This window comes from Cavia porcellus, unplaced genomic scaffold (genome assembly GCF_034190915.1).
Source record: "Cavia porcellus strain 051 isolate PalLab524CR breed Dunkin Hartley unplaced genomic scaffold, mCavPor4.1 scaffold_34, whole genome shotgun sequence".
In the NCBI taxonomy this organism is placed as follows: Eukaryota; Metazoa; Chordata; class Mammalia; order Rodentia; family Caviidae; genus Cavia; species Cavia porcellus.
In genome coordinates, this window is record NW_026947517.1 from 9,576,737 (window position 1) to 9,648,635 (window position 71,899).

A 71,899-nucleotide genomic window follows, 5' to 3' on the forward strand; every position below is an offset into this window, starting at 1 on the left:
GGGGTGTGAGGGTATGTGCGGAACCCTGAAGAGGGGGCACTCGGTGAGGATTCCCTAGATTATAGGGTGTGTCTCAGAGGCAGTTCTGGCACCCATTGGTTCATGTCATGGAGTAGCTGATAAATGCCTAGCCTAATAGCTGCTAATAGCTGCCATTATTCTTTGTGCTACCTGTTCGAGGTGAAATCCCTTGTTTGCTCTCAGAAGACCTTCTACCGTTGGTCAGCTCTACCAGGTGATGCGATCAGGAAGCCACATTTGCCATGGAAACGTGCTCTTTGGACTTTGAAACTCAAAATCGTGAAGTGAAAAAAAACCAATTCTTTTCTTTTTTTCTTTTTTTGTCTTTTCCTTTTTTATCTGTACCAGGGATCAAACTCACAGCCGCCTGCTTGCAAGGCAGGTGCTTATGCCTCTGAGCTAAATCCCCAGCCCCAAAAACTTTTTTCTTAATAAACAGCCTGTGTCAGGTATTTTACCATAACACAAATCTAATAAAATTTACATTAAAATGCATGTAAAATGGACTTTTAATTAACATTTTACTTTATATTTATATTATGTTATTAAATCTAGGATGTAAACATCTATATGAATCTCTACTGAAACCTTGTGAGTGTGGAGGCAATGAAACTAATGAAAGAAGCTGATTATTTCTCTAAGAGTCTGTTATAAAATTGTTTCTTTTTTTACATTTTCCAGATGTATGAATGTGTGTTCATGCATGAATGTACACAAGCATGTTTTAGTCTATTTTTTAAGATCATAAATATGGAATACATGGTCTTAAGTTTCTTCATTATGATTTTCATGGAACAAACGCTCCAATATTGACTGGTAGACAAAAATTTAATTAAATATTTGGAAAATAAGTGGAATTTTCATAGTCAATATAATTCCTAACATGCCTGTAAACATCATGAATTCAAGGCATGCCTAGGCTTCATAGGGAAACCCTATCTCAAAGAGAAAGATAGAGAGAGGGATGGATGGAGAGAGAAACAGAGAGAGAGACACACAGAGAGAGAATGAATGAATGAATTTCCCAAAAAGAAATTTTTTTTCTGAAATCTAGAAGAAATTCCTTTTGGGGACTGCAGGATAATTAGGGCATCTTAATGAAATGAAAAAAGAATAATTATGTTGCTCATTACCATTGCAGCTTAGAAATGGAGCAGTGTTTTTCTAGCACAATGGAAGAGGAACTGTAAGTATTACTTAGCTATTTCCACATTTGAAACTCTCCCTTCATGCTGGAAGGTTTATCTTAGATAGGACATGCAACTGTCTGTGTGGATGCACAATATAATCACAATGAATACATGCATTTGATCAATCAATAGAGAGTAAGTGGCATTTGCCAGTGATCTTTTATGTTTTTTATCCCTCAGCTGTGTTATTCACTAGCATTCAACTTGTACTGTCAGTATTTTGTATCAATGTCAGAAAGTGGTCATCTTGTCTTTAGTAAATAGAATAATGAGAGTTAAAAGCTGAACAAGACAACAGCTATTGAGACAATTTTAGTCTCCAGAAGACAGACATTTTGTCATAGATTGATAGCTGTTGTACTTTAAAATGAATTATAAAAATCCATTTTCAGAGTATAAGCGTTGTGAATAACAATTAAACAGCTTTACTCTGCCAAGTCCCCAAGTAGTCAGTCACATCTGTGTTCCTTTTGCCCAAAGTACGATGTTGTTGTAAATTAAATACTGGTTTTATCAACTGATGCTTCTACCCAGCATTTTGTTTCCTTAAATGAAAAGCAATTAGAATATATTGCAATATGATGGTTGAGAAAGGAAGCCAGAAGTAGGAAGATGAGGCTGGCATTTCCTCTGCAGCACAGAACCAAGCATGCTTATCATGGCAGCACCTGCGGGAGTGGAAGCATGAAGGTCTACATGACAATACTCTTGACCTCAGTCTTTGAACTTACACCTGAATCAATTCTGCGGCATTGAGTGTACCATGAAGTCTGGAGGAATACCAATGCGAGTGACTAAGTAACATTTCAGGGCTTCTTGCAAATATATTTTAATCATAAAAGCAGCTTAAATGTCCACTGAGGGATAAGTAAAGAAAATATGGCATAGTTACAAAATGATATTAATGAGGTATAAAGAAGAGTAAAATGTCATCTCTAAAAACAAACTGAACCTGGGATAATTATATAAAGTAAAATAAGCAAAACTCAGAAAGTCAAATTTTCAAGTTTTCTTTCATATGTAAAATCTAAAAAATAAAAAATTAGAAAGGAAACACAAGCTTATATGAAAGCATAAAGGAAGCTATTACAGGAAAAAATCAGGGAGGGGATGAAGAGAGGAACAGGGAATCCATAAGGGAGTGAGCTTGCTAAGTGTAGGTTACACACATGAATAAATATGTCAAAACTTCCCACCGTGTATAACTAATAGGACCCAATAAAACAAACATGCAAAGGAGGTAAGAAAAATGTTAAAGACACTATAATGTAAATACTATTTTTTGCCTAAAAATATCCCAGGATCTACATCCCAACACTTCTGATCTCATAAATAAATTCTATAAAGTTGCAGGATACAAAAATAAGTAGCATTTTTTCATATGCTAGCTATTCAAAAAAGAAATCAAGAAAATAATCCAATATAGAATAACTGAAAATATATACTCAAGAATATGTTTACCCAAGGAGCTTGAAGCTCTTTTTACTTGAAAATATAAAACACTGTTAAAAAAAAATTGGTGAATAAACAAAGAAATGGGAAGATGTCCTGCGTTTATGCATTGAAAACTCAATATTGGTAACATGGCCATGTTTACCCATCTGGGACTCTTCAGAGACCCTGCAATCACTATTGAAATTCTAATGATATTCAACGTAGGTCTATAACATATAATTTGAATTGTACATAATTCCATGAAAAATCTGGAATAGCCAAACTGATTATGAGCAAAAAGTATGTGTCTAGAAGCATCACAATGATGCTAGGTATACTTTAAAGCTATTATAATAAAAACTGACTAGCATAAAAACAAGAATACAGGCTAACTGAACAGAATATGGAGCTCAGAAATACATCTATGCTTTTGCAAACAGTTGCTCCTTGCACATTTCCAAGAGCGCATAAAAGAATGGCTACCTCTGATGCCCGGAATAGTAGATACCTACAAAGCAATGAAATTATGTGTTTTCCTTATGCAATAAATAAAAATAAATTTTAAATGAAGTTTTAAAGGTCTGAAAACGTAAAATTTTTAGAAATTTGAGGAAAAAGTTTGTGAATACTATGGAAAGCTGTAGTTATAGGTCACTGTATGATAGGGACCTGTTTAGCTGTATGTCTCCTAGAAAGCATATAATCCGTAGTTTAGACACTCATTGTTAGACTAAAAATTTTAAAGCACCAAAAATAAAACTAAGCAGTTTATTTAGAGTAAACAAAATATGAAGTGGGCGAAAATCATACATGTGATTAGAGTTTAACATCCAAAACTAGAAATACTTCAGCTCAATAACCAACCAAACAAAAATAATGTGAATAAAATGATTAAATGAAGTTATAATATTCTCAATTGACAACATAAAAAAAATCTATCAGTTTTGTGAAAAATGCTCAATGTCATTAATCATCAGAAAAGTACAAATTGAAGACACAAGGAGATACTGATTCACAAATGTCAGCATGACTGTTATCAAGAATACCAAGGATAAGAAGTGTTCGAAAGAGGTGAAGAAGAGTAACATCTTGCACACTGTTATAAGGAATGTAAACTGATATCGAACACATGGTGGAAGTTTCTCAAAAAAATAAAACTAGACCTGCTATATGATCCAATAATTTTATTATTTGGTATGTGACTAGAAATTTAAACTGTTATGTGAAAGTGTGATCTGTATTCTCCTATGGATTACAGAATTCTTCAAAATACTCAAGACATGAAATGCACTTAGATGTTCACTGATAGAAAAATGGATAATGAAAATATTATTTATAAGTGCTGTGTGTGTGGGTGTGCTTGTGTGTGACTGAACACTTTTCAGTCTTACACAAGAAAGTATTCTGTCATTTATAATATATAGAAGAACTTTCACTTGTTAAGTGAAATTAGGCAAAGAAAAATGCTACATGATCTCATAAGGGTAGAATGATATTTAACAAAGGCTGATGCACAGGAAGTGGGGGTTCGTGGTTAATCGAAAAAGGGCTGTTAATGAAAAATCACAAACTTCATTTAGGTAGAATGTTAAGTTCTGTATATTCATTTTAAAAAATGGTGACTATTGATGATTTAACACATACTTAGAAATTGCTGAGAATGGATTTTTAAATACAATAATACCTCAGTATATGAATTCTTCTGTTTGCAAACAATTTGGTTTGCAAACAAAACATTTAGCAAACTTTGTTTCCACACACAAGTTTTACTTCCGTGGTTATACCCATGCAACCACAGTTATTTTCCCCAAAATTGTGAAACAAATAGATTGTAAACCAAGGCACTACTGTATCTCACCACAAGAAATTTGTATTTTTGCCATATTAAATTCCTTTTCTTTTAATCTCGAAATGGGTCTACATCAAAAGCCACTATATTTTGGAAGTATAATTTTTTAACTTTCAATTTTCTGACCGTAAGTTCCCCTCTTCCAATTATAATTAATTTACTTTCCTATCTTGAAATAACTTAGATTTATTTGAAACTATTCATGTATTTTATGGAGTAATTATTAACTATGTACCGTATATCCTCTTTTGATGGTTTATGTATTTATATGGCTTATTCTACATACTATTAATAAATTGCATCAAATTAAATATATTAATGGTATTAAAGCATTGTTTTAGCCTAGGAAAACTGCTCACATTTTTAACACTTCTGTTGTTTTTAATGGCTATCTGATTTCATTTTGGACTAGTAGAATGGAATACTTGAGACGTGGTAGATTAAACTTAACAGACATGTTTCAGCATATGGGTTCACAGGCTGTGAAGGCTACGGTCAAGGTGTAGGCACTTGTCAGCAGCCTTCTGTGGCATCTCCCACAAAGTAGGAACAAAGTGGTTGAAAAGATATAAGAATGGCCCTCAAACACTTTTGTAATGACAGAAATCCCAACCATGAGCATAAATCTCTAGACACAAACACCTAAAGCTTACCATTTAATTTCAGCAAGTCTTAGCAAAAGCTATAAACCATACCACGTAGTTTGTTTCATGTACCACTTAACATTTACATCATATTAAATAAGCTAATATTTTAAAAACTCTAATTCAATGAAATTCACTCAAATTGCATAATTTTGTTGTTTTTGACTAAATATTCATCAATTTTAGCATGATTACATTTATTTTAATGTACTTTCCCTGTGTTAGCATTTAGTCACATATAATGCATTGTAAGTTTAATTTTATTATGTAAGAAGGTGTTCTAAGCCTTACATCTCATTTATAAATTTCATATGCTATTTTGCTTTACCTTTAAAAAACATTTAATATGTATTCCAGAACACTGCTGAAGTAAATCACCTTGAGAACTTTAAATTTTAATTTTAAATATCTAAAAATTTTTAATTTTTTGCTTTTTTAATTTTTATAATTTTGAAGATTTTGTATCTCATAAATTTATGAGATAAAATGATCTTTGATGCTGGCATCTCAACGATTCTTACTGTGATGTTTTATTTCCTTGTTTCTCCACAGAAATATAATGAAGAAATAATAGGCCTCAAGCAATGCACAATTTACCTTACAAATCTGGAAATATTCTGAAGTCAAGGTTTCCTGAATCTCCTCTCTCAGAACTCCAGCTGTCCCTCCTGGATGCAAGGGACCACTACCAGTCCCACCGCTGTTACTGCCACTGCTGCTGCCACTGCCCGGTGAGGAGGCAGTCAAGCCATCCAAATTTTTTCGGAAATTAAACTTCTTCATTTTAAGAACTGTTGAGAAAGTCAAAGGAAAAGAGAAAGGGTTGACTAACTACATAGAATCATACCAGGTAAAATCATTTATTTTTCCATATTCAAGGCAGTAATAGCCAGCCCCATTTTATGAGCATTGGCTGAAAAGTGGAAAAGAAGAAAGGCCTCGTTTTGTCAAATTTTAATTCTAAAATACATATCTTCATAAAATAAAGACCATTCCTAGAGCAACTGTATTCCTTCTTCATACATCAGATTTTCAAGGGCTTTATCCCCAGCTGTAACTACGCTTTGACAGCACTGGGGTCAAAATAAAAGGCAGTGTCGTCCTCGTCATTAGTATTATATCATCATTATTATACAATCAAACCAGAATCAAAAGAACAAGACCCTCCGCGTCTCTCTTCAAGGCCGGATTTCCTTCTAAAGGTTCAGCTAGAATAATTTTTATTTCCAGAAAAACGTTGTTGGGGGGGGGTGCTGCAATTTACTCTGCCACCATCTTCCAGGCGACCCCCCCCCCCAACCCTCTGTCATCTTTAACCCTGCCTTTTTTCTCGGCAAGAAATTTGGGAGGCAAAGACGCCTTTTATTCCACTCCCCATTCCCAACAGTCGGATCCCAAAACATCTGCGGCTGACAGCACCACAGCCGACGGGAGGGACGAGCGGGGACGCCGGCCGCCTCCGCGCTGCCCCGCACCCTCATCCCGGCCCCTCCCGCCCGCGCCTCTAGACCCCCACCCCACCTCCTCCCACCCCAGCCAACCAGCCGCTCGCAGCCCCCGCGGCGTCCGCCCGCCCGCCCCGGCGCTCTCCGCAGCACGACAGCGGCCCTCAGGGGACGCGAGGCGGTGGCGGCTGCGGCGCAAGTCCCGCCTGAGCCGGCCGGGCGCGCGGAGTCAGGCTCCCGCCGTCGCTCCCCGGGGCCGAGCACCCAACGCGCGAGCACACAAACACCCTCAGCAGACGGCCGCGCTCCGGGCCGAGCGCACACACACGCGCGCCCACGGGCCCCTACAGACCCTGCGCGGGCGCCCACACGCATGCCAGCAGGTGTGAGGGAAGCGCGGCTGGACGGCGAGCGCGGCGTCCCGGACGAACGTCTAAGGACCCGGATTTAGGCGCCCGCCTCACCGCCGCTAGCCGCCTGCCAATCCGGGAAGAGAAGGTCGCGGAGGGCGGCGGGCTTACAGGCGTGGGTGCGCCCGCCTAGGGCAGCTCCGCCGGTGTCTCTGGTCTCGGCGCCGGGCGCTCTCCAGTATTAGAAGAGTGACCATCATTTTGTTTATAAATTCTGTATTTTATAAGAATTCAAGCCTCTGGCAATGCCTTTGGAATATCTTTTAAGAAATTATCAATGGTTTATTTTGACCAAATTTCCTAAAGTGAGTTCATTGGAATTGTAATTCCTCCATGATAGATTGTGAATGTCAACTTTCAGTCTCCCAAAATTGCCTCTTAATTGCCTTCTACCTCTTGCAATACATTAGAAATTACATTCCACTTTCTGTTAATATGTATTAAGTGTATGGGACAGTAATAAAATATGCTTCAATATGCATTTTATAAATATAATTTTAATCCACAAATTCTAAAACCTATTTTCTGGGTATGCAAAATGAAAGAATTGTCTTTAAAAGATATTTGATTATTCCTATTTTAAGTACTCATTTGGCTGCTTTTCATTTAATCTTTATTTTCATGTTTCTAAAATTTTATATAGGTTATTTGGAGCCTGAAACATTTTGCATTGAAAGAGTGATGACTAAGGATATCATAGAATGGCAGTACTAAAGTGTCATTAAAAATATTTCTATGAGAAAATATAGGAGATAGCACAGGAATAGTTATTTCTGGTGGAGTACATACAGTATTTCTAAAAATGTAACCTTTTTTTCTACATATGATTAAATTTTATCGTGACATTTTGGAATTCTTAGAGTTAGGTTTGCTTTTAATGAAACATTGCTATTTGAAGAAAAAAGATTAAATAGAAAGATAATTATTATGGGAAATATATTTTGGCAATTCCATAAGAAAATCATCTGATATAAACCTCAGAAAAGTCTCTGTGAAGGGAATTATATCTATGCTGAGAGCCGAAGGATGAGTTTTCAGATACACAAGTGAAGAATCAGGACAAAGATGACAATTTTCCAGGAAAAAAAACCCAAAATGTTCAAAAGATAGATGGTGAGAATTTTATGTTCCATGACTAGAAATGTTTTGAGTTTTGGTTGGGTTGAATGGCTGGAAGAGAAGATGGCAAGAGATATATCTGGGGCTGTAATCAGGGGATATATATAAATGGTCTTATAAGCCACTTAGAGTAGTTTGAAAATTAAAGTCAATAGGCAGCTAGACTTTAAATGGTTTTAGACAGATGTAATTTGATTAAATTTAAATTTTAAAAATATCCTATTCAGGAATGGAGAAATGATTGGAGAGTGAGTAAAAAATTATACTCTGGGTAAAAATGATAATACTTTGTGGGGAAGAGTTAAGCTGTTTTATTTTAAAAATAGAGGAAGAAGTGGAACAAATATAAAGAGAAAATTCAAGGATGGTATCGAGGTATTTGTCTTGAAGAACTGTGTATAATAGTGCCTGTTACTGAAAGAGAGCCAAAGATTTAAGTTTTGAAGTAAAGCAGTGTTCAATTTTAGGTGTGTTGAACTGTAAAGGTTCATTACATTCAGATGGTAATTAAAGATGAGAAGAGGGATATAGCTGAGCAGCACAGCGCCTACCTGGCAAGCACACTGTTCTGAGTTCAGTGCCTGGTACCCTCACGCCAAAAAAATTAGATTCCCAGTTTTCAGTGAAAGAATTCATAATGAAATTATCCTACTGCAGTATTCTTGCAGGGATCTGTGAAACAATTTTGGTTCTGTAGGTGGGCAATGTGCCATCTAGTTTGTCACAGTTCTTATCCTTTTTAACTCAGTGATTACCATGGATTTTTAAATTCATGACCACATATTACATAGAAATAGATTAGGAGTTTAAGACAGGATACCACGTGGTATTAACATTTAGGATAGGACAATATGAAAAGACCAACAAATCAATTTAAGATTCAGATATTCTTTATTATTTTGGGCAGAATCTTTCATGATTTTCATACATGCTTAAGCCATGATGAATGGGAGAAAGAGAAATGAATTGTGATGTCCAGAAGAATTACTGAGCATTGTTTAGGTGCTGTTATATGAATTTATTGTCATTGATTTTTCTATCTAAAATAATTTTTTGAAATTTCATGATCCATAATTTTATATTTTAAAAAGTTCATTATAAATAACAGAAATTTATTCTGATAAACAAATATAATCCTACTATTCTGCTGAATTAGTTGGTTTTATAACCAACTAGAAGAATCTTGCATATAGTTTCATTCCCTAAAAAAATATTTTAGTGATTCCCTTATGGTAAATGAAAAAATATTTCAGTGTACCAACAAGCTTGGAAAATATTGAAGATTTGGGATAACTATTTGTGTAGTACTGGTTCTAAAAAGTTTTGTAGGAAAAAATATTTAACTTTATTTAATTTAGAGTTTCCCAAACTTTAAGGAAATGAGTCACTCTTTCTGTGGAATGTCTTATATCTCCACTAGTTGAAAATGGAATACACTTTGGTAAAAGCAGCTCAGTCAAACCCTAGAGACAAGAGGTTTTTCTTTTGTTTTGTGCTTTTGCTTATTCACTATTGTTAGCTACTAAGTGGTAACTTAAACATTATACTTTATTAGAAGTAGTTATATCTTTATGGAAACTATATCTATAAATGGTGTTTTACATATCACTGTAGAAAAAAACTGCAAAATACTAGTATGCAACCTGTTTGTTTTTCTTCTTTCCAGACTATATCGTAGAATGCAAAATAATAACAAATTCCCAATGATTGTCAGAAAAATCATAAAACATACTATTAATAAATGGGTTAATGTTTTGCCATTATATTAGATATTATGTAAGTATAATTTCTAATCTGCACAATTATTCAGAAAGATCAGGCTTACTGAATGGAGGCTAATACTTTGTTTTTAGATGAGAAAATTTAGAATAAATCCACTATTAATATCTAATCTGTATTTATTTTTTCTGGGTCACTGAGAATTTAGTATCGGGGAGCCTAAAATTACTTAAATTTTCACTTTTATCTAATTTTAAGTAGTTTTTAAATATTCAAATATTCTTCATTGCTTTGTGCTGACTCTTTCATGATTTTCATGTGTATTTAAAAATAAACTAAAACTAGATAATGTGTGCATCAAAATAAACTAGTCAGGTGTGGTAGCACACGCCTGTAAGCCCTGCACTTTGGAGGCTGAAGCACAGGATTACCATAAAATACAGGCCAGGTGGGGTTATATCAGTGAGTTTAAGGCTAGCAAGTTCATAGCAAGATCCTTTCTGAAAAACAAACAAGAAAACTAACCACAAAGAAAGTGAACACTAGGTGAGTTTAACCTGGCACGATTACTTTTATTTAAAAAGACTAGGAGAAACTGAGCACTAATAAATCTCTGATCATATCAGGTTATTTCATAATTAACCATAATATAGACACATGAAAAAGTTAAACTAGGTATTATGAAAAATATATGCCAGATATCAGAGTAGAATAAGATCAGATCCACAAGGTCCCTTTAAGAATACCTTGTTGGTCTTACAATTGTGTTGTTCATTACATGAGATAACCACAGAATATATGGACTATAGCTAATGAATTAGGGTTCCGCAGCTTATCAGTTTTCTGGAAGATGGCAATCACTAGAATGAACTTCGTTTTAAATTAAAGGTCCCACTGTACTTTTGTTTGGGAGTAAAATCAGAGATTTCATTGTCATAAGCAAATTAAATCAGGTATGTACTTTCAAATTCGGTTGAAACAAGTTCACTGCATCAATTTTGTGGTTGTAATTTAAGTCGATTTCAAATTTTCAGATGTTCATATACACAACAAATAATGACAAATCTGATTTTTATGCAGAAATTTGTTCTTAAACCTGATTTTTAAAAAAAATTGCATCTCATTTAGCGCTAATAGAGGGAAGCAAAGTAGTGCATAAATAAAACCAAAAATTGTACAAATTTGAGCTTAACTCCTGAATTTCTTTACTTCAGTCTCTAATAACAAGTTAATTTAATGTTTAGTTTTTAATTGCTGCTTTGAATTAATTTAACAGGTCCACCAAAACTCATCCAGGTCCAGTTGAACATTTAAATGATAGTCCAAGAGATGAAGGGAAAGTAAGCATTATAACATCATTATACATGCTTTTATTTTACTCATTCTTGATAAAAATGTGTTCTCCTCCCTATCTTCCTCTTTTTTCTCCTTCCTCTTCTCCTTTCAAAACATTCAGTGTTACAATTAAATTTGAATGTATGGAGTGAGAAAATGAATGAGTGCATGAATTACTCATGCTTGTAAAGGTCCCTAACTAAATCTTCAGTATCATTTGGAGCTAAATTTGATACTTAATTTGAAACTAGAGGAAGTTAATTGTGGGAAGCCGCCTATGATGGCGCCCATTTCCTGCTTCCGGGTTCTTCCCGGCCTGAACAAGCCTGCCAAATTGTCATGTCTGCCCAGTTACCCGTGACGCTAGCCTATCAGCTTGTTAGACGCGCTTCTCTGTGATTGGATACTGCTTCCCCTTATAAGAGGTTGTTCCTGCCCCCAACGGGCAGAAGAGGAACCAACGTTGAGGGTGGCGGACCTTGTTAGGTCCGGTTCGCTGTACGCAATAAACTTTGAGAGCTGATCCTGCTCGAGTTTGGTCTCCTGTCTCCCGCGGTTCCGGTCATCTGGTGGCCCATACGGGGAAAAAGACAAAAGACTCAGCGACGTGCCTCTTCGGCCGGGAGGTGCGATTGCTGTCGCCTGCGGTACGACGGAGGACCTGGCCCAATAACAACGGAAGGCCCCGAGCGCCTCTTCTCTTCACCCTGATCAGTTACGTGAGATACAGCGGTTCCTGGGACAGGTGAGTACTGGGTTGCCTGGGTTGGGTGGATGCACCTAACAGATTTTGAGCGCCACACGGGTGGACGCCAGTCTTTTTTTTTTCCCTTGCATTTGTTTCACTTTCGCTTCGCCATTGTGGGCAACGCTGCTCGCAAACCCCTCGCTGACTCCCTAAGAGTCCTGCTGCGGACCCGAGGCATCTACATAAACCGGGTCACCCTTTCGAGATTTCTGGATAGTGTTAATGAAATTGCCCCCTGGTTTTGGCCCACGGCTCTCTAACCCTCCCGTCATGGGAGAAGTTAGGAGGGGATCTTAGATGCGCCCGAGAAGAGGGATGCTTGGATCCCATGGTTTTACCCCTGTGGGAACTGATTAGGGCTTGTCTGACGGACGAACAAACCCCCGGGCTTTGCTCAGCCCGACAGGCTCTTGACAAAGCTCGGTCCGAGTGCTCGGAGGAGCCCGAAGTCACATCTGACTTTGGGCCTCCAGAGAAACACAAGGGCTCCGAAGCTCGCGACCCATGGTCGCCCCCTTCAGGGCGCCAGGCCCTACTGCACTGCCGTGGCCGGAAGAGGAGTTGCTCCCTGGGCTGCCACCTCCACCCGTGGCCGCCAGAGGGCGCCCACAACCTATGGCACCGCCCTGGTTAAAGGGAGAGCTACTTCCTGGGTTGCCTTCTGCGCCCCCATCTGGGGAGGGAGGAGGACGTTCCTTCCACCAGAGGGTATGGTCGCGGCTTCCCTTTGACTGTTCCGGTCTCCATGCATTCCCGGTACAGGTAGGAGGCAGGGGAGGAGGAGGATATTATGAGCCCTTAGAAATTAAACAACTTAAAGCTAACAAGGACGCAGTTTCAGCTTATGGGCCCAATGCGCCATTTACCATGGCGCTTTTAGAGGCATTGGCAGGTCTGCTTTTAACTCCTGGAGATTGGACCCAGCTGGCACGCGCCTGCCTCTCCCCCGGACAATATTTAGATTGGAAGTCCTGGAATGAGGAATTCTGTGTAGAGCAGGCGGCAGCCAACAGGGAGAATAACCAGAGAGAGTGGAACAGGGATATGCTATTAGGGCGAGGAGCCTTTGAGGAAGATCAAACTCAATACCCTCGCCAGGTTTATGAACAAATTAGCCGCTGTGGCCTCCAGGCCTGGAGACGGCTGGCTGGAAAGGGAGAACATACGGGTCACCTTACAAAAATTATACAAGGGCAGGGAGAGCCATTTTCAGACTTTGTGGCCCGCATGCTTGTGGCGCGCTTTAACATCACGAGAGCACAGGCACGAGACATAGTACGACATTGTCCGGCCTGTGTGATCTCTTCACCCCAACAATCTATTGGCATTAACCCAAGAGGACTTCGCCCAAATCATATTTGGCAAATGGATGTTACACACATCCCAGAATTCGGAAAACTTAAATATGTTCATGTTTCGGTAGATACCGCCTCCCAGGTTATGTTTGCCTCGGCAGAACCCGGAGAAAGGGCCACCCACGCTATTAATCATTGCCTGGCAGCCTGGGCTGCTTGGGGAAAGCCCAATATACTAAAAACAGACAATGGTCCTGCCTATACCAGCAAAATTTTATGACATTTTGTCAACAAATGGAGGTCACTCTTAAACATGGCATTCCTTACAACCCCCAAGGACAAGGCATCACTGAACGGGCACATCGGACACTCAAGGGTGTCTTACAAAAGCAAAGAGAGGGGATAGGCCACGGCCTAACGCCCAAAGGAAGAATATCATTGGCACTCTTTACCATAAATTTTTTAAACCTTAATCACAATAATCATTCCCCTGCCATGGAGCACAATAACCCATCCCCGGCCGACAAAGGGCTGGTGAGATGGAAAGATGTCCTTACAGGACAATGGATGGGCCCGGATCCAGTGGTTAGCTGGACCCGAGGTGCGGTTTGTGTCTTCCCACAGGAACCAGGTCGCGAGCCGCTGTGGGTCCCGGAAAGATTGACGCGAGCAGTAAACTCCCCACCAGTTCCTGATAAAGCACAGGAGGATAAGCCCGCGGACACAAGTCAACTCAACCCTTCTGGGACCGACGCTCAGCGCCCGAGACCATCTACAAACTAAAATGTCTGGTTTGGAGTTTTTTCTATTCTGTGGGTTCCTATTGATCACCCTTCGGAATTGTTCAGTGGGGGCCGCTTGGGGGGCCACAGGATATTGTAATGAACCTCAACCTGATCCCCTTAAACATACTTCCTCCCTCTTCGCGCAGCATCAACTTTGCAATGCGCTGGGTGCTTGCTTAGACCTCTGCCCCTTTATGATACTTAATCAGACACTGAAAAATACATCCTCCGCAGCCAATAATTCCACTCAGAATATGACCCACCCGCTTAACTCCGATGCAAACCCAGCAACAGGTCAAGGTCACAGCTATGGCAGCCATGCAAATGGCAGCAGGTGGCCCATCAGGCCAGCAGGCCGCCGCATATCTCCTTCACATTGCAGAACATCAGCTATAAGAGCTGAGTGGGCAAGCCAATGATGGGTAAGACGGGAAAAGCCCTCCCGGTCAACCTAAGACAGGCTCCACTCAGATATACATGGCCTGTAAGGCCAGGGGTCCCTCCCGGAGTCAAATTATTGGCATTGAGATGTGAGACCAAGGGTACTGCAGTGCCATCCGCCCCAAAGGTTGGGGGAAAGGCAGGAATGAATGTCTATATGCATCCAGGTTCGGTTCACAAAAGCCTGGCCCTGCGAAAAAATGAACCACTCACCTTGAGCATGGTCCTGGCGCAAGGATATGCACAAAACAGGGTGATGCACAGCAGGGTATAGACCTCTACATTCTCTCATGCCTCGGCCTACAAGGTAGGCCCACTCCTAGGTGTCTAACAGCAACAAGGTCATAGACACCTTGGAGGGACCCACAGACCATCCTATTTTAATAAATAAAAAAGGGGGAGATGTGGGAAGCCGCCTATGATGGCGCCCATTTCCTGCTTCCGGGTTCTTCCCGGCCTGAACAAGCCTGCCAAATTGTCATGTCTGCCCAGTTACCCGTGACGCTAGCCTATCAGCTTGTTAGATGCGCTTCTCTGTGATTGGATACTGCTTCCCCTTATAAGAGGTTGTTCCTGCCCCCAATGGGCAGAAGAGGAACCAACGTTGAGGGTGGCGGACCTTGTTAGGTCCGGTTCGCTGTACGCAATAAACTTTGAGAGCTGATCCTGCTCGAGTTTGGTCTCCTGTCTCCCGCGGCTCCGGTCAGTTAATATGTAGAACAATGTTTATTGTCTAATATTTAATGCTTGAGCTTTATGTCAATATCATAAACATTTGTCTTTGTTGTTTAGTTTTGATAGTGATAAATAACCAATGTTAAGTAACATAAATCAGCCAATCTTGAGATCATAAATGTTACTAAAATATAAAATGTTAACAGAATACAGAGAATCCTTATTACTTTTGATTATTTGATAATTGGCCTTTGATGATGAGGAAATAAAATTGGTAACATGAAGCGATCTAAATAATCACTACTATAATATGCTATGCACATGTAATGATTATATACTGAAAGTTTGTATTGATAGAAATAAAAATTTGCTGTCATATATAAGTTTCTTCAAGTATCTAATTTTTGATAAAGACTGTAGAAAATATCAGTAAGTTATTTATCAGGCATTTCATTCTTTATTGGTAAAGGATAGAAACTGAGCTATCTGGTCATTGTGCTGTACACCTGTAATCTTAGCAATTCAGAGATTGAGGCACAAGAATTGTTGCGAGTGTCAGGCCAGCCTGAACTGTTCGTTGTGAGACTCTGTCTTAGAAAAAGGGAAAGAAAAAGAAAGAAAGAAAGAAAGAAAGAAAGAAAGAAAGAAAGAAAGAAAAGAAAAAGAAAGAAAAAAGTAAGAAAGAAAAGAGAAGAGAAGAGAAAAAAGAAAAACTGAAATAACTTAATAAAAATTAAACCAGAATGGCAAGTGTACATGATGGAACTACATTGCATTCCCTCAAACTGATCTAAAATTTGGTGTAATTCCAATCAGGTGCCATCAGAATTGATTTATTATTAAATAATTCAGAAGCTGATTTTGAAATTGATCAGAGAAAGAAAAAGTTTAAGAATAGCCAAGACATTGTTTAAGACGAAATGCTATGTAGTATTATTTCATAAGTGTACAAGAATACCAGTTGTCTAAATACGTATTCCTGAAATGGTTCAGGAGAAATTTTACACATTTTAGAGAAGATATTTTAGGACGTAATTTACTTATTTTATAAATAGTATTGAAAAGTTCACTGTCCACTTAAAAAAATAGCAAGATCTCCACCTTAAACCTTTCTCAGTAGTAAATATCATATTAGAAAATACGTAAAACACATAAACATTGAAATCACATCTTAGAAATCATTTGAAGAAACTTACAGAATATAGTTTGTTCCTTTAGAGTAGGGACACAGGCAAGACATAAAACCTACAACCAGTAAGGAGTATAATAGCATAACAAGATGATCATAAAAGACAATATTTACTACAAATAACAGGTAAATAATGAATATTAAGAAAATACAACAAACCTTTGGTAATAATAAATCAATAGATGATACTTAATAAATTACAAAAAGGCAACAGAAATATATTTAGATATGTGAACATTAGTACTAGAAAAAGTATTTTAAGAGTTGAAAACATGGTTTTCTTATCCCTAAAGATCAGTGTCTGAGAGTGAGGAGGAAATAGCCTCCCAACTAATTACCAGTATACCAATTTCTCCCATCATACTTGCAAAATACTAAAAATTTATAAAAAGCTAGCAATACTCAGTAATGAAAGAGACCACTGTTGCATAGACATCTAGATATATGTTTATATACCAATATGAGAAATTTAAAATTATCTATATTTAAAGCATGTATTTTAAAAATCATTACAATGCAGGAAATCAATTTCAAATGTTTTTATGAGATACTAGCGTGAGATATTTCAAATGTTCTAAATGTCTATCAGTAGAAAATTGAACAAATGAATGCTGATATACAATGGAAACTTCCTTCAGATATATTTTTGAAGGAAAAGTTGTGAAGCAGGAAGACATAGAACCATTGGAACAATGTATTTATATTTGTGTTCATACATTCATTTGCCCAATATAAAAAGCCTGAAAAAATATACGCAAATCAAGGAAGGACACTGGAAATTAGAATTGGGAAAAATAGTAAAAATTACTGGTTTTCCTTGTGCTGTTCGTATTTTTAGGAATGAGTGTAATATGTGGTAGTCATATAATTTCAATTAAAGAAATGCAAAATAAAAGAATACTGGCCTCAGAAAACTATGTGAGTTGAGGTTGTACCACTTACTAACATATAACCTTAAATCACTCTGTCAGTGAATGAAGTAATGTGAAGTTTTTAAATTTACCTACATTATTGAATGTTTTGTTTTTAATAGCTGTCCTTAGATTTTCTGGCATAGTTGTGTATCAAAGCACAACAAATGTAGATAAATTTGATGACTTCCCAATATTTATACATATATATATATAGCATATTTTAGTGTTTTCTTGGCTGTTACTCTGTAATGTTGAATATAATGACCTTACCTTTGTTTTCAGTCTCAGAGGAAAGTTTTTTAAGATTTTAACAATAAGTAAGATATTGCTATAGGCCTTTGGCCGATTGCTTTTATGAAATTAAAAAATTTCCACCTATTTACAGAATTCTAAGAATTTTAAACTGCGAATCTTGATGATTTCCATTATCTATATTTTATGTTTATCATTTAGATAATTATTACCTGACTTGTTAAGTTTGTTGAAATATGTTAATAGATTAAATTTTAAATAACTATGTACTTCTGGGATTATTCAATTTGGAAGAGAAAGTTCCCTTGAGGTTTGCTGGTTAAGTGAAAGAAAAATTAAAGTATTGCAGCTAAAATTCCTATCCAACAAGCAAAATAGATTGTAAAATCAGAAGACAGAACATTTTATACCCGCAAGATATAATTACCAAAAAAATGCAATTAGTCTGTCAAACAAAAAAGTACTCACGAATGGTACCTATATTGAGCATAGTAATGATTTCATCTCTCAGATTCTGAGCTTTGTTTGTCTCCTAAACCTTGACTGTTCCTTCACCTGAGCTTTGTTAATCTCAAGCAGAGTTAAATTCATACAGTAGTGCTTCCCAAAGTTGGCTATGCCTAGAGTCTCTGGATCCTTTCATTAATTAAGAATTCAAAAGATGTGCCATAAATAGGACCTTCACTTTGGCTTCCCTAAGAAGATATAGGAAATTTTTCCTGCTTTCCTTCTCTTCTCCCTTTTGACTGTGTGATGGATGTCCTTATTCTGGGCTACTTGTTTGTTTGTTTGCTTCCTTGCTTGTTTGACACAAACTGTTAGAAACATGCTACAAGTTCAAATCAATGAAACAATTGCTAAGTGACTGGAATATCTCTCTGCTTCTCCACATAAATAGTGGTTAGTGGAATAATGAATCACCTTTCTTTTACTTCTTTGTTTTATTTCACTTTCCCTTTCCTGTTACCTTTCTGTATTATTATGCCCTGACATTACACTTTAATGAAACATTCACACTTAAATTTTTCCATGAGATTTTTTCATATAGAATCAGGTTGATAATAGTTATCATAGTTGTTCTAGGTTTAGACTATAGCCCATGAGCCAAATCCAGCCTGCTGCCTCTTATAAAATGTTTTATTTGGAGTACAACCATGTTTTGTTATTAACATATTATCTGGGGCTGCTTTCTTTATATCAAAGCAAAGCAAAGCATTTGTGATAGGGACCATATGGCCTGCAAAGCCTAAAATATTTACTATCTTCCCCTTTACATAAAACATTTGCTGACTCCTATTCCAGATGGTAGACCCTCAGCATGGGATTTTGCATTGGATTGTCTGCTTTCTAAAATCAAAGAATCTATTGAAGGTGCCACATAAGGTAGGCATTAAACTCTGCCACACAGTCACATAATAATTACTTGGACATTCTCTTGGTAGTTAACTGGGATACGGGCTGCTGGAAAGATAAGACAATGAGTGATCAGGTACTTGTGATTATTTAATTTATAAGGGGCAATGATAAGCATAATGATGATGACAAAAATAGATTCATTTGATGGTATTTGCATTTTTTATTACTGATATAAATGATTACAATGTCATTGCTGAAAACAGTAATTTTTTACATTACAATTTTGTAGGCCAGAAGTTCAACACAGGTCTCACTGGACTATAATCACAAGGTATTGGGAATTTAGTATTTCTTTAGGTACTCCAGAAAAGAATCTGATTTCCTGCCTTTTCAGAATCTGCACACATTTCCTTGGGTTATAGCTCACTTTCTCCAGCTTGAAAGCCAACAGTGTAGCTTCTTTCTGATTTTCTGTCCATTACTGCATCCTGTCTGACAACGTGTGGGAAACATTCTCCACTCTGAAGGACTCAGGTGATTAGTTTTTATCCACTTGGGTAAGCCAGGATAATCCTAATGTAAAGACATCAACCTCTAATCCTTAAATATATTTGAAATATCATTGTCATATAAAGAAATTTTTGTATGTATGGTGCTAAGGATCAAATCTAGAGCTGTTTTCATAATAAGCACACACTCTACACCTACAGCCCATTTGGATTATATTTGAATATTCTGAGGATTAGACTGTTGGCATTGTTAGAAGTTCTTTATTCTGTTGAAGTCATACTAGAAGTTAATTACTGATTTATCTCACCCTAAAGCCCTGTGAGATAGCTCTAAAGTACCTATTATTTCCTTTAGCTCTAGGTCCAGTATCTATTTATAGAGTCCAAATACATAGGCTTTTATAAGCATCATTGTTATAGTCAGAGCCCTAATGAAGAATATGACCATAATATCTGGTATATTTTTTAGGGTGCCATAACAAATTCCCAGAAACTGGGTGACTTAAAACAATAAAAATTTAACTTCATAATTCTGGAAACCAGAAGTTTGTAATCAAGTTGTTGTTTAGACCATGCTCCCTCTGAAGACTTGGACAATCTTCTCTTGCCTCTTTCAACTCAGATATTATATGTCTTGGTACACTTTAACTTCAATCTCCACTTTTATATCTTCTCTGTGTCCTTTCTTCTTCATATAAGAACAGTAGTCATTGGACTTAAATAAGCCTAATAAATCCAGGATGATTTAATCTCAAGTTTCATAATTTTATCTGCACAAATACTAATTTCAAATAAGGAAAAACACATTCTGAAGTTCTAGATAGGCATGTCTTTTTTGAGGACACTAGCCACACTGTACCCAGACTGGGTAAATGTCTATAGATAACCTGATAATTATAATCCCCCTCCTGATCCTTCTGCAAGGTGCCTGAACCCTCAAGACTAGCATTTGTGCCACATTCATATTTCAGGGTGAGATGAGTTTCTTATTTCTGGGAGACTGTATAATGACTTCCCTTGAGACAGATGAATTGTATGATGTATATTTTCACAAGACTACTTCAGTATCATTCCAGCCTATAATCAGAATCAGAAATATATTTCAGCACATCCTAAGCATAGAAATGAACCACATATAAAAGGACAGAACATTTACCAAAGGAGCTGAAGACCTTTTAATACTGTCATTTCTCGAGGGAATGCGCCTGGGAATGACAAAAAGGATTGTGTAGGGAAAAGTTTTTTTTTTAATTTTATTTAAGGAGAAAAAGAAAAAAAAAGCAGAAAAAGGGTACAAGTTTACAGAATTTCAGAAAAAAATAAACAGTAGGATATCACTAGTTAATGGATTACATATTGTCATCTTAGAAATATTTGTTCACATTGCAAAATTAAAGCATATAAAGTGGACATTCAAACATACAATCTCTCTCCTTTATAGTTAGTGCAACCACAGAATGTTTTCTCCTAGCGGCAGTGGTTTATGATCACTATGTAATTGCATACAATCCTTTGCTTTACCCATTCATTGTGACCAATAGATTATGCATCAATCTATTAGTTTTATCATTTGTAGGTGGCTTCTTAATGCCTTAATTCATAATAGTTTTTTTATTCAGATTAACATTCTGTAATTCCCACCTCATACATGACTTTTATTGTTAGGTTATACCATTGTTTAAGATTTATTGTACAGATCCTGCTCTTAATTATCTACTGGTTTTTATTTTCTTTGATTCATTTCAGGTACTCAGAATTTTGATTGTTCTTATTTCTTATACACTTATTCTATTCACTGTTTTAAACAAGAAGTCTCTCAAAGGCATAAGGAAACCCTTCGCCACCTGCAGAACTCATCTCTTGTCTGTGTCTTTATACTATGGCCCCCTTCTCTTCATGTATGTGCACAGCATCTTCACAAGTAGATGATCAGGATATGATCTTTGTCTGTTTTTCAACATCAGAAATTCTGCATTAAATCCATTTTATTACAGTTTGAGAAATAGACCACTCATAGATTCACTGAGAAAAATGTTCAAGAGAAATGCTTAGGTCTCATATTAATATCTACTCTCTTTTATCTAAAATAAAACATAAAAATGCACATTTTCAGTATTTTTCACAGATTTTTGTGGTTATAGTTCTATAATATTAATGACTTAAGTGTGTGTGTCTTAGTATGTTCTGAAAACATTTGCATCATTCACTCATAAACAGTTTTAATATATTATGTCATACAAGAAACTTTAAAGCTGAAAAGAAGTAAAACACTTTACAGTTTGTGTTCTTGCATTATTTATATATTGATCAATAAACTACATTGTTCCAAATGACATGAGTATGGCAAATTTATCCAAATAATAACACTGTGTTGTTTGGACTCATATCACATTTATGTTTCTGTGGCTGCAAATTTGTTTTTGAGTAAAAAAAAAAAAAGCACTGTATTACTGCTGGTCATAAACAGTTCTTTCATTCTACTTTTTTGGAGAGAGGAAATGGTGAGTTTCATATCTTGGAATTATTCAACTCGTATGTGTTAGAGAAATATCATCTAAGCTTTGAATACTCAAGAATAAGATGGTTACTAAAACATTGAGGTCAAGGCTTAGAGTAAAAGTTGTTTTTAAATTGGTGTTCAAGTAAAGAAAAGAGATGTGCTAGCTTTTTTTGTCCCTGATTTGTATTCACCTTCTTTAAAGCTGTCTTGATTTGTTCTGTGCAATGTAAAAAGCCTCGCTAATTCAGAAAACTAGTGATGAAGTTAAATAATGGATGAACATTGGAATCAGGAGCAGCGTAGGAAATTTTCATCTTCCCTAAGTGTAAACAAAACTAAAAAGATTAACATCCAAACATTATTGTTCACATGAGGGGCTTTAAATTGATTTTACCAAAGTACAAATTGTTAACTCTGATGTAATGAAGTACTATCCAGCTTGGGGCTGGGAAAAACAAAAAAACTTTGAATGTTGGGTTTCCTTGCTCTTCAGATTCTCTAAGTATAATGTGTGATCATGCTACAGGTTTCCTTTTGCCATTTTTCTCTCACGACTAATATTAGACATAAAGCCAAATATTGAGGCCATTTATACTACCATAGTGAAATTCCACATTTTTTCTTGTGATACCACTGATTCCCTCACCTTAAAAATTACTTTTTTGTACAGAATTCTAGCTAATATATCCTCCATTCTGCTTATACTTTGATTCCTCTGCCTTACTAAACTTTGCTCTAACATGTTTCTTCATATACAGACTTTAGATTCATTCATATCCCAATTTAATAACACATTAGATTGTCATTATTTCTAGATCTAGGTCACAGTGTTCTGTAGGGTCACAGTTCTGTAGATAAATAGAATAGGTACTTCATTATGTCTTCTAACTAATCTTTTTAAAAATGAAAAAAGAATAAAAATGATGATACAGTATTTCAAATGAAAATAATCAGAGATTAACAGTGGCTAATACATATATGTATTTATCATTAAAGTAGTTGCTCAGATTACAAGACTGGGGCATAAAAAAATGATAAACAATGAAAGCCCACACTCTTCATTTTTCAGCAGTTTCTTCCCATTTCACTTTCACAGTATCTATCAGGCATTTACTCTTTCAGTATTTCATACTAGTGAGACAATATGATGCTTACACAGAAAGTCTGACTTATTTTCCTTATGAATATGGTCTCAAGTTGCATTGATTTATCCATAAAATCTCAAATTCCCCTGGGTAATTTGTAGATAAAAGGTAGAGTAAGAGAGAAAAAAAGGATTAAAAAAAGACACCAAATGTCCTTAGGACTTGCACCAAGGAAGTGGAGAAAGAGCTGACAGGCAGGACACAGAGAGAAAGCCAAGTACACAAATGGTAAGCTGCCCCTCTCTCCAATAGAATATAGGTGAAGCAAATGGGGGAGGGGCAGTGAGTAAGTTTAAGACAAAATATATTCACACTTTCCATATACATATGCATTCACTCTAGGATCACTATATTCATATCCAGTCTAGGTCACTATATAAATTTCATCATTATAGACTACAATAGACATCCATACTCCCTCTTACTAATTGTATGTTAATGATGAATAAGGTATCTCTTTGTCAAATAGTGGTCCACTCCAAAAATAAAGTCCTAAAGGTCAGAGACAATCAAGTAGAAACAAAGAAGATGAAAAGTGCCATTATGCAGAGGTGTCCAGAAGCCTATCCAGGTATAGGAATTTCTGTGTATGGTGGTGTCTCCACCCAATACAAGCATCCAGGAACAAAGGAGTGATGATTCCCCCATTTTTTGGAGCCCCCGCTCTGAATGTTTCTTATCAAAGTACTTATCTGTCTTCTCCATCTACTCATTCCCTCTTCAAAAATAAAGTATCTTTCATTAAACTTTGTCTCTAATTTTTTATGTATTTTACCATCATGGGGGGTTGCTGGGACAGCACATTTTGGTTGCTCATTCTCTGGATTCAATACTTTTATGGTATAATTATGTAGATCAGCAAAAATTGATATGTACATCAGTATGTCCAAATTATCCAATTTATATGTCAATGTTCACACATATGTATAAATACACATATATTCATATATAGGTATATTAATTTTTGCTGCTATTTTTGCTCACAGTGGCATTATTTGTGGCTTGTAACAATATCTTTGTTAGTTGAATCTTTCTGTATTTTAGTTTGGCTTTGAAGTTACAGTGATCCTCTTGTCTCAGTCTTCCAAATGCTCAGATTATGGATATGCCCCTCCATACAATTTTAGCTGTTAAAATTTTAGTTGTATAACACTTATGGTGATTTGAAGTTTATGGTTTTATAAATCTGTGGTGACTGGGGACAGTGTGGAGTTCTCATTCATGCCTAAATTCACAGTGTCCAACTCTTTGATGCAGTGGTCATTTGTATCATTTTGTAATCTCCAATGTGATAATTTCTGCTCTGCTGTTTATAATTTCCTTCCCTATACAAGCTTCTGGCTTAGTCTGATCTTTTTCTAGAAGTTTGAGTTTCACCATTAAATTGTTTCTGTGTACTTGGTCTGTTTTCCTGGTATGAGTATTTACTGCTATAAATTTCGTTCTTAAGACTGCTTTCATCCTGTCCCATAAACTCTTATATGTTGTACTCTTGTTAACATTCAACTGTAAAAACTGTCTAATTCCTTTTTAAATTTTATCTGTTACCCCTTGGTTGTTCAGATTAGTACCAGTTAATTTCCATGTGTTTGTGAAGTTCTTATGGTTTCTTTTGTCATGGATTTCCAATTTCTTTACACTATTGTCTGATAATATGCAAGGAATGGGATAAGTTTGGTTCCTTTGCATTTACTTAAGGTTGATCTATGGGCAAGTATATGGTATATTTTGGAGAATGTCCCATGTGCAGTTGAGTAGAATATGTATTCTGATGCTAAGAGGTCGAACATTCTGCAGACATCTACTAAGTCCATTTGTTCAAACCTTTGGTTCAGATTTTTTTCTGGTCTACTTGATCTGTGAGAGTGGTTTGCTGAAATACCCCAACACAATTGTATTAAGCCTTATTTGATTTTTCAGATTATTTCTTTTATATTATTGTGTATACAGGTTATATATTTGTTGCATATATATTTATGATTTTTATCTCTGCCTCTTGGATTGTTGCCTTTATGATGATATATTGAACTTATCTCTCTTAATCAGTCTTGGCTTGAAATTCTGTCTGTCTGAAAACTCAATAGGTGCCTTTGCTTTTTTCTGGGTTCCTGTTACATGGCGTACTGTTTTCTATACTTTGAATTTCATCTATGAATCTACAGTTTTAGTTAAATGTGTTTCTTGTATGCATCATATTGTTGGATCTTGCATCTTGATCCATTCTGCTAGTTTGTGTCTTTTGATTGGTGAATTGAGATCATTAACATTGATGGATAGAACTGATATGTATTGACTTATCCCTTATAATAACATGTTATTTTCCTGTTGTTGGCTCCCCTTTTTCCCACTCTCTGTTTGTCTGCTGGGTTCATTCAGTTTGGGTTCATAGAGTTGTAGTACATTTTATTTCTTTTTAGAATGACTTTCAAAATATTTTTGAGAGCTGATTTGGTGATTATAAATTTCCTCAGATATTCTTTATCAAGGAAGTGTGTTACTTCCGCATCAGTGTTGAAAGACAGTTTTTCAGGGCATATCAGTCTGGGTTGAAGGTTGTTTTCCTTTAGAACTTTATGTACTTCACTCCAAGCTTCCCTTGACTTGAAGGTTTGTGTTGAGCAGTCAGCTGTTATTGTGATGCTTTCCTTTATAGGCTATTTTTCTAATCCCTAACAGGTTTTTAGATTCTATTTTGTGTTGAATTTTTGGATTCTTGACTATAATATGCCTTACTTTAGATTGTTTTCTATCATAATTAACTGGAGTTCCTACTATCTCAATTATCTGCATGTTCAATTTTTTTCTTTATCCACAAAGTTTTCTGCCAAGATGTCTGTGAGCAGTTTCTTAAAAATTATTTGTGTTACCTCCTGCTTTTTTCGTAGACTCCAATCAATATTAAATTATTTTTGTCTCATCTAGTAGCCGCTAGCTTCCTTTGTTGTTATTTGATATTTATGAAACAACAAGCCTGTCTTCTATCTTAGACCCTGCCCTCACATTGGCTTAATTTGCTGTGTGTACTTTCAATAGAATTTTTATTTTCCTGAATATATGCTTTAATCTACTTTATGAATTTCACTTCTTTCCTATGCTGTTCATTCATGAATTCCATAATTTTCTTAGGCTCATCTATTTTTAATCTGTATCTATTCTAGAATCACTAAGCACCATCTTTATTGTGGACACCATCTCTGCAGTTACCTGAGAAACCATTTCTGGTTTGATTTTTTTCCAGAGCCTAATTCAATTGCTCTTCTGTAACCACTTCAGAGAGATCACTGATGGGCTTTCAGACTTTCCCACATCATTGCCCCTGGCTTTGTCTTTGGGGAACTCAATGTATGTGGTTGCATCTTGTTTAAGTATCTTCTTATTTTCTTTCCTTAGTTTAATTTCTGGAATAATGCTTGTAAATTATCTACAGTATGGTGCTTTATTGCTAGTATTGAAGACATTTACTAAATGGCTACTTTTCTGGGGTATCTTCCAGTATAGCTGGTTTTGGAGTTTTGAGTCTATTGAGAGATTGTACCTCTTGAATTTGTTGGCAATGAGAAGTTGTTGCTTCTTTGGCACTCTGTCAAAGTATTTTCTATGATACTTATTCAGTCTAAGTCATAGAATACCAGGAGGACCAGTTGTTTATAACAATTATGTCACTTTGGGCTATAATGGTACCAATAGCATCACACACAGTGTAGAAAATGACAAACTGAGCAAACCATTATTTGCTACTTTTAACAATATAAAATAGATTTTTTGGTTACATAACAAAATTTGAACAACCCAGAAAATTACATGCCGTATACAAGTCCTTAATATGTCAATTTTGTCCTCATGGTTAATTTTTATTATGGATTAAGGAAAAATGGAGAAGTGGAAAAAAGGAAGAGATTACAAGTAAGGGTGGAGGATAAAGGGGATCACACTAACTTTGGCAAACTGGTGCAGAATACTGGAAAGAATGAGAAAAAAGAGTTAAAAACAACAGAACAGAACCATAACCATAAACACATCCCTACTCATAAAAACAAGATCAAACAATAAAAATAAAATTTAATTTAATTTCAATAAAATTAAAACAAAAATCAGAAAACAGAAACAATCTCACCACAACAAAACACAAACAAGAAAGAGGAAAGAAAAAAATCCACTTTCAAGTTTCCATGACAATCTTCCAGCAAGCCAGCAGCAGTTTATTGGTGAGGCAGTAGATAATCTCATTAAACCTGCACTTTCTGGTTAAAATGAGATTCATTCCACATGCTGCTGTCCAAGCATATTCTGAGGGTCTAGCCCAGCTGGAAGCCACTAGATAGAAACACCAGCAGTTTCGAAATTGATCTCAGCTGGTCCATGTCAAAGATGGCTCTGGGCCAATTGCTCTCTTCTGTGGGAGGACTGAGCCCTCCGCACGCATTGCCAGCCAGTGCAGTCCTTCAGGTCCACTGTCCCCTCCCCTGCTGCATCTCTCTCTGAAGGCCGCTGGGGTCACCAGCATATCAGCATGTGTCTGCATGCTTGAACCACTCCTCTTGTGCAGTGAGTTACGTCTCAGGGTGAAATGTCACCAGCTATCTTTTTCTTACTTATTGAAGTTCTCTTCAATATCTCCATTGGCTTAAATTCATGCTTCAGATTCTTCCTGTTTCCAGATGACTCACTTTCCTTCTTCTTGTCTTCCTCACTTTACTATATTCCAGTGTCTAGATGGTGACTCTCCAAGAGGCGCTTTGTCTCCTGATTACTTTTTGACCATCTTGGTCTCCCAGGTCTTCTCTGTTTTAAAACTTTTATTAGGTGCTGTACAAGAAATATGGGTTACATTTGAATACACACAATACATGTATAGCAACTGTGCTCCAGTCACTTGGAATATGTTCTTTCATTCTCTTTTCCACTATGTTAACGTATTTCCAACATACTTTCAATTATTTTGTGATCTTAAATGTATTAAATGATAAAATTGCTCTCAATAAAATGACTAAAATTTTCTGAATTCCTACAATCAGATAACTTAATTTGTCATCTTATTAGACTATTTATTTTGGTTCTTGGTAACATGTCTTACTGTGTTATGCTTGAGTATCCTCCCTCTCCTATGTGCCCCAAAAGTTTGAGGATTGTTTTTTTTTTTTTCCTATTTCTGTGAAGAACTTTTTGTATTTTGGTTGGGATTGTATTATATCTGAGTTGCATGACATTTTAATTCTTTCAACCAGTAAATCTAGGTTTCTAATCACCTTTCATATTATCTTGAAAATCTCTCATATGTTCTGTATTTTTCACTGCTGAGATTTTAGTTTTTAAGTTAAAATTAATCCCACATATTTGTTTTTTAGACCATTGTAAATAAAATTATTTTCTTGATTTGTTTCTCAACAAATTTGTTACTGGTGTGCAAAACAATTTTTATGTTTGTCTGTTAATTTATATTCTACATTATTACTCAGTTCATTATGTTATCCCTTTGGAGATGTCTTTGTATTTTTGGACATACTAAATTATATCATCTATAAATAAGGATAAATTGATTTCCTCCTTTCTTGTTTGGATGATTGTTACCTCTTTATCTTGCCTAATTGCCTTGGCTAGGTGTTCCAGGCCATTCATAAATACCTATGGGGAAGGTGATAGTCATTTTGCTGCACACACTGGTGTCATGGCTTCCAGTTTTTCCCCATTTAGTTCCATTAGGCTATTGAATTATTATACAGTTAATCTTTATTGTGTTGAGGTATGTTTTTTCTTACATAAAATTTTTAAGATTTTTCAAAAAAATGAATGGAGAACTTCAGTGAACATTTTTTTCTGCAACAATTGTTATCATTTGATTATCTTTCCTTCTTTGGTATAATGAAGTATATTTACCAATTTGTGTTTGTTGAACTTCCCTTATATAGTTTAAATAAATTCTCCTTGACAACAGTGTACAATTATTAACTGTTCAGCCAGCTTACTTGCATTATATTTAGAATTTTTACGTAAGTGTTCATCAGAGATATTATCTTGCAGTTTTACTTATTCATAACATTCTGATCTCCTTTTGGTACACATGTAAATTTGGCATCTTAGTGTGTTTTTGGAAGAGATTCCTGCCTTTCAATATTTTGTAGTAGTTCAATTACTTTGAATGATATAAAGTTGATCTGAAAGATCAACTTGTTCTTGACTTTTAAGATTTAGATCTAAAATGTCCTTCAGTTCTCACACTGAAAGGTGGGACCAAGTCAAAGGGGTGGGTCACTGAGGGCAGAGCATGTAAGGGATTATTTTTGTTGTCTGTGGCTCCTCTCTTCTCTCTCTCTCCTTCTTGACTGACCTAAGATGAATTGTGACCCTCTACCTTGGCCCTTCCACCATGTTTTCTGGCCTTGCAGTCACCCAAATTTGAACTGTTGAAGAAACTGTGAGCCCACTAAAATTCTGTACAGATTTAGACAGACTTGAACAGGTTAGCTTTCTGAGAAGCTTACTTTCTTCAAATTGTGATTGTTGTATCTTGTCCCAACAACAGAAAAGCAACTATTACATGGCCTTCATTTTTGAAAAACCTCATTGTAGATTAAGTACTATTATTACTCATTGGCCTGTTCAATTTTTGTTTATATTCAGGTTATAATTTTGGTTGGTTCGATGCATTTTAAAATTTATTAATTTCTGTATTTTTAAACTTATTGGCACTGAGTTTTTAAAAGTAGTTTTAATGATTCTTCCTGTTTCTCTGATATTAGTTGAGTATTAACTTTTTATATATGATTTAGTTGAATTTTTCTCTTATTCAAGTTAAAGTTTTATCTTTTCATACAGCCAGTTTTGTGATTACTTGATATTTGTATCATATCTATATATCCTTTTTCATCTACTGGTTCTCTGCTTATTATTTCTTTCTTTCTACAATTTTGGTTTAGTTTGTTCTTTCTTTACTAGTTTCTTTGGCTGTTTCTTTAAATTACTTTAAAGTTTTCTCTTATTTTGGATGTAGAAATTTCTTTCTATAAATTGTAATATTGCTCCTTTAGGAGTCACTAAATTTTGGCTCTTAAAATTTTCTATTGTAATTTCTGCTCTCTGCTGAAACCCCTGAATACTATGTTTATTATCTGTATTTTGACCCTTGGTTTTTGATAAGAATAATGAATGAGGCTCTACTTAGAGTATTTTAGAATGCATCTGAAAACATTTCTGGACGTCTTCCACAAGCCTGCTTCAAAGACTTGAACCACTAGGTTTGATACAGTCACAACAACAATCCTACTTTTGGTAGAATTTTTTTTAGCATTAATAAATTCTGTTGACACTGAAACATAATACCTGAAACACAAAGCATAAAGGAAAACTGATTTAATTTAGTTCCTGTTTGAAAGTATCCCACTATATGTGCACGAGGGACTGAGACAATAACATTATGACAGGAGGGCATGATGGCCAACATGCTTAGTTCACAGTTGTGAGAAGCAGAGCAGGGAAATAGTGCCAGTGAGAAACAGGTGACAGGTTTTTACCCTTTCAGCATTGTATATATAGAGAGTAAATTAAAATTTCATTAGGCTTTTTTTATCAGTCCCTTAAGATATCAGATTATGCCATCCCAGGTGGACCAAGTCCATCTGCTTTCTTCAGGAGTAAATAATAGGACAGAAAAAAAAAAAAAAAAAAAAACCAAGGTATCTGAGACACACTGAAAAAGAAGAAAATATTTATGAAAATTATGTTTTTCACTTCTAACCCAGTCAACTAGTATTTATGTCCTTTTACTAAATTATTATATGTTTATTATACCTTTGGTAATAAAAGTAGTCCTAGTTTGTTGTTTGGTGTAAGAACAAAAGGATCTGTGCCAGAGTTCTCCCTGGATTGAATTATGAAAGTTTTCCTCTGAATATAATAACAGATCATGATGACACAAAAAGATGGCCAAAGGAATCTCTTACATCCTAGAATTTTCTCTCATATCTCAATTGTGGATAAACACTCCGGTTTCTTTTAGTATGTAGATAAAAATTTATCAAAAGCAGAATATCCTAACATTTTGGGATTATTTGGAGAAAGAAAGAGCTCAAAATAATAAGTAGTGGTTTTAGATTGCAGTTCAGTGGATATTTGTGTTTATCCTGGTAGAAACATTCCTCCTGAACTATGTCATCCAAGCCAAAAGACCATGAATTTATGGAGACAGAAAAGAACAATTTTACTAAAGGGTCTCTCACTGTAGTGAATGGTCCAATTTTTGTTGTCTGACTTGGATCCTTGTGATGAATAAAACAGCACCATTTATTTGGTACTAACTCATAACCTATAAAATCTTTTGCAGAATTTTGTGCTGTACCACCAGTGAGTCACTACCTAGCTTTTCCTGTACTTGGAAGGTCACTCCTTCTAAGTGACCAAGCATTGACCTTCATAAGGTCACTCCTCTCTTGCATCAAACTGACTTCTTCAAAATTATGGAAAATAGTAATTCAACAGGTAGGAGCTAATTTTTGCATCTCATTTGCTGTGATTTTTTTAATATGAAAGCAATTAAATTTGAAAACAAAAACGGATAACTTATTGGTTAGAAATTTAACATTTTATAATTACTGTATGAAGGTATAGCAAGTCCGTATTTATGTGTCATAGTCAATTGTTTGTTACTCTATCAAACATATGAGACAGGGTAATTTTATCTTCTCCAGTCCGGAAACCTAAAGAGTCCAAAATCAGGTATTCCTATGTGTGTGTTATCAAGATTTGGTTGGACCCATGTTGCAGTGGATCTTCAAAAATGCAGAACCAAAGTGTTACAATATCATCAGGGCATCTACCAAGATTCCAGAGAAACCAACAGGAGGCCAGGTTGAAGTTTGAATGCCAGCTTGGAATGCCTGATGGGTGGTGTCTAGCAGAGTTACCGGCATCAGGTCTCCACATCGGCCCTGTTTTCCACTGGGCTCGCTGACCCCTGACTTCAGTGCCACAACTCCAGGTCAGGGCAGCGAATTCAGGTGGCTTCAGGGAGAGCACTGTGGCTGCTAATCTTAGCTGCTCAGATGGTGGCCCCGGACCATTTCCTTGACCAGCTCTTTCCCTTTAGTTTCTTCTTCAGTAGAGAGAACCCATCTCCCTCTGTCTGCTTGTCTCCAGGATGTTTTATTCCTCCATCTGAATTGTTTTTCTCAGGAAACTCTGTATTTTGCTGCTTAATGATCTGCCATCTTTAGCTCCACCCCTATTGTTTCAAATATATCAAATGCACTACAATTTTGTGACACTTATGTAATTAAATTTTAGGTGTCATGAAAAATTCCCATAATTTATAGTTATTCTGACTTATTGGTCTAAGAAGCTTTTTCATAAAGACCATACTGAACCAGGTGTGGTAACACAATTCTGTAATATCAGCACTGAGTGAGACTGAGGAAAAGGAATAACAATGGATCAGAATAAGAAGATGTGAGAGTGTGCCAATGATAGAGTGCCCTAATTTCAGCTCTGATACCTTAAAACAAAACAAAACGAAACAAAAAACCAAGATTCTATTGTTTATGATAAGATCCTACTGCGGATTCTTAGGTACCAAACTGACCATGATACTACTATTAGCATTATTTTCAACTTCAGAGTTCTCAAATTTAAAATATTTTTTTCATTTAATAGGGAAATTCTTGGTGGTAAAAATTGCATAATCACATTTAATCCATAACATATCTATCTAAATGGATAAGTCATGGAACTACACCTTTGAGTCTTACCCCTGAAAAATAGCTCAAATCAAGTGTCACATTTTTATTGTAAGTTCAGAGGTAATTCACTTGATTTTTGCCACATGCTATTTAAAGACATTGGTAACTTCATGTGAAAACAGTCACATGCTGCAGAACAGTGTCTGGTGTACAGATTAGCCTCTTCTAAAATGAGAAAGATTAATGTTACAACAGAGAACATTAACAGAATAAGATGAAATGCTAGTTCAATGATACTTCTCAAAATTTAGCACTCACACAAACATCGAATGAGGAGAAATAAAATTAACCATAAAAAATAATATCATGTTCAAATTCAAATGCTACTTTAGAAATAGTTCTTTAGGTTTTTATTGTCAAAGTAGGATCTACTGTGGAGTTGAAGCTTCAGAACCTGTTACCGAGATTGATGTGCAGGGGTATCACTGGCTATGGGGTCCCAAATTGCACCTCAGAGAAAGAAATCATAAGAGCTTAGGCAGGAATTAAGCCATGATTCAGGCACAGCACTGGTCCTAAGTGATTTCATGAAGAAAATTTGATAATAACTTTGACTGAAAACAAATTACTTAGCTTTCCATACCATGTGTCATAAGTTGAATGTAAGTCATAGCTCAAAATGTAATACTTTCTCTCTAGACTAGTAGAAGAGGTGTTCATCAGAGAACAAAGACTTTTAATTTGTTGAGCATAGAATGGAAAACTGGAAACTATAACTCCTTCAATGCCATCAGGGTGAGAATAAACTTATACGAACCACAGTAATCCCCCGTTTTCAGACGTTTGTTTTTTACTTGAGAGGGAGACACAGCACTATGCAATTGCCATTGAACATGGTAACTGCTGCTCTCAAGGAACTAACTCTAAGCTGAGTTCACAACAATATCTTTGAGGGTCTTCTACTGTCCTATATGAATGTCAACTTCTTGAGTTGTGGCATGCCATAGGAAAAGTAGAACCTATAAACACACATGCTGTAGCATTTCTCAATTTTATAAAAGAATAGCCTTGATCCATAGTGATGATATCTAGGATCTCACACCAGAGGACTAATTAAACTTCAGGTGCTCAAAGCTGGAAGGAACTGTGGTACTGCCAGAAAGAAGTGGGAACAAAATTGAACTTCACTTAATTATGGTCACTTCAGTCTGACATGCCGTCCATTTTAGTATGGAAAGGGCCCAATACAACTAACATCATCAAGTGACATTACTGGTTTTTGAAGGGACGACATGAGGCCTTTGTTGCTGGTAAGTCTGCCATTGGCAGAAATAGCAGTTTTATCAGTTAAAGTTAAGTTAAATTCAAACATATTCTCTGCTTTCTGTTGATGAACATATAGGCTGCTTCTAGGTTTAACCATTAGGGGTTTTGCTACTGTGAACACGGGTAGGCCTAGATCATTCCAATGCCATGTCTTTAATTCTTTGGGGAAAGACAAAGGCTCTAGAAGAACTGGATCAAACAGAATTTCTATTTTAAGTTTTATAGAACTCTCCATACTGATTTCCATAGTGGACATACTAGCTGTATATTGCCACCACCAACAAAGAAGTGTTCCTTTCCACACACAGCCTTAACAACATTTACTATTGGATTTCTTGTTGATAGATATTCTTTTGGTATAAGATGAAATTTTAGTATTTTGATTTCTACTTCTGGATTGTCATTTAGTTCACAGAAAATGCTATGGCCTAGATTCCTTCTTCAGGTTTACAGCCATTCTTTACAATACCATTTGATGAAGAGGCTATCTTTTCTCCAGCATATGTTCTTGACTCCTTTTGTCAAAGATCAGGCTTCTGAATGTTCCTTGGGTTGTTTTTGTAACTTCTATTTGGTTATATTGATCTACAGCTTTGTTGTTATTGTTGTTGTTTCTGGGTTTTTTATGCCAGTTCCATGTTGTTTTTGTGTGTCAATGTTTCTTTGTAATGTAACTTGAAATCAGAATTGTGGTACACTTTGCTTTTTTGTAACTCAGAATTGCTTTTCCTATCCTGGGTCTCTTCTAGTCATCCATGAATTTTAGGATTATTTATTTAGGTCTGTGAGGAAAGCTCTTGGCATTTGGAGTGGAATTATTTTAAGCCTACACATCTGCTTTGTAAATGTGGAGATTTTGACAATGTTGTCTCTGGAAGACTCCCCAAAATCTTTTAATGCCTTCTTAGGATTAGCTGCTAAGTATTCAGTTATTTCTAATTTAGCATGAATGGTCTTGTTTCCTAATTTCTTTCTCATTGGGTTTGTTATTGGTGTACAAGAGTGCTACTTACGTGTGTGAATATTTTTAACCTCTTGTTTATTTATTTGTTCCTTTTCTTTTCCTATATGTATCTCTTTTATTTTGTCCACTTGCCTCATTTTTCAGGTTGCAAGTTTGATTACTACATTGAACATGAGTAGTGTTAGTGGACATCATTGTCTTGTTCCTGATTTTAGAATAAAACCTTTCAAATTTTTCTTCCTCCTAATGTGATCTCAGCAGTATGTTTTTGATGGCTTTTATCAAATTTAGAAAATGTCTTTCTATAACATATTTGCTTCAAGGTTTTTATTAGAGCAGATGATGCATTTTTAAATTCATTTTCTGGGTCTATTGAGATGATCATGTGATTGTTTTCCTTGCTTCTATTTATGTGATGCATTGCATTTAGTGATTTGTGTGTGCTGAAGTATTTTAGCATCCCGGGGATGAAGTCTACTTAATCCTAATGTACGATCTTTTTAATTGTTGCATTCTGTTTGCTGGCATCTCATTAAGGATCTTTATATTCATTGGAGAGATTGACTTATAGCTTTCTTTTTTGTTGGGTCTTTTCTGGTTTAAAAAAATAAAAGATTATGTTGGCTTTCAGGAATAAGTCTGACAGTACTCCTTCTGGCATAAGTTATTAAATAGCAGAATATTGACTTTCAATCTTCCATGGAGTTATTGTAAAATTTAATGGTGAGTTTTTTGATTCCTTGTAAAATCTTACTTGGTAGGTTTTTTTTTTTTTTTTTTTTTTTTTTTTTTTTACTACTGCCTCAGTTTTATTGTTTGTTACTCTATTGTTTAACTTTTAAAATCTTTTTGACCTAGTTTTAATAATTAATATATATCTAGGGATCCATTCTGTTGTCTGGATTCTCCCGTTTGTTGGGGTTCAGAATTTTGAAGTAGTTGCTAATAATTTTTTATATTTTGTGTTGTCTATTGTGATTTTCCTTTTTTCATTTCTAATTGAATTGATGCACATTTTTCCTTTCCTTTTTCCTGGCTAAGTGCCTGTCTGTCGCGTTTATTCTTTTGAAGAATCAATTTTTTGATTCAGTGATCCATTTCTTATATTTTAATTTGAATTCCATGAATTTCTGCTTTGCTATTTATTATTTCATTCTTTGCACTACATTTCTAGTTGTATTGTTTTTCTTTTCCTAGGACTTTGAGGTACAGCATTAGACTAATTATTTGGGTTTATTCTGTTTTTTTAATATGAGCATTCACTTCCTTTTTAGGACTGTTTTCTTGTCTCCCGTAACTTTGTTACGTTTTATTGGTAATATTGTTTGATTCCAGAAGCTACCTAATTTCTTCAATTTCTCATGTGACCCATCAATTATTCAAAAATGTTTCATTTAGGGGGCTGGGGATTTAGCTCAGCGGCATAAGCACCTGCCTTGCAAGCAGGCGGTCGTAAGAGTACCCATAAAAATGAAAAAGACAAAAAAAAAAGTACCCTGGTACCCATAAAAATGAAAAAGACAAAAAAAAAGTTTCATTTCATTTCCATGCATTTACATAGTTTGTTTGGTTCTTTTTTTCCTTTGATTTTTAATTTCCTTGTACTAGGATTCAAAAATACACAAGGGATAATTTTGACTGTTTCTATATTTACTTAAGCATGTTTGTGGGTTAGTAGACACCCTGTTTCTAAGACAGTTTTGTGTGCTGCCTAGGAAAGCATGTATTCTGTTTCTGTTGGGTAGAACACTCTGTAGTTATACCTTAAAACAATTTGTTCAGAAACATGCATCAACTGATATTTGTATGTTGATTTGTCTAGCTGGTTGATATGTGTATTTATGATATTGTTGTATTGAATCTCTCTCAATATTTTTGTTGATAATTATTGAATCTCTTATGTCCAGTAGTATTTGTTTTATGAAGCGGTCTGTGTCACTATATGGTATGGATACATTTACAACTATTATCTCTTCTTATTGATTATTCCATTAATGAGTATCTAGTGACCGATGCCATAGATAATAACATTTGGAATCATTTCTCTTATTAAAAATATATTATACCAACCTACATCACAAAGTAAAAAGTTTTAGTAGAAAATACTATAATTTAAAAATATTTTTTCTAAAGTTTTTGAGTACAAATATCATTATAGTTTCACTGTTGGTTATATTTTTGGTGTCACAATTTGATATATTCAAAAATTTTCTCAAATAGAAGCACCAATGTGAAACTGATTTTCAAATATAGTGATATACTTTTAAAGCACAGTTGAAGGGCCAGCAATACAGCTCAGTGGCTCAGCAGTGCAGCCTGGCAAGTGCAAGGTGCTGAGTTCAATTTTTAGTACCAGCAAATAAATAAACAAAAATAAAAAAGACTTGTCACTGTTTATTCCACCATACTTTTTAGGAACTCATACCACAATCACTTTTAAACATCTTAGAAACTCATGTTCCAAATAGGAATTCTTGGAAGGATGCCCATTTGTTTTTGGAGGATGTTCATCTGTTTTTGTTAGAAAAGAATGAAACACCTCTGAGTTTTAGTTCCTTATGTGACCCTTAAGGAGATAAGTAAACTTTGCAGTGACTAAAAATTATTTTTCTCAATGTTTTGACTTCCTTTAGCACATTATTCACATTTGGTTTTATTCATGGGAAAAATGCTCATAGAATTTAATTTTTCTGGCCTACTACTTTCTATTCTTTTATATATTTTCCAAGTAACTAGTAAATACAGAGCCTGCCAAAAAATAAAAAGATACATACACAAAGACAAAAAACTTGTATAAATATTTTAATGTAAAATTATTGAGACACAATGAGATTAATACAAGTTACCCTTTACCTCTAAAATTAAAAGAGGTATTTAAAGTGGTGGTCCCTACCTTCCAGACATTTTTTAGCATGGCAAACTTAGGTTGAGTGACCTTCATCATTGAGATTGCTAAACATATGTTTTAAATTTCTTCTCTAAAGGCCAGAAGTGTAATGGGTTTTCTGCGACATGTTTTAGGGTTCCCCATACCAGGATAACGCTGATGAAAAAGCATCATACTGAGAGGGGAGCCGGGAGCTGAGCCGCGCGGAGCCAGCCGAGCCGGAGAGCAGCGCCCGCTGAGCTGCGCTGCACGAGCGCCTGTGCCCTTCCTTGAGCTTGTCCCGGTCCCCCGCCCAGTGGCCGCAGCGCAGCGCTGACGTCACCGCGCTCGCGGGGCTCCCGGCAGCGGGGAGCCGGCCTTTATTTCTCGTGGCAAAGTCAGTCCCCTCTCCCTCACCCTTCCGCCTGGCCCCGGCTCATGCGCCCCCCTCACCTGTCCACCTCCGTGTTTTGCTCCTGAGGGCGTTGCAGGGTGGGGGCGCGCAGGGAATGGCCCGGGGTGCAGCTGGGGGTGTCTGTGGGCTCGGGAAAGGGCGGCGGCGGCGCGCCTCGCAGCCGGGGGTGGGGGGCGGAGGGAGGCGAGGGGGAGGGGACCCCGGGTCCGAGGCTGAACGTGCGGGGTGTGGGAACATCCCGCGGAACCCAGGGCACGCGGAGGGCGCGGGCAGGGGCTCACCGTGTGGTCCCCCAGCCTCCGCCCGCGCCCGCCCACGACTCCCTCCAAAGCTCCGGGAACCTCGGTGCTCTCCGCGGGCGGCAGCGTTGCATGGAGAGAAAGGCAGCGCCGAGGCCGCGCGCTCCCGCTCCCCCCCCCTCAGGCTCCCGCGTCCTTCCTCCTCCCCGCCAGGCTCCCGTGTCCTCCCCCCCCCAGCCAGTGTCCTTCCCCCTCCCGCCCCCGCCCGCCAGCCACACCCCCAGGGCGGGGTGCGCGCTCACCGGTGCAGCAAACTTGGAGCAGGCTGCCGGGTCCGTGGGGAGAAACTTGGGTTGTTGGAACTGGAAGAGCATCACTCTCCGGGTCCTGGAACCTGGGAGCTGCTAGGGCGGCCGGCCTCTCTGGGCAGTGGAAGAAAGCCAGCTGGGCTTGGAGAGTCCTTGGGGCATGGGGAGAACCTGCCTGCCGCAGTGCCTGGGGCGAGGATTGCAGCGGGCCTGGAGGCCCACAGTGTCTTGGTCACAGAGCTGCGGCGCTAGGGATCCGAACCTGGTGGAGTCCCAGGACTGATCCCTGGAACGGGACCCTTGGGGCCTACCTAACATTTTAGGGTGGTTATCTTGGAGATGGTACATAGGACCTGGAATTGTCATATCCATTTCTTTGGCAGGTAACAGGAAGAGACACTTTCTCTGTCTCTCTCTCTCTCTCTCTTTTTTTTATGCTTTAAATTTCATTTGGTCAGTAGTTTGTTGACTGCAAAGGTGTTTCAGGTTTTTTGATTTGCCTTAAGTAAAAATGATAGACAAACTTATAATACAGGACCATCAGAAAATTTTTATTGCTAGTGTTTTTTTTTATTAGTCATTGAGAAACTATAAAAATATTATGCATATATTACTTCCTTTAGATTTCTTAATTCTTATTCAAATCATTATATCACAGGTTCAGTGATTATCTGTGTTTTCTGAAGGTGGGTTGTGTCAGATTTTGTTGCCTTGCCCAAATACTAAAAAAAATTAGTTGAAATGGAAAGACATTTTTGTCTCATGGCAGAGGTTTCAGTCAGATGGTTCCATTGCATTAGGACATTTGCAGGAATATCGTGGCAGGGTCATGGTAGAGGAAACCTGCTTCTCTTATGACAGCCAGAAAGAAGAGACAGCAAGATCCAGACAGGAATGAGGTAGAGACCAAATATACCCTTCAAAGCCAGTGACCCCAGTCACTGCTTTAACTAATTATTAATTACTATAATTCCTAATAAGATCACTCAGCTAATTAACTCCTCAATGGATTAATCTACTTGATGAAATTGGAGCGTTTATGATCCATATATACATTGGCTTTGAACACTCCTAATTAGGGATTAAACTTTGAAAAAACTTAATCTTTAAGAGGCATTTTAGATTCAAATTGCGGCAGGAGATTAAGGTTGCATTAAACTGGACAACCAACTCTGTGGTGTGTGCCACATCTCATGGAAAAGTGCAGTTATCATTAGGAAATGTGATGTTTCTTTTAAAAAGAAGATGTGTGCAAAACACTGCACCCAAAATGACTCCAGGAGGCCAGGGATACATCTCATCTATACAGGGTCTGCCTGCCAAATGCAAGGTCCTGATCGGTTCCTGGTACCAAAAATAAAACAAAATAAAATGCCTCTAAGCTTAATGCATCTGGAGCACTGTTCAGGGGAGCAATTAGCAAGTGATCATCTCAAATCTTCATTTACAAATGGTCATACTAATCAAATGATGTTGTTCTTGCTCATTCATTTATATTTGGAAAAAGGGCAAGATAACTTTTTGATAGGACAATTTGCATGTGGTGAGAGGCCAAGAGAGTTTTTTTGAGGGAAAAAAGTCACAGAAAAGAAAAAAAGCAAAAAGGCAAACAATAACAAACTCAATACAATAACAGTATAGGTTTCCAAAACAGGATGATAAGAATTTGACAAAGGTTGTAATATTGCATATTGTTACCTTCAAAGGGTGGCTTAGATTAACAGTTATAGACATGTAAAAATGATCTAATCGTATAAGTATTAACTGTTCTTTTCCAATAACCAATACTATTAATAGTATATTCATTTTAGTTATGTTATGTATATATATATATGTATATATGCATACACACATATATGCATATATACATATATATATATATACATGCATATATGAATGAATTTCTGTTTTGTTTTTCATTTTACTTTATTTTTTTCCTCCTTTCCCCTATCCTAGTTACTTTTCCTCTTTGAGCAGTTAGTTCCTGACCTTACACAGTTTTGGATCATATATACATTTTCAGTTTCTTACACCAGAGAGACAATATTTACACATGTGAGTTTGATGTATTTTATTTATTAGTAAGGTCTCATTACATTGTCTTACTTATAAAAGTCTCAATGTGATTTTTTTATAGCTAAAGAGTATTCCATTGTATAAAAATACATGTCTTTTTTATTCATTCCTTGATTGATGGCCACTTAGGTTGTTTCCAAGATTTGGATATTACAAATTGTGCTGCTAAAAACATAGGTGGACATATATCACTGTGGTATGATGTTTTCAGTTCTTCTGGGAAAATGCCCAGAAGCAGGATAGCTGGCTCAAGTGAAATCTCCAATTCTAGCTTCATAAGGAGTCTCTCCACTGATTTCCACAATGATTGAACCAGCTTACACTCCCACCAACAGTGGAGAAGGGTTCCTTTTTCCTCACAGTGCCTCCCGCATTTGTAATTGGTTGGTTTCTTGATCTTGGCCATTCTTTCTGGGGTGAGATGGAATCTCAGTGTTGTTCTCATTTGCATTTCCTGAATGACATTGATGTTGAACTTTTTTTCATGTATTTACTTGCCATTTGTATTTTTTCAGCTGAGATGTGTATAGTCATCTCAAATACTCATTTTTGGGTTGGGGTCTTTGAATGTGGGGGGCCTGATTTTTTAAATTCTTTATATATTCTAGATAGTATTCCTTTGTCTGAGGTGCAGTTGGCTAAGATATTTTCCCAATTTGTAGGGTTTTCCTTTCATTCTGTTGGAGATTTTCTTTGACATGCAAAAACTTTTTAATTAGGTGAAATCTCAGTTGTTGATTCCTGCAAGTACTTCTCATGCAGTTTGATTTTTGTTCATGAACTCTTTGCCTACTCCTATGTCATACAGATTTCTACCCACTGTGTCTTCAAAATGATTTAGTGTTTCTGTTCCAATATTTAGATCTTTGATTTCTTTTGACTTTCGTTTAGTGCATGGTGATAGACATGGATCTGGTTTTAGTTTTTGGCATACAGAGAATCAGTTTTTCTAGCACCACATATTAAAGAGACTGTCTGTCTTTCAGTGTACATGTTTGGCCCCTTTGTCAAAGATGAGGTGGTTGAATGTTTTGCTAGTTGTGGCTATATCTTTGAATCTATTTCATTGATCTCCAGGTCTGTTTTTATTCAAGTACAATGCTGATTTTATCACAGTAGCTTTATAATATATATTCAAGTGGGAGATTGTGATGAATTCTGCCTTACCTTTGTTACTCAGAACTGCCTTTGCTATTCTAGATCTCTTCAGGTTCCAGATAAATTTTAGGGATGATTTCTCTAGATCTGTAAGGTATGCAAGTGGTATTATGATTGGCATTGGATTAAATCTGTATAACAACTTTGGGTGAATGAGGTCTAGAGAATTTTTATAGGGCAATTGTCCCAATTTCTTATTTACATGGGATAGGAGTTTTCCAAGGCATTTTGATAATAATTGAGCCTTTCTCTTTATCCTTTGGGCCACTGTGAGCCTTCTTCACCAGTGTACTCTTATAAATTGAATTTTGTTTTCTGCTTTCTGTTTTCAACAAGTCTACATTCTTGCTGCCTTTTCTCTGTGTCTAGTCCAAATCTCTGTTCAAGACATCATTCTTGTGAGTAGCATTGTTGAAGTCTTAAGCAAACTCAGATTTATTATTCTGTCATTAGAAAAAAATAAGGAAATTCACACATAACGTTGCTCTACTCATTTATTGAATGAATAAAACTTTTTATGAAATGAAATTTAATGTATTTAGTGTATGTGGAAAAAAGAGAGGAGGAAGAGATAGATAGAGAAAGAGAGAGAGAGAGCACGAGAGAGAGAGAGAGAAAGAAAGGAGTTAATAAGTTGTGTTAATAGTTTTGTTAATAGTTGTGGCTTGGCAAGTCCGGTACCAACATCTAGTTTCCTAGATTTAATTTAGATAAGTCATTATAAGTAAATAAGAGCCTTATCCTTAATCATTGCAATATATTTCCAGTGAAAAAGTTTTTGTGTTTCCTTCACTAAAAGCAGTCACTGGATGTAAGTTTTAAGGTCTATGAGGATAAGGACTGTGTTTGCATGACCCACGATTATAGCCACCGTGTTGATTCCAGATTTGTTTTCAGAATAGATAATCAATACATTTTAAATGAGCGACAAATTTAATGAAGACTTGGTAGCAAAACTTTCAAAAGTAGCTAAATTTTACAACAGTGCTAGGAAAAATGATATGCAATCATGTGATTTATTCATTTACTAAAACATAAAAAAAGAACAAAAATGATGATACAGAATTTCAGACTAGCATAATAGGACATTAGCAATGGTTAGTATATCGCATATTGTTATCTTTGAAGTAGTTGCTCAGATTATGAGTTATAGGCATGAAAAAATAAACACTGAGTTTCCTTCTGTGTGTATGAGAGTGTTTGACACTGGGGGATAAGAAATAAACAAAAGAGAGTAAGTTTGACTACACGCAGCTTACACTTTGAGTGAGAAAACAACAAGCAATGGGAGTGCACGTGTGCTGCGTGACTGGCATCGGAATCGACCACTTCCAAGTGTTCCGGTAATCTTGGGCCTTCCCTGCAATAAAAGCAGTGTATCCCTCCATGTGTGATATAACATGTTTTCGGAAAGGTAGTGCATATTATTTCATAGAGCAAGCCTCCAGAAACCTTGTATGTTTTTCTTGACTGCTTTGTTCTTACTTTGATTTCTGTGCAAACATGCCCAGAGTAGACTAATGTATAAGAAAGAAAAGTGAAATGTGGTTGGCTGCCACTCAAATCAAGTGAAAGTCTGAAAAACTTCTAATTCTCAAATAACTTAAGGTGCAGGGGTAATATAATCCTAGCATTATGTGCTCCTGAGATTTTTTTTACCAGTTATGCTGTATTCTACAATAGGTTACTGGCACAAAGCAGTCTTAATATTATAGGTAATTAAATTAGGTAAAAATTAATAGGCAGTAAGAAAGGAACAGGCCCAGGAGGAAGTCAATGTGAAAATGAGAATATATCAAAACAGACTGGACTTATCAGAGACTCCTACAGTGAGACCCAATCTCCTGTCAGGTGCTACCATGCACAGAAGAAAGAAAGAAAAAGAAAAAGAGAAAGAAGCAAAAGAAAGATAGAAATGAAAGAAATGAGAAAGAAAATAAAAGAAAAGAGAGAGAGAGAGACAAAGTGGTGGTACAAGGGGATCCAGGATGATTCACAAGGCTACACAGCAGCCACAAGGAAACTTGACCTCAGCATTTATTGATGGGGGAGGGGACGATCGGATGACAGTAATTTAGCAGGTAGCTGTGGTTTTACACTAATGAGAATCTTGCCCTGGAGATACTTTACTCTTCATAGTTTTAAACTTAATCTTAGTACATGGGAGAGGATGATTTGCCCCTATAGGGATAATGGAAAATCTCAAAAGTGTGATACACAAAACTTCAAGCCTCTGTTAATCTCTTATGGAAGTGTGCAACACTAGCCATTGTGATTTTTGGTCCCTAACATGAAGGTGTATCTGAAGAAGGCAAGGCCTCAAGATTAAAATACAATGTATAGATTTACATACATCCCTAAAGGGTGAATGGGACTTAAGATTACATTGTAATTGGTATCATCCAGTCCATTAAAACTAGATATGTATTGGACACCCAGTGGGTGACCCGAACAGCTGGACTTATCCATTCTCAAAATGTTCTTGTTTGAGAAGTCATAGATAGCCAAGGCTAGTGATGTCAGTCCCATACCCTGGCACTCTGCTTCCTATTGGATCAATAAGAGCTAAGTGGCTATATTTATATTCTTGCTGATTGATTATAGTTTGAACCATGTTGTATCCACATGCTGGACAAGTTGTATTTCACAGAGCCTTCAGTGACAATCCATTTCTGAGACTCCTCTTGTCTTTCAGAGACTATGTCTTAATAAATCTTTCCTATTCTTTACCTGCTTTGTCTTCTGGAATTCATTTTCAAACTTGGCACATCTGAACACGAGCAGGTTTGGTGTTATACTTTTCCTGTATCATTATCACATTTTAAGTGGTGATCATTGCTAGGGTGAAACAATAAAAATAAAGCAGCTCAATGAGAAAATGTTGAACTCATCACATATTCACTGAGAAAGTGTAAAAAGTGAAGAGAAATTTGTGTAGAAATTAAGAATAAAGTGAGAATTCCCATTTAATATTTCTTTTGGCTTAGCTACACACTAAATAGGCCAGTTTCCTGCTTCCTGGTCTTCTCTCTCCTCCACACTTTAGAAAATTTGTAGTTGTAATTTCTGTATGAGATGTAAATATTTTTAAAAACTCCTTGGCGATTTTACAAGAGTGTTTCACTTGAAGGATGGAGAGGCAATCCCTCTGAAATGCATAATTTGATATAGGGCAAAGAAACTAGATGTTCATATGTGTTGTGTTCTCTAAAATTAAGATTGAATTTTTGAATCAACAGATGTTAAGAGCAGAGAAAGAAAATTTCTGTCTGAGAGATACACAGAAAGGGTCCCACGTGGATTGCCCAAGAAAGCCACAAGATGAGGCAGGTCCAACCTGGGAAAAGTGGGCACACAAGATGAGCAAGAGGTGGGACAGAATTATGGTCAACCAGTAAGATTATCAGTCTAATTGCTCAGGTAGCATTGATTAACTTAAGGATGAGGGCCTTTGCTTGTAGCAGCTGAATTAGTGGCCCCTTCTGGCTTCCTCAAGGTGATGTGTATCCATGCAGAATATCAATCCCTGATGTTTATCTTTAGGGTGTGACTGCATTTGTTTTGTCTTTCCTTTTGAGATCTGGCCCAAGGTGCTAGGTATTTGTTTTCCCTTACAGTTGCAAGGTATATGATCATGCTTATAACTGTCAAGGAAGATAGAATCTGTCCTAATGACTGAACATCTATGGGAGTATAAGAATGTAATATAGTTCTAAGTATGAAACTATCTCCTATCCTCAAAACAAGAGAAAGTAATTTTAAAGGTTTTATATGACATTCATAGAGAAATTTGTATGCTGGTGTTTGAAAACCAGTGTAGAATTTAAATGAATAATATTAATTATTATGATACATAATATTCCTAGTTACAGTTATACATAATATTCCTAGTTAATATAATTCCTAGTTCCACTAGGAATATGATATCAAGAGTAGAGTCTCTGATATAAAAGCCTTAACATTAAGACCAGTATCTTCTTCAAGCATAAGCCACCACACAGATAAGCTGTGAGATATCTGACATAAAAAGATAAAGACATATAAGGAGATATAAGCAGATAATTGTGAATAAAAGAAAGGCAGAAAAGATTTTTAGAATATGGGTGGAGAAAGGACTGAATATATAACAATATAAAAATTTACTAAGCTTTTGGAGTAGCTGAGAGAATGAATTAAATGTAAAGAAGACATCACTAAGAAGGGAGGAGAGAATGTCTGGAGAAACATAGCAGGTATATGACAGTTGGCCTTTTTCTTTCAAAAATGACTTTCAGTGTAGTCCACAGGACAATGAGCATATTTACCTTGTTTCTAGTCATTTTGAGAAATATTAAGAACACTAACTTTTCCCCTTATTTCTTTTTTTATAACTGCTGTTTATTTTCTCTTATAACATTAGAATAATCATTAAATATATTTTCAATATTAATGAGATATGTGTATCCCAGCATAAGATTTAACTACCTGGTAATGATAGTACCAACAATAAGAAATACTGTACAATAGTGACCTGATCCAAATTCGGTTTAGATGTTATGCACTGCCAAAGTATTTACCCTGCTTCCTGGGCTGCAACAATTATCCTAAAAGAAATCAGGTAACAGCTTTTGGTATGGAGTGTTACTTTTAGTTACTTTTCTCTTGTTTCTTAGACAAAATGCCCAATGACCACGTGAAAGAAAGAAAGTGTTTATTTAGCTCACCGTTTTTAGACTGTGTAGTTTGTTTCAGTCCATAATCAGCTGGTTCCAAGGCAGGTGGCCTGACTGGGGGGCAACAGTTCAAGCTGCAGAAGACAACAAAGCAACAACAGCAAAAAGGGGAGAACAAACCTCTTTTCCTCTCTTACATTGTATGCAGGCTCTCCACCTTCTGCTGGTCTAACACTCACACCCTCTGCCCCTCTCTGGCACAGTCTCAGAACTTTTCCCAAGTGAGGACCCTGACCCCCTGCTGAGTCCCTTAAACTTCTAAACTTTTCAAATTAACACAATATCCTAGAGCCCTAAGGGCATGTCCTCTACACTGTAGGATGTAGAAGTGCTGAGTAATCCATATAAGCTGCTAAATTTCTCTAGTCGACCCACTGCAAGGTTTTGGGGAGCAAGAGAGACCCATGGAACATTTGCTGTTAGTGAATTTTGCTGGATTGACATACCTGGTTCAAATCATTGTAAGTATTGGCTCCTACTGGCTTCTCCTCATTCTTTTTTTAGTTGGTGGTGACATTTTAATCTCATGGTAGAATGGAAGTCATAGACAAAGCATTAGTGTGCCCTTTTTTCCCACTTATTGCCTTCTGGGAGATGTGTGGATGATGTCTGGTAGATGAAATCCTCATTTCACTCCTCTAAATACATCTTGAAATCCAAGGAGGGACAAAGCAATTAGTTTAAAATAATTCATTCTTTAATGTTTATCCTTACATTCTCTAACTTTGTCTCCATCCAGGAATACCAGGTTGAATCAATAATCAAAATTGCTACACATATTTTTGTGAGTGTAAGTATCATGTACTTTTTTCATAGTACAGGCAATAAGGGTGTTAAAAAATATGGAAAAAATATACTTAATTATACAGAATTCAAGGAAGTCAAGGCATAAAAATGGCATTCAAGAAGTAAAGTTACACATATATTCTATTTAGAAAAGAGATATGTTGTAATACTCATAGATGGAAACCAAGTTGTCATTGAATGGGTTCAGACATGCTAAGGACAGATAAAAGGATTCTCTTTTCTGAAGGATAAATAACTTTGTGAGATAGGACAGTTTTTCACCAAATAAATATTTAAGCTATAAACAAAGACAATGTCCTTTGTGAGCACAGCAGAGCATCTATCAAATAGTTGGAAATTATCTGAATTTTACGAAATTTAGCTAAAATTTCAGACCAATTGTGAAGTACTCTGGGGATAACCAGTGAAACCAGAACATATTCTTTACTACCTATTAAACTACAACACTATGAAGAATTAATGTACTTTTTCTGTATTTTTATAACAAATAATTGAAGCAAGTAGAGAAAAATAGAGGTAAACATAAAGACAACATAGTGCAGAGACACAAGGAAACGTTGAAATGTGACTTCAAGGTTTACTTGAAATGATTGTAGCCATTTGACTGGGCAGAACTAACAATATTTGATGATATTAATGGTATGTTAGTTACTAAAATGTATTTTCAAATTATTGCATTATATTCTTTTGCTGTTCTTACTATTCTCTTGTTTGTAGGGAACATCTATACTTGTGTGAGCTGTTCACTGAGAATCTGTAACCCACAGGACAGGCGGAGAGGTCAGCTAGGAAACAGGAGAAGACAGAAGACAAGACTGCAGTGATAGACAAAGATGGATATCAAGCCAAATGCAACAGCACTGCGTGCTGTCGGGCAACAGCAAAGGATCCCTGTGCATGCAAAAAGAAAGTTGCACAATATGAAGGAAGCAGTAAAAATGAAATGAAGTAGAAGAGACATGCAGAAAGAAAAATGCTCTCGGATATGTCACAATCATCTTGATTCTTTACCTGGAAAACCTGTATTTTTTCCTTTGTAATTATCTAATATACTTTGTGTCAAAGAACAAGGACCTGCGTTCCACTTAAAGAAGATGAAGAAGTTAACAGATACCGTTTTCAGGTTTTATCATGAAATTAGAAATGAAAATTTTCAGTTTCTGGTAGTCATGAACAGAGAGCCTCAGGTAAGCCCGAGAGTGCAGGCAGACAGTCAGGATGCTCCTGCGCAGGCTCCTCAGGTGCAGCTGTGCTGGTGGGAAAAATCATGCTGTTTAGCCTAACGAGGCAAAACAGAATAAAGGCCAAGGTAATTCAGTGGAGAGGGTCTTAAATGCACAGCTGTATCAGCTGCTGCCTTCTTCCCACCTGGTCTTCATTTTTTCTCTGTGTAATCTGTTTGCTTCCCTACTGGGCCTGCTAACATTATCTGATTCCAGGCCAAACTGACATTAATCATTTGTTATGAGGTCCTCCAAAATTAATAAAATTTGAGTTTGTCATCTTGGTGTTCCCTGAACTAAAGTTAACTACGTGTGTCAAATCCTTTTTTTTTTTTTAAATTTATTTAAGAGGAAAAAGAGAAAAACACAAAACAAAACAAAGCTGTGTAAGGGTACACATAATATAGAACTACAAAAAAAAAAAAAAAACCAAAAACGAAAACAGTAGGTTGGTGTGTCAAATCCTAAAGTCCACTTGTTACACCAGCATCAGGCTAAGATGTAAACTCCATTTGAAGTACCGAACAGCTGCACTCCTCTTGAAACTCTACATGCACAGAGAGATGTTTGTTTGTAAGTGGAAACAATAGACAGATGGCTTGTTGGTGTTTTAAAAGCCAAAATCTGGAATACTTTTCTTTTGACTTCACATATGTAGAAAATTAGGGTGTAAAATGTAGACGAGAATAAAATAATACCAAGATGAGTAAGTCCATTAAAAAAATGTAGATGAGCAAATGACTTTAGCATTATTAATGCTGACTGGGAATTTGACTGGCCAAATGAGCATGTTTATACTTGGGACCAATTAAAAGGCTTACCATTTTAATCACTGGCAGAGCTGGACATTCAGTGTTTTCCTGGATGACAAGGGTTTTCTTGTTTTTTCAGTTTGGCTTTGTTTTGGTCTAGTGAACTGCACCAGAGTGTCCTCAGTGTAGAGAAGATAACAATACACTACCACAGTGTTAGTAACAATATCTTGTTACTAACATTTAGTAACAGTATCTCAGAGTCTCTCTACAGCTTGAGGGGAAAACATTGCTGCCATTCCTACCCTGAGGAAAATCTACAGTAACAGAATGTTTCCGGAAGTAGAAACATCCTACCAGTCGGGAACCTCCACGTGGACCCGACCTCTCAGCTTTCCCTGACTCCCCACCAGGGCAGCTGCTGTGTAGGATCCACTGTAATGTACCAACGGCACAGGCAGTGCAGTGCGTTGGGGCTGGACTCATGGAGAATGTCCTGGAGCTTCCCAAGAAGACCCGGCCAACATAGAGGCAAAAAGATGGATTGGGAACACCCTCCTAAGCCCCGGGAACAGTTCCTCATGAAATAATTAAATAGACACACATCTTTCAGCTTTGATTTTTTTTTTTAAATCAGCCTGAAAAGACCAGCTTTCAGATTCCCAAAGAAATTGCGAACATATCTTTTTAAAAAAATGTAAGTTCTGGGTGATTCCACATTGAGTCATTGAATTGTGAGTTACTAGAATTTAAAGCCTTTGTTTAATTACTTGATTCATAGAAATTCCCTTGATTCACTAATATACAATTTAATCCCCGAAGGCACTCTGATTTTCTATATTTCCCTCTTAAATTTCAATGGGTTTTTTCTATCACAGTGTCATACATTCTCTTATATGACCCTCTACTTTTTTTTTTTTTTTTCAGTATGGGGATTAAACTCAAGGACCCTCTACATTGGTAAGTCTTTTAAAATATTTGGAATTTCTTTCTTGTGATTATTTGAAAAAGGTACAACTATGAAAACACTTATTACTTTTCACAAGCCTAAAAAGTAATATACAGAAAAAATGCATTATCAATTTTGATATTTAAGCTTAATTCACAAAGAAATCCCCATCACATTTGGAGAAAAAAACTAATCATCAACACCAAGAAAATCCTGTCTTCTACTGTTTCGACCAGCTTTTGTTTCATAAAACATGAATTAAGCCTTTTCAATGACTCATTGCAGAGTCTGACATAGTGAGGTCATCTATTGAATGCAGGGTAACAACCGTCTTTGAGTGTAGGTTGTCAGTTGAAAGATGCCATTTGCTGTTTCTGTTTTGGTCTTTTGAGCATGATTTCGCTTCATGTGTGGCCCTACCATGGGCTCCAGTCTTCAGCCTTATGTGTGTATTGCTTCTCATTTCATCCTCAGATTTCCTAAGGATTTCATAGCCAAGCCTCGCTCTTCATTTCTCCTGCTCCCCTGGAGCAGCAGGAGATTTGTGGAACGTTCTCAGGCTCTTTCTGTGCAAGATTTTCTTGTCTTGTTTTGCACTTTTTTTTTTTTGGTGGTCAATAACCCCACTCTTTTTCATACCTCAGATTTTGAAGACTTTTGTGACAGTTATTGTTTCCTTTCATGGCTTAAAAAGTAGTCATTTAATAAAACTTTCAAATCTTTCTTGGGTCCTTATTGCCTTCCCAGCCCATTAGGTTTTTGAGTAGAAGCCAGAACAAAATGCAGGGAAGAAGATGTAGATATGCAAAATGGCTTTCATAAAAGCGCCTTATGTCACATTTATAACTTCAATACACAGCTGATTCACAGTCCGACAGCATAATCATTAAAGAATAAGAAGGACAGCAGGGACTACTTGGATGAAAGTACAATGAAAACCTGTTTAATTTTCTTATCTGTAAGTGTGAAAAATGTTTAGCAAGCTGGAATGTCACAAGAGGAAGCCCAGAGAACACAGGGGTAACAAACACCAGGAGGACTACGGAAGAGGAAGTTTTATTATTTTCAACACAAGTCTCTCACAGACATTTTCTAGATTTATGAGTAAGAATTCCACTGGTTTTCCTGTGATAATGGATATTACACATATATAATTTATATACTGATTTTGTTTCTTTCAGCTTATCACTGGATTGTAAACATGTTTTGGATTTTTATTGATATTTTATTTGGACAATCATCTCATTTGCAAAGAGTGACATCTTTTCTCATTTTCTATTTATTGATATATTTTACGTTAAAATAGTACCATGTACAACTGTCAAGTAGGTGTACATAATCAATTTTCTGCTTTTTAATTCTAGTTCATTTATTTTTTGCTGATTATTCCCTTAATTATTTGGTCATTTTATTGAGACACAATTGATACTATAACTACACACATTCACATATACAGGTTGGAGTTTGACATGTTTCCCCTATTTTGTTTTGTTTTTTTCATTTACTTATTGGCCTCACTAGTTCATTCACTGTCATTTTGAATATTAATATTAAAACATAATTGTAATAGGTGTTTGAAAAAATAATTCCTACTTATAATTCTTTTTAATCATTTGCTCTTTGTCCCACATTTATGAGAAATTTGCCATTAATCATCTTTAGTCTTTTAATAGGTAAATAATTTATTTCTCATTGTTGGAATAGCCTTGCTTCACTCACATCACGGTGATACTGTCTTATAAATCCTAAATTTTGTAAAGCAATATTTTTTTATTTCTGTCTATATCAATGGGAGATATGTGTACAATATTTTATTTCCTTAAATATTTTTGCTTTGCTTTTAGTTTAAGGCTTTCCTAAGGAGGAAAAGGATCCATGATGATGTCATCACAGTTTAGTACCTTTCCTTTTCTTGCTTTCTTCTGGTTAATAACCTGAGTAGTGCTTTCTCAGGTCTCCAGGTAGACTTTTATGGCTGCTTGATGAGGTTTGTGAACATGAGCTCTGATATGTCACCTGTGGGGCCTGTTCTCTTTGTGATTCTTGACCACTTACTTCTCTCATAGCTTCCTCCAATCTCTCCTCAGACTTCAGGAGAGTCATTTTCCTAAACTTTAAGGATTTAAAATATTGTATGTTTTTTTTTTTGTTTATTTTGTGGTATTGGACATTGATCTCAAGAATCACTGAACTATATCTCCAGCAATTTTCAAATTTAATTTTTAGAAAAGATCTTACTTAGTGGCCTGGGATGGTGACCCTCCTGACTCTTTACCCTCTCAATAGCTGAAATTATAGACCTGTAGCACCAAAGCTGGCTAAGACTAAGGTCACATAAGTAAAACAATAGCTGTGAATTTTCAGGTGATATTTGTCTTGCTTGATTATCGTAAAAGTTCTCTCGGTGCTGACTTTGCAAAAGTATATTTTAAATTATTTTGATCGTATTCCAGGCTATTGGCACACATTTCATTCCTGGAGATGGTTAGAATATGATGTTTCTAAAATGAGAAGGACTTATCTTTTCTCCTCTACTTTGGAACTAAGATGAGGTAAGTGGCCAGATACCTCCCCCCTCCAACAACTTGTGTCAAGTGTTCCTCCAAATCTGTACTGTTACATGTTTTATGGATACCCTGTTGCCTTCTCCAGTGTTCATGGCTATCTTGAAACCTACATGTGGCAGAGTACACAATTAATTGTATCTAGTTTTATAAGCAGCATTAGGAAGCCAAAAGTAAATACACTATTTTCTGAGTGGTAAAAACTTCACATGTTTTAAAATCTATGACCTGAAATTTGTTATATGAATAAACCAAATTGTAGATAACACAGGATGAAAAGTCCTCTTCATATCTTTTAAATTATCAATCACAATTTATGAAACCAATCACATATGTGAATAATTTTACACTGCCTAGAAAGGTATCAAAATCATTCCAATACTGTGATTGTAAAATGGACCAATTTTTAAAACTATGACAGTTTACATCTGAAAAACTTGAATAATTTGAAAACCAATTGAGCAATACTTATTATGAGCAGTCCATCTTGGGTTATTTTGGAATGGATAAATTTTAAATTGATATAAAAAGTTCTGTATCATAATTCTGTGTTATATGCTTCTTGTCTGACTTTCGCAAATGAAATAAAAAGTATGAAAGCTATTTTAAAGCATCAATTTTTACTCAAATATTATTTAATTGATGAAAAATATTAATGTATTTACAGGGAAAATGTACTCTTAAATCACTACATGTGGGTAGTATAAGATTCAAGAATAAATACTCTAAAGATCAGAGGAAGACTTCACAAAATTGCAAATAAATCTGCTTCTGTACATATTCTTTTCAGATGCACATAGAAATGCTTACTGAGTTTTAAAGGAATACTTCTATTATTTCTGATCAGATAATGTTATAAATTATTTCTTATTGCATAAACTTATTTGTAATACTAGAAAAATGAACATTAAATGTATCAGTAGCTTATGAAGTTGATCAGAAATATTCATAAAATCCTGGGCCTCTGACAGCCCAGTTCCTGGGATTGAGAGAGGGTCACTGAGGTTGGGGCAGGCAGCTGGAGACCTGCGGAGCCGGTAGTGTGTGCTGGAGGCCTGGCAGCTCCTTGACAGGCAGCGGGAGCGATGACCCCAAACTCTGGGGCTCAGGATGGTGGACACTCACTCCAGCCCAGAATTCCTCCACATTATTAGAGTTTCCCGGCTCATGCCTGTTACTGGCAGACTGTTCACTATCCCCGGGGGCCTCCACTGCAGACTTCCTCTGGATTATCCATGAACTGTTGGCCACACGCCTCGGCACAGGGTTCCAGTGCCCTGCACGCCTGGCACCGCCTGGGCACGCGGGGCTGCGGGACAGAGTCTTCCAGCAGCAACCTGGAAACAGTCACTCTGAGGACAGGGCAGCGCCGAGGGGCCCAAACCCCGCTCTGCTCCAGACATGCCAGTCCCCGGTGACTTTTTCTTGCTGGTTAAAAACACGCCTGTGCCTCCAGAGTCGAGGGGCGCCCTTCCCTGGTGCTGAGTGAGCAGCAAGCCAGGCCGGCTTGGTGAGGGGAGCCCTCTTCCCCGCGCCCTGGGCCTTGCCAGTATTCGCCCTCACTCTATAGCAACATTTTTAGAGTGAATATTTTGTGTTTACTTTTTAACAACATTGCAAAATATAGGTACTTAGTACTCAGTGATAAAGTTAACAGTAATTACATCAAAACATGTTTTAAAGGTAAATAAATTTTCTTAATTTATTTTAACCCGTTTATTTTCCCATTTGCTGCTAGGCTACCCACGAGCAGTGGCTGTGAACTCTGTCACTTGCAGATTACAGCAAAGAAATAGAATTCAAAGGGCTGCTGCAAAGTTTGCTCTTTTCACAGGGACAAAGTTTGCAAGACTCCAAGATAAACAGTATTTTGGCGTGGAGCTACCTTTTGTAGTTTCAAGCTTTGAAATCTACCACATGAAAATGTCAAATACTGATCATCATACAGCTCTCTGTTAATATTTACTAATGACATTCCAAAATTATATTTACTTTTATCCTACTTTGTATATGCATATAGTACATATAGTATTTATATGTCTTGTGGAGAATTATTACAAGTACATAACACACTTTAATTCCTTTTACAGTGCTCCTTCCCTTTCACCTGGTGATCCCCTTCTCTACTGAGAAAGATCTATCCTCCTAATTCTTATTACCTATCATTTATTTTGCTTTATATACTTTTCCTAACTCTCATATAAGAAAAGCCATGTGGTATTCAGCTGGTACATTTGTTTAATGTCATTTAACATTTTGTTCTCAGAATGCAATCATTTTCCTAAAAATAACTCAAATTTATCTTTCTTTGTGGCTAAATAGTAAAATGCTTATATTCAAAGTCCTCAGTAGTACTTCCAATGTTTGCATAACTTAACTTTTATTATTTTAAAGTAAAATGTGAATAATTCAAAATTTCTAAATGGTTTAAAAATATGAGATTTTTATATCAGTATGGTTAACATATATTATTATACTTAATAGATATTATAACACATAGTATATTATCACAATACAATATGAGTATAATAGTAATTGTGGGAGTTGATTTAAGAACTGTTACTAATCAAGGCTAAAGAATAAAGGAAATCATTGCTTTAGTTACTAGCCCATACATTCACATCTAGGAAACACTTATTTGATTGATAATTTTTATTTAAGATATATATTTTATTGTTTTCAAAAATATATCACACTTTAATAAACAGGCAAATTGACAGTTTTTTTCTCAGATTGGCTTCCATGTCTGCTTGAATGTTTCATTTTAAGCAACAGAATAGCATGAAAGTAAGAAAAACATGTTTCTAACAAAAATTCAATATGGTAAGATAGTAAATAAATGTGAACCAGTTTCTAAGAGTATCTCATGGAGGTATTAACTGGAATGCATAAATCTCTCCACCATAGTTCAGAGATGAGGGGTGGTGAAATAAATGTATTAGTCAATTAAGGTATGATTGTCAGTTCATGAAAAGAAACGGTTTAATTTTGCCTACAGTTTTAGAGATTGCAGTCTAGATGAGAAAGACTTAATAGTTTCAGTCCTCTGATGAGGAAGGGGCAGCACAAGACTGCATGAAGTTTGTGGTGAAGTAACCCTGCTCGCATCGTGAGCACAGAGAGACAGCCTGAGTCATAATTCCTCAGAGCATGTGTTCATGATGACTGCACAGCACTCACCAAGCCCCAACTCTTGTTTCTACAGCCTCCCAGTCTCAGGAATCACCGTTAACATGTGGACTTTCAGGGAACATTCCAGTTTTGAACAACTAAATACTGAAATTGAATTAGAGGACCTAGTCTAAGAATATTATTTAGCTTTTATGTGAATTTGGGTATGTCACTTATTTCTCACTCGCCATTTACTCATATTAAAATACATATAATGATTCTGCATTCGTTTCTGCATTATATAATTGTTTTGTGAATTCAAGTATGAAAAAAGTTTTATAACTTGAAAACTAAAACTCTTATCAAGAGGCTTCCAAATATTAAACATATTTTTGTAGATGTCTTTATGACACTTGCACGGTCTAGGTTGTTAAGAATAAAAATAAATATACATTATATATGATATAGATGAATATATATATGTATATATATATATATATATATATATATACATATACTTACTGGAAATGTTCAGCTTATTGATTGTCAGTGTTTAATGTATTTAGAGCATACAATATATTAGGTAGCTTGACAGATATCTGAATTGTATGATTGTTTGAGAATCACATTTGTCGCTTTTCTGTTTGGGGCCAAAAATATCTCTCATTTGCAATCCAAATGCACAGAGCTTCATTTTGGCCCATACTTTCAGAGATTTCCGTCCCCCTGGGGGAAAAGCATCACAGAGGAAAGCTGCTACACTCATGGCATTTGGAAAGCAGAGCAGGTTACAAAGAGCCAAAGAAGAAAGTTTCAGTGACTAATATAGTCCACAAAATTATGCTCTCTTGACCCATTTCCTTAAACTATACTCCATGTCAGAAAAGCCCATTAAAATACAAACTCAGTATTAATGAGGTTACTGCCCTCACAATCTGACACCTCTCCAGGGGTCTCTCAGTCCAGTCAAGACTACAGTGAAGCTCAACTGATTGAAGTCTATGACTTTGTCAATTTGACACTTAATTACACATCTTTAAACTATGATTAATTTCTCAATAACCTTACATCTTTCAAATACATTTGATCTTCAAATACACCATGACCTCATTCTTCTGCTGGTTCTGCTCCTTGCTTATAACTTTTTGGACCATGTTCCATTTTCCTGGCATCTCCAAGTTTCTGTGGTATCCACTGCAGCTTCACTCCACTCCCAGGGACTCAGCAGCCTCTCAGGATCTCCTAGCAGGCAGGGATGCTGGTCCTATAGTATTTTTGCTCCACCAGACCAATTAATGCATCACCTTGAACTCAGCCTTACAGAGTTTTAGCATGTGGATAAACTAGAAAAATGATTTGTAAGAATATAGCATTTTGGTCTCTTGTCCAATTGTCAAAAGAATTCTCTCTTTCCATCACAAGTCTAGAGCTTCTTGAGTACAATTTTTTTCTAAATCCTTTCAACATTCAGAGCTTCAGAGCTACTGTGATAATCATCTATCAGTCTCTGTTTATAGCTTTCTAGGAGTCTGAAGCCCACATCACCAAATCACACATTCCTCCTGAGAAATAGTTACAAAGGCTTCTGAGCCCCATGGTCATGTGTAGCTACAGTAATCACCCCACTTCTCTATTGGAAATTTTCTGAACTGTTCACTTTTCTGTTGCTGGACAAAACTTCCAAACCTCATAATTTAAAAGAAAAGCTTATTTTGGTTCATATTTTCAGAGTTTTCAAATCATGATTGTTTAATTTTAAGGCTCAAATAACATGGCAGTAGAGCATTCACAGGAAGACAGCTCAAAATACCCCAGAAGGGTGGGAGAACAGGGCAAAGCCAAAGAGAGTTGATGGACAGATGCAGTCCCCGAGGTCCTGTCTCTGGGGCCTGCTTCCTCCAGCTGGACCCACACCCTAAAGCCCACTCAGCTATAAACTCATGGATAAACTTACCCATTGATGAGGTTAGTCTCCTCACAATCCAATCACTTCTTTCAAAGTCTCTTCATCTTTTCAAGTTGGTAATGCAGATGAACAGACACAATTTTAAAAGAATAAATACATATATATATATATATATATATATATAATTTAATATAATATTGTATATATATCACTCAGTAAAATCTTTGAAAAACTAACAGTTAAATATTAGTCCCAATAGGATAGTACTTGTTAGTGGTTCTGGCATTATGTTAAGATTAAAATTCAGTAATTTTCCTTATCTCATAGAAAGAACTGACTTTTCATTGTTTATCTTTTTGTTTGTTTGTTTTTGTACCAGGGATTGAACTCACAACCTTGCACTTGCCAGGCAGGTGCTTGTGCTGCTGAGCTAAATCCCAGCTCATTGTTTATCTTTTAATCAACAACATGAATGCTAATTAAACTAGTATTATTGATTGTGGAAGTGTGGAGTTTAATTTAAAAATTTCAGCACGATTTCTTCTTGTGTATGTGTGTGTATATGTGTACCAGGCAGAGTATCAAACTAAAAACCTCGCACTTGTCAATCCCCAGTCCCAACATGATTTCATTTTATTATTTTTCTTTTATACTAGAAAGCAAAAGTACTGCGTTAAGTGACATATACAGCACTTTTGAATTTATAATCACCTCTGCTCCGTGGCATCATAATTATGTGGTAGGTATCTTGTAATTTTAACATTTGCTAGAAAAAATAATGGTCTTATATGCTCTCATTATGTTTACCTGCAGCATAAATTCAGATGCCTCTTTGTGCTGCTAAATAAAAAATTTAAGAATATCAGCTGGACTCAAAACCTTCTTAGAGGTTTTATAAGTCTGTATTTTGTAGTTCATCTGATTATCACTTATAAATTGAATTTGTACAAAACAGAAAAATTTTAAAATTCAAGGCAAATGATACTATTTATATTATCTTTTAAATTCAGAGTTTGGAAAATATATGCGGCCATAAAAAGAAAAGCTTGCAAGAATGTTTAATAATAAACATATTGAGACACCATGAGATTAATATGTCACATTTAGCTGGTAAAATTACAACAGGAGCACGCCCCACTCAACAAGGAAATTGTACATATTCTAGAAAATTCTAATTTATATTTACATTGAAATTAGGTGTTGCAGGTTAAAGAGTGAAAGTACTACTTTATTTAAATGAATGCAGAATGCATTGTTACCTGTTTATGAAGTTGCGCTGCATTCTGCTTTCCAGATGTTATATTCTTGAACTTCATCAGTCCTTCCTGAAAACTCTATTTACCAATCTAAACTATCATCTGTGACAAATTCTGAACTGTTTTTAATCTATATCCCTTTCATTCCACCTTTCCTGATTATTGCATACTCATTTTTACTTTCCCCTAGTGTAAATTCCCCAAATAAAAGACTGTGTTTTCTGGCTTTTAAAGTGACATGTGGCCACTGAACTTAGTTCTAGTCAAATGAAATGGCTGTAGTAGTTTTAGATTAGACCTCCTAGAATTTGAGCACAAGTAGAAAGAAAGCTGTATCAAATATCCTGTGTCCACACTCCATTAACCTTCCGGATGTCACTAGGGTCTCTGTACAACCCGTCATCAACACAGTAGCCACACTGACTTTTAAAAAGCAAATTAGATATCATTTCTGTCCCCTGCCCAGCCGCTTTCAAAAGCCATACTTTGATTCAAAAACAAATTTCACAGCCTAGTAAATAAAGCCTCCACGCATTTCTTCCATCTCTTACACCTTTAACCACCTTGTCATCTTTCAGGTCCACTAATCTTTAGAATATTTTCAGGTTTTTAAAATGTGCCAAGATCCTTTCTACTCACTCTGCCTAGAATGATCTCCCCCGGCTCTGTGCAGCTAGCATGCTCTTGTCAAAGTCTGCTCTTTAGGGAGAACTTGCCCAATGAACCGGTTCATCTTTTTACAGTATGTTCAATCATGATGTAGTGTGTGTTCTCTGTGTGCTAACCATGGACTGCATTATTTGTTTATTTACTGACTTCTTACAGAAGCACAGGTTTTTAGCTATTCCTTTTTTGCTGAATGAGAACTCATGTTTGATCCTCAGTGTAGTATGTGGTGTGAATGTAGCCATTTGCTGTGAAGTATAAAGCCACTATCCTCTTCCCTAAGAAACAAAATTTTCCTTCCACATAAACCGCACCTGTGGTTTTGCCTCCTGTTACACCCAAGATCTAGCCACAGTGCCTTGTTCTTCTCTGATAGACCCAGCAACAGATCCAGCCACAGACCCAGAAATCTAAAAGGCCTACCAATGGGAGTCCTCAGGGAGGGGCACCCCTGACCCTAGTCCTCCTCCCCAGAAGCATAGTCAAAGGACTTGATTTAACCTCTCCTCCTCTCAAATAAAAGCACTTTGTCCACTTCCATTTCCTGCTGACACTTAGACCCATGACCCAGGTGTATTTCACTGGAGGGAAAGAGCCCCACTTTAAATTTTCTTGAGGCTGATAATTTTGTTGATTTCACCACAGATCTTTTCTGCCCTAAAACTTCTACACAAATTAATTAGTCACATATCCATTTTACAAATGTTATTGTAAAGTACAAACTCCAAATTGGCACTATTTCCTGTATTTGATTTGCTAAACAGTGGGTTTTAGAGTCACCCTACTCCTTGACTCATGTTCCTACATCACTGTGAGATGGTTCTGTGAATTAGATCAAGAATGTCCCCCAAATCTTGCTTCATCCCCCAGCCTGCTGGAGTTACAGGTTTGTGGCATCATTCTGTCACTCCTGCTCTACTTTTCATTCTATAGCTTGTTTTTGTTTATTGAAATGTAACTGAACCATAATTATACACAATATATGAATATACAGTTGCTAATTATTTCATGGCCATAAGTGATTTAAATAGTAATATCATGTACAAAATGATCTTGTAATTATGTAATTGATCTTGTAACTTCATATGAGATGAAATTCATGTGATGTTGAATGTCTTATCCAAGGTGCCTTGAGCCAGTTAGTACACAGGGCTCTCAGAGATTCTTCTCCAAAGAATTGCCATTAACCAAATCTTCAGCAGTTTCACCTTCAGGAGCTACAGGCTAATCTCATTTTGTGCACAGACTTTGGTCTATTATATGATTAAAGTTAATTTGGTGGAATGTAGCATTGACTTTTGTGATTTACAGCTTTCACATGAGATCGGATTAAAGCTAATTGACAGATGATAAGACCATTTATTGCTTCTTTCCTGAACTTTATTTATTCATCTTCCATTGTGCTGAGAGCTTTTGTTTCATATAATAATTCACTTGAAATTGTACCTGAGCATTTACTTCCAAGAAACTTTACTTCCTAAAACAGTGCATCTTAGGAGTCATCCTAGAAATGAGCAGCTGATTTCCAAATGGAAAGGAGAATCTCAACACTAAATACAAGCCATGAATTGACAGCTATTTTGCAATGTAATTGCTAGGGCTTCATTCATAGAGGAAAGGAATGTGCTATATTAAATGATGAGTATTTTGACAATGTAATGCTGCACACATTTAAGATAAATGGGAGAGACAGCAGTTATAAGAACATTAGAATAGAACAGGATAGCTGTTTCTAAATGTTGATGATCACTTTACATGAGAATAATAGATCTTTTAATCAGCCATGAACAACAGCTTATGAAACTCAGAACAAGCCTGTACCATTTTTAAAGAGCCTCATCTCCTGCTTTGAGAGTGTAAACATACTTTAATATTGGACATAAGGCATAAATAGTACAAATTCTTAAGTCAAAACAAAAGATGGAGCCTACGATAATAGAGATGTAAACAAAGTATGGAAGAGGAAGAGACAAAGTTTCAATAAAATTATTAGTGCATGTCTGCAGCATGTAACTATTACATATGTATTATCATACAAACACATTTTTCTTTTCAAAAATTATTTTTGTGAACTTTTTGTAAATATGAGAAAATGAACATCCCGAATACATTGAATACAACAGTTTTTGTTTACAAATCATTATTTTGCCTATCACTTTGTGATACATAACTATATATTGCATGTGACTAAACTTTAAATATTATTTCTTGGAACAATATCAAATCTCAATAATAGTTCAATATAAACAGCAGTTAAATATCATATGGTTTCTCTTATATGAGAAAAGACCTGGTCAGGATATCTCTACAGACTAACCCCCGTGATGAATGTAATCATAATATATTGCAAACATATTCTAATGAAAATATTTTAAAACCTAAAGAGCACTTACATTCTGCAAATGGATACATAAGGGTCCTGAGTAAGATAGAATGCTATTGCAATCAAACACTAAAATCCAAACATCCTCACCCAAATTCCTATGATGTGGGTAGTGACTAAAGACGGAGTGATCACTTGCAGCAGAGCCAAGGCCAGCCTGAAGAACACAGAGCGCCTGAGGCAAGTCACTTCACTAAGCAGCTCTGCTCTCAAGAACACTGGGTGCCTGAGACATTGCACATGGAGAAACTATGAGGCAGAGGTTCACATGAGACTCCACCTCCCAAGTGGATAAATAAACGTGCCACAGCTGTTGGCACTCCCGCTCCTTACACCCTTCTTTTTTCTTATTTCTGACTGGCAGAGAGGGCTTCCTGTGGCTTCAGGTTCCTGTATTCCGACTTTGGTTCTCTTTTCTCCATTCTCTGGTTAGATGTGTGTCCCCATCAATCAAAATAGACGAGAATGAAGTAAAAGCAGTAGGATGAATTAATCAGTCCATACTTTATAATGAAAGCACTGTGCACTTTAAAAGAATTTTGTAAATAAATAATAAAGATCTGTATTAGTATATTTTGATAATTTCTACTTTTTTAGCTAAACAAATGGTAATAAATTTTCACCATACCGCTGTGAAATTTTCCTGACCGTGTGAATAACATTGTGCTGAACAAGTTGCTACCCTAGCTTGTGGTTTAACCTGTGTTCAAAAGCTCTCTACTTTTTCACAATCTTTTAGCACCCCATGTTTAAAGCTCAATTTTGGGAAAGTTTATGCTTGCTTTCAACATTTTCAGAGACTTCTGTCTTTTGTTGTGATTTGTATTCCAGCTCTCATCTCCTTTATATGGATTGTTCTTCCTTTTCCTTATTTTTGTGTTGTGTCAGCAACATGGAATGAGAGTGTATCAGGAAGCTGTGGGACAGAATATTCATGTTCATAGCAAGTGTGCAGCCCTGCTCCTCCCTGAAACAGGCCTGCACCCAAGACATAAGCAGCAATCCCCAGATGGGACTCGGCTTTGATCTCACTAGGGCTCCCTCCTCCCTACTGACCCAGCTGCGCACAGAACAGGCCCAGTTAATGACTGCACTTGGTGTTCCTGAAAGGAAAGGGGAAAAAAGAGGACAAAGGGTCAAATGATTAGAAATTTAATCTCATTTGATGCACACTAGAAAGTTCTTGTATTACAGAATTTGGGAGTTTTCAATTTTATTTCTTGCTTGCTTGCTTTTTTTTCTTTTCTTTTTTTATAGTAGTAGTTTAACATTGATGCCAATTACCTTAAGCTAAATATCATATAATTTTACATTATGGTTTACTTGTTTCCTAAAACATTGACAATATACTAGTGACTGTGGGAGGCTCTGTTGTATAAGAAATCATGTATTTCATAAAGATATCCAGCTTAATTGAGTTAAGTATTTTACTATTCCTAGGGGAAAAATAAAGGCAAAATCAAACTCAGAAGCCATCTTTACTGTTACCTATATCATCCTTTGTTCTATTAGAACCATCGTGGAATTTATGAATAAGAAAAGTGAGCACACACTGGCAATAATTTATCCTACATAGCAAATTTTCTCTTAGCACAAGAGTTAATTCAGAGTGTGATATATGGATAAAAATGAGTAAGTTAACAAATAAATTTGCAGAGTGTAATGTTACTCTGACTTTCTGCTTTAAAACTTACATTTTCAATAATGACTGTACTTTAAAGAGAAAGACTGAAATATGAAGAAGAAAGACAATCATAATTTTGAAGTGTCATTTTTATGACTTGGCAACTATTTCTCTCACTGACTGAAGAAGCTATTATGTAGTTACTTTTTTAACAAGCTGAGTGAAATAGCATATTCACTCGTATTCAGAAACAAGAGTTTCAAAAGTTGATCATACTTTCTTCTTTAATCAAAGTTTGGAAAATAATGTTTAACACTCTTAATTACTCTGGTTGAAGATCTTATTATAATATAGACTATATCAAACTTTTTAAAAGACCTGAAACATTTTTATATATATACATATATATATATACACACAAATATAGATCTATCTATTTACCTAACTTTATGCACATTCTTTGGAAACTGAATTTTTGTAGCATAGAACATAATGTGTTACTGTATGCAATTAAACATTTTGATTGATTTTAATATGAAATAATAAAATGTTTAAATAAGCCATAATTTTGCTAGAAACAAGTAAGTCATTTTATATTTTAAAATTTTGCTGTATTAAAACCATCTAAATGACATTATAAACAATGACAGAATATTTTTATTTGTTTAACAATAATGTCTATGATTCAAGGACAGTAGTTTAATTTCATTTATGCAGGAAGTTATGAGCCATATTAGGATGCATCAATAACAAGTACTTTCTAAAGGTGTAAAAAGATGACTTGGGAGCATCTCAAAAATCAATAAGAACCTAACCATCAAAGTTGAAAAGGGTGAACAAGCATAATACATAATACATTTATTTTAGAAGATAATGCATGATAGAATTGCTTGGGATAGCTCAAGAGAGGTTTACCACATTTTGGGGAAGTCTGAGTGGGTAGTGGAGAGGAAGCATGGCTGTGGGGACTGTGTGAGGTCTCTGGCCCCTTCCTCTATGAGTCTTTTCTCCTGCTCTGATTTCTGGTCATTATGGACTCAGGAACTTCATTGTGCAACATTCTTCTGCCAACATGCTTGTGTCTTTGAGTAAATTGGGCGCAGATTGTAAACATGAATTAAATCAAAATTCTCCTTTAAGTCTTGGATATATAATATTGTGTACTAGAAGAAGAGAGCTGATAAATACAGAAAAATTGGAGCAAAAGAGGCGATCTTTTTGTGATTCTACCTAGTGAAGTTGTCTGAAAACTTTTGGAACTGGCTTATGCAAGGAAATTCAAAAGCATTGGAAACACAGATTGTAGATGTACTAAAATGCTATAAGCAAAACTTCAGGGATGAGTCTAGTGGGAGCTCAGATCATACTGATGATAAGAATGCAGAGATGAAAAGCCAGGGTTTTTAAGTTTCAAGTGCAAATGATCTATACTGGGAAATGCTCTAGAGACCATGAGCTGATGTTCTGGAAAAGATGCTGTTTCCAATTTGTCCAACCAATAAGACTTTTTTAAAAAACTGAGATAAAGGATAATACACTAATTAGGCTAGCAAAGGAAATTGTAAAGCTGTCTAACCTTTAGAGTACCCTTTAGTCTTTGTTGGCTGATTTACCAAATTTTCATGAGAATCAGGGGCAAGAAAAACAAAACAAAACAAAATCTCATTAAGAGATTATCATCTATAAAAAGAAACAAGGGGCTGGGGGTTTAACTCAGTGGCATAAGCACCAGCCTTGCAAGCAGACGGTTCTGAGTTCGATCCCCGGTACCGATAAAAAAATGAAAAAGACAAAAAAAGAAAGAAAGAAAGAAAGAAAGAAAGAAAGAAAGAAAGAAAGAAAGAAAGAAAACAAGTACTTTCTAAAGGCATAAAAAAAAGATGACTTGAGAGCATCCCAAAAACCAGTAAAGTCCTAACCATCAAAGTAGAAAAGGTTGAATAAGAATAATACATTAATTTTAGAAGATAACGTATGGTAGAATTGCTTGGGAAAGTACACTATTAGTAATGCTTCCCAAGATTTATTTTGATGCTGTCAGTTATCCAGATTCTGAGAGGTCATTGCAGTCAAGGTTTAAAGGTGTCCAGTTACTGCTCAATTTGAGAGCAGATCTTGGCATCATCCACATGATGCTGTTTTTTACCAATATGCAGAAATGAAGAGTTGTGGAATTAGGAAGATGTCTATCTAGATTTCAGAATAGGGCTGAGGAGGCCAAGCAAGGATTTCCTATGAGTGCAATCTGTAAAGCTGTGGGAATAAAGCAGAGAACAAGGCAGAAAGTCAGGGATGCCAGAAATATGAACCATCTAGTAAGGAAAACTAGAGGTCTGGAGTGGACACTGCTCAAGACAGAGACCAAGTGAACTGCAACTAAGAAAGCCATTAGGGCTACTTAGGCACTCTGGAACTCAAATTTCATCCTTGTTTGCCTTCAATGCCAGCTATGATGCTATAGAACTTAATAGTTGCCCTGTTGGATATTGCTTATTGTCTTGGTTGTTTTATCATTGCTGGGATAAAATGCCCAATGCCCAACATTTAAGAAAAGAAAAGTTTGCTGAACTCACAGTGTGTGGAAGTTTCAGTACATAATCAGCTGGCTCCAAGACAAAGTGATGTGACACAGGCAACACTTCAAGGCAGGAGAAGACAGAAAAGACAACAATAGCAGAAGACGGATACAAGCCTCTTTTCTTCCTTATATTATATGCAGGCTGTGCCCTCAGTTAGTGTAGCACTCACATCATCTCTGCACCCTTCTCATGTGCAGGCTCACATGAGGACCTTGGGCCCATCCTGAACCACTTAGTTAAACTGCTAAACTTCTCAAATTGATACAATGAGCAATACCCTAGAGTCCTGAGAACATGCCCTCTGTACACTAGAGCAGAACAGCTAGTTATTTAGTTAAGCTTCTAGACTTCTCCAGTTGACACAGTATATTAACCATTCCAATCATGCTTTAACTTGATTTGATTCTAGTCACCTTTTCACTACATATGGAAGAAGAATGTTACCCCTGCACCAGTCTCCTGTGGAATTGCATTACTCCTTTTTGATTTTCACAGAAATATAAAACTAAGCATTGACTAGATTTGGACTTGGACTTTTGAAAAATTCTGGAATTGTTGAGATTTGGGGGGAAAGTTGTTGCATTCCAGCTGTACACAGGATATTTGTTATTATGTAAGACAAAATTATGAACTTTCTATTGTTTTCATTTGGAAAATAAATGTGATTTAAGGAGATGTGTTTTGATGTGATTTTGACAAGGACTAGGATATGATAGCTATGGTAGAGTGTCAACCTCATTAACTTTGAGATCTGATAAGTTTTAGTGATGTACACTTCTTGTTGTGTCTGGGTGAGACATTAACTTGGATCTATGTCCATTCCCTCATTCTTCCTCTCTGTCACTGTTCTCTCGCTCTGCATCCTGGCCACAAATATTGTCTGACTGCCTTTGCTGCATCATGTCATTCTACCATGATTAAAAAGCAGAAATGCCACTTTGGAGCTGGCTAACCATGGACTGATTCTCCTTAAAATATGAGCTGAATTAAACCTCCTCTTTTCCTTTAATTTGTGGGTGTCCACTATTGTTTCCAACAACTTGAATACTCACTAATATATCCTGCTTTTGACAATTGGACAAACCAGATATAGAAGTTGGTATGATGGGTCAAACAGATCAACAAATCAGTTCTCTGTTCTCACAGTTTAACTTTATTTCAGTTTTGTAAATATATCTCTGGCGAACTGTAAATCAGGAAAAATATGGTAAAAGTAGGACACACTACAGAAAAAACATTAACATTGTATATTAACTAATATCTGACCAAATATTATACAGCTGAGCCATTAATTAGTCATACACTGGTCATGAATCCAAAGAAGATGTTTACAATGATTCACACCCTTAACATGATAAATTTTACTATTATCTAATAAATGAGACTTTTTTTAGATGAAACAATTAGAAAATAATGCCAACATTATTCTTTAATAATATGGAAACTACCCTAAGTGAAACAGTTTTCTTTAGAAATAAGAATATAGTTAAATAAAGACAAAAACAATTAAAACATACTTTTTTTTTTTTTTGTCTTTTTAGTTTTTATCGGTACCAGGGATCGAACTCACGACTGCCTGCTTGCAAGGCAGGCGCTTATGCCGCTGAGCTAAATCCCCAGCCCCTTAAAACATACTTTTAAAAATTCATCCATATTAGTCAGTTAGTAGGCATAATGTATTTGTCATTGTCCAGAAATTTGACTAGAGCATGAATGATTTTTTGTGGCAAAGAAAATGGAAAAGCAAACTTTTTTGTAGTGTTTGAATTAGAAATTAGCATCTTTAGTGGTTTACTGGTAATCAAAGCAATGTTGAGTCTGCAACATTGACAGATACCAGGCAAAGGAGCTCTCTTGGTCACTTTCTTCTCACTTGAGAAAAATATCCAATGCAAAACTTAAATGGACAGAAGTTATTCTGGCTCAGGTCCTACAAGCTTCACTCCATAATTCCAATATTCCACAACAAAAAGTATGGTAGAGGAAGGCTGCCAAAAACAATATCCTTCCAGTTCGTGCCCTAACTCACCTCTAATCAACACCCATCTCCTAACAGAACTCATTAATTAATGAATCCACTGAGTATAGAACCTCCATGTTGCAACACCTTCCAAAAGTCTCACCTCTGATACAATTGAACAAATAGTTGAGATCGGTTTGCCAATGGCTATGAATGAATCCACTGAGTATAGAACCTCCATGTTGCAACACCTTCCAAAAGTCTCACCTCTGATACAATTGAACAAATAGTTGAGATCGGTTTGCCAATGGCTATGAAACATGATGCATAAAATGAATTTATCTGAGAGATTCAGAGAGAACCCAGATAATATTGCTTGAATCACTAAATCTATTTATTTCTGAAATTGTTTCTTTTATTATTTTAGCCATGCGAGAGAATAAATTTCAAATTTTGTCTAAATAGAGTGAAAATTCTTTTATCAGAATGGAAAGTAACATTGGTTCATAATTTACACAAGCAGAATAAACTAGAATACAAAGACACTGTGTAAGAAAACAAAACTTTAATCACCCACAAGATATTGCAGGAAAATTTTTGAAGGCTCCATATTTTTAGAAAACATTATAAAAACTCTTACTTAAAGTTAATGATTTGAGGGTTTCTTGCATTATATTAATTGTTATTATTCAAAAACATCATATTATTTTGTGCTGATACATGTTTCCCTGTAATAGAATCAGAATTATTACTTCAATTGCATGAAATTTTGACCAAAATTTCTCATATATTTTGTTATGTAGACCTTATATTTAGGGTCATTTTTGTGAATGTTTCCTGTTAAATTATATCTGGATGTCTTTCTCAAACCTGAAGTGCTTGCAGGTAGGGCTTTTTGAAGTCCGGGGACAATGGATTTGTGACACTGGATCCTAGGGGAGTGATTCTACTGAGATGTTTAGCACAGTTATGGGTATGAATGATCAACTTACTAAAGAGGAAAGACCTACTCTGGGTCTGGGTGGCACCAACCTACAGGCTTGCAGCCTGGATGAACTACAAAGGGAAAGAAGAAGGAAGTCCTGCTGCTTGCTGCCTACTCTGCCAAGGACTGTTTCTCCTCTGCTATGACCATCTTTCACAGCACCCTGCATGGAGGTCAGCTGAGTATGTACTGAAACCTCAACACACTATGAGTTCAAATAAACCTTTCTTTGTTTAACTTGTAGGTATGAAATATTTTATATCAGCAACTAAGAAACATCCTGATTTCCACTTCTACATGTATTATAATATCATTTAAATGTACTCAATCACAATAGCCTTTTTATTTTTCTTATCTGTCTTGTTATTGTATAGTTTTAATAACAATCAAACTTCAAGATTAAGACAAAAGAAATGTTCCCCATTACAAAAGAAACATGGACTGCATGTACAATTTATAGGACACCAAAGATTTTTCTATGGATTCGTAAAAATTAGACTTCAATAAGAAATTATTGTGTTAATATAACATGAAGCTAGCATTACTCATATGTGACACAATTATGAGGCAAAAGATGTTTTTATTAACAATTTTTAATTTTGTTAATAATTTCCTTTCATCTTTCTTTCTTTCTTACTTTCCCTTTCTTTCTTTATTCTTTTTTCTTTCTTTCTTTCTCTCTTTCTTTCTCTTTCTTTCTTTCTTTCTTTCTTTCTTTCTTTCTTTCTTTCTTTCTTCTTTCCTTCCTTCTTTCCTTCCTTTCCAGAGATCAGACTCATGACCTTGCACTTCCCAGCCAGGTGCTTCTTCCACTGCCCTAAGTCCCCAGCCCATAATAATATTCTTAATTTTTAATAAGAAATTCAACTTCCTTATAAGTTGCTCATGTTTTTAAAATTCTAGTGAACAGATAAGTATAAAAGTACACATTATAAAACCACCGGAGACATGTTTTAAAAGAAGCAGATAGGATAAATTTAATGAAAAGCAAAGAAAAAAGATTATAACAAAATAAGACAGAACTGAAACTTTTATGTTTACTATGGAGACTGGAATATTTGTGAAATTACCCTACTAAAAATGACTCTAAACAAGTTAAAAGTAAAATAATAATATTTTACTTTTAATAAAAATTGTAATATATATACTTTTACTTATTAATATATACTTTTATTATAAAAAGAAGAAAGAAGAAGAGAAGAAGAAGAAGAAGAAGAAGAAGAAGAAGAAGAAGAAGAAGAAGAAGAAGAAGAAGAAGAAGAAGGTCTTAGAAGAAATCATTTAAGAAACTTTACCTAAAAATTACACTTGTACTTTAATGTTCTAGAAATGAGAAATGAAGAGACAATAAAAATGACCTACTTATTGAAAATAATTGAGAATCATAAAAAATATCCATAGTAGTCCCTGAAAAATTCTTAGAAAGCCTAAATAACTGAAGCAAATATAAAGGGTAGAAACTTCTAACTAAGTTAATCAAATATCTCTATCAGTGTACTTCCATTTAGAGGGCCTGAAAAACTTAGACAAATATGAGAGTGTACAGACTTTTAAATATACTAATCAAATATTTCTGCTATTTTATTTCCATTCTGTGATGTCATATAATTCCACTTGTTTTTACCTTTTGACAGTTACTAAGCTTATAGAAGAAATTTCACACATTATCCTTGTTACTGAATCTGTACAATGTAGTTTCATAAGAGAATTAATGGCTTAAGGGGTAATGGGTGGAAATAGAATGTTATTATTTTGTAAATGTTTATGGTAAGTGAATATAATCCTGGATGTTGCCTTAAGTGCAAATTTAATATATTTTGAAAATTTTATTTGTGAAAGACATGGGAAGCCATTACTCAAAATAATATACGTTAATGTATTTAATAAACTCAAAACCACTACCTAAGTATCTTCTAAGTAGGGAAATGATTTCAAGAGTTAGAAAACAAGTTAAGCTAGTTATAATTGATTCAAAAACTGAAAAATACACATGATATTTGCCCATGGGAATTATAACACTAGATAGATAATGATAACTGTCTCTAAACAAAATTGCTAAATGTTATATTTCCAAAGCAAAATAAAAATGTTTATGAGAGATTTCAGTGAATATTCTTAGAGTACAAAATTTTGAGCTTGCCCTTAGAACATTCCTGTGGTAACAAAAGATGAGACAATACACTCAAAAAGACAGAAAAAGTACAAACATTGAACGTGTGAGGCATTTAAAAATAAGATGGCGATTTCTATTAGAAATGCAAATATAGGTTTTGAAATTGAGTAATCATACAAAGAGTAGAAATTCCCTTTAAGTAAAGATTCATAGGGCTTGAATACCTTGCAGGAGGAAAACACAAAATTTTGCTTTATTTAGCATATCACAGATACTGTACTAATACATATATGTAATATGTAGTAAGTGTTCAA

The 71,899-nt window shown here is 36.0% G+C and overlaps 2 protein-coding genes and 2 long non-coding RNA genes across 6 annotated transcripts in view; 1 reads left to right on the plus strand and 3 right to left on the minus strand.

Moving 5' to 3' along the window:
* Positions 1 to 7,193, minus strand: part of LOC134470346 (uncharacterized) — a 25,754-nt gene extending 18,561 nt beyond the window's left edge. Inside the window, exons 1-3 of the mRNA XM_063243144.1 lie at positions 7,105 to 7,193; positions 6,670 to 7,016; positions 5,736 to 5,929 (exon numbers count right to left, since the gene is read on the minus strand). Of these exons, the coding sequence (XP_063099214.1) occupies positions 5,736 to 5,929; positions 6,670 to 7,016; positions 7,105 to 7,193 (630 nt within the window). The remainder of the gene's footprint in view (positions 1 to 5,735; positions 5,930 to 6,669; positions 7,017 to 7,104) is intronic.
* An 11,455-nt stretch (positions 7,194 to 18,648) lies between these two features.
* On the plus strand, positions 18,649 to 55,289 carry LOC106026074 (serine/arginine repetitive matrix protein 1-like). 3 transcript variants are annotated; one of them, XR_010045518.1, is made up of 6 exons: positions 18,649 to 18,848; positions 47,447 to 47,497; positions 48,232 to 50,186; positions 50,417 to 50,449; positions 52,892 to 52,990; positions 54,741 to 55,289. XR_010045518.1 is itself a non-coding variant. In XM_063243164.1 (3 exons), the coding sequence occupies exon 1, from the start codon at positions 38,309 to 38,311 to the stop codon at positions 39,011 to 39,013; it is 705 nt and encodes a 234-aa protein (XP_063099234.1). In that variant the 5' UTR covers positions 37,839 to 38,308; the 3' UTR covers positions 39,014 to 39,144; positions 47,447 to 47,497; positions 48,232 to 50,027. The 3 variants fall into 3 exon arrangements, 2 of the variants coding, with proteins under 2 accessions (XP_063099234.1, XP_063099235.1); XM_063243164.1 differs by lacking the exons at positions 18,649 to 18,848; positions 50,417 to 50,449; positions 52,892 to 52,990; positions 54,741 to 55,289 and adding an exon at positions 37,839 to 39,144 and having other exon boundaries at positions 48,232 to 50,027; XM_063243165.1 differs by lacking the exons at positions 18,649 to 18,848; positions 50,417 to 50,449; positions 52,892 to 52,990; positions 54,741 to 55,289 and adding an exon at positions 37,839 to 39,144 and having other exon boundaries at positions 48,282 to 50,027.
* LOC134474659 (uncharacterized) lies at positions 19,018 to 38,378 on the minus strand. The gene is made up of 2 exons (XR_010045523.1): positions 38,253 to 38,378; positions 19,018 to 27,781 (listed from the first exon to the last, which is right to left on the minus strand). It is a non-coding gene; the product is annotated as an uncharacterized LOC134474659 (long non-coding RNA).
* LOC106027102 (uncharacterized) lies at positions 44,018 to 58,169 on the minus strand. Its single transcript, XR_010045522.1, has 3 exons — positions 58,068 to 58,169; positions 46,699 to 47,355; positions 44,018 to 44,833 (listed from the first exon to the last, which is right to left on the minus strand). It is a non-coding gene; the product is annotated as an uncharacterized LOC106027102 (long non-coding RNA).
* Between the last annotated feature and the right edge of the window lie 13,730 nt (positions 58,170 to 71,899).

Coding starts and splice junctions, on each gene's coding strand:
- LOC106026074 (XM_063243164.1), top strand. CDS start 38,309: ATGGCCCGGGGTGCAGCTGGGGGTGTCTGTGGGCTCGGGAAAGGGCGG.